This window comes from Conger conger, chromosome 2 (genome assembly GCF_963514075.1).
Source record: "Conger conger chromosome 2, fConCon1.1, whole genome shotgun sequence".
In the NCBI taxonomy this organism is placed as follows: domain Eukaryota; kingdom Metazoa; phylum Chordata; class Actinopteri; order Anguilliformes; family Congridae; genus Conger; species Conger conger.
Genome location: NC_083761.1, coordinates 85,361,505 through 85,433,593, shown reverse-complemented (window position 1 = coordinate 85,433,593; position 72,089 = coordinate 85,361,505). Strand labels below are relative to the sequence as shown.

General features: G+C 43.8%; 3 protein-coding genes across 3 annotated transcripts; all 3 read right to left on the bottom strand.

The window, feature by feature from the left end:
- Positions 1-23,775: 23,775 nt before the first annotated feature.
- On the bottom strand, positions 23,776-26,616 carry LOC133121426 (polymeric immunoglobulin receptor-like). The gene is made up of 3 exons (XM_061230589.1): positions 26,313-26,616; positions 25,589-25,903; positions 23,776-23,795 (listed from the first exon to the last, which is right to left on the bottom strand). The coding sequence occupies exons 1-3, from the start codon at positions 26,614-26,616 to the stop codon at positions 23,776-23,778; spliced, it is 639 nt and encodes a 212-aa protein (XP_061086573.1).
- Positions 26,617-27,312: 696 nt separating this feature from the next.
- On the bottom strand, positions 27,313-35,453 carry LOC133122431 (polymeric immunoglobulin receptor-like). The gene is made up of 8 exons (XM_061232395.1): positions 34,542-35,453; positions 32,901-33,224; positions 32,177-32,491; positions 31,375-31,534; positions 30,526-30,869; positions 29,480-29,539; positions 29,164-29,238; positions 27,313-28,895 (listed from the first exon to the last, which is right to left on the bottom strand). The coding sequence occupies exons 1-5, from the start codon at positions 34,594-34,596 to the stop codon at positions 30,749-30,751; spliced, it is 975 nt and encodes a 324-aa protein (XP_061088379.1). The 5' UTR covers positions 34,597-35,453; the 3' UTR covers positions 27,313-28,895; positions 29,164-29,238; positions 29,480-29,539; positions 30,526-30,748.
- Positions 35,454-36,651: 1,198 nt separating this feature from the next.
- On the bottom strand, positions 36,652-68,746 carry LOC133121425 (uncharacterized). The gene is made up of 11 exons (XM_061230588.1): positions 68,498-68,746; positions 68,267-68,404; positions 50,265-50,438; positions 50,150-50,177; positions 49,121-49,235; positions 48,793-48,902; positions 48,369-48,431; positions 42,841-43,164; positions 42,125-42,439; positions 41,312-41,408; positions 36,652-36,676 (listed from the first exon to the last, which is right to left on the bottom strand). Exons 1-11 carry the CDS (start codon positions 68,744-68,746, stop codon positions 36,652-36,654), a joined length of 1,638 nt encoding a protein of 545 aa, XP_061086572.1.
- Between the last annotated feature and the right edge of the window lie 3,343 nt (positions 68,747-72,089).

The following is a 72,089-nucleotide window of genomic DNA, read 5'->3' as shown; positions in this document are numbered from 1 at the left end:
TAATAATAATAATAGCAATATTATTTTTACTTCTGATGATTAATTGTATCATTTCATTTTTTTAATCTAAAGCAATACAATTGGCTATCACTGTTACATTACCACTGAAGGTCATAGTTACCTGTGTGTTGTTGTGATTCAGGTACAATTGGGGACTGGAAGAACAACCTTACGGTGGCTCAGAGTGAACGCTTCGACAAAGTCTTCCAGGAGAGGATGAAGGACTTCCCTCTGACCTTCGTCTGGGACATCAGTGAACTCCATGCCTGATGTTTCAGATGTCATCTATAAACTGGACAGAGTATACAGTGCAGTCCATAAGTATTTGGACAGTAACATACTTTTTGTTGTGCTCCCTGTACTCCAGCAAATGAACAGTTCAAATAAAACAACCACTATTAATGTGCAGGCTTTCAGCTTTAATTTGATGGCATCCATATTGGGTAAACCATGTAGGAATTACAGCCCCTTTCATCGATAGTCCCCCACTAGTTTTTATAATATAGGACATGAAGTTAGAAAGATAACTGTACAATATTACATGCACATACCAGGGGACAACGACAACAAGCGACAAGTTACATTCTCCGTTGTTACGGAAACAGTGAAGGGCACATGACATAAGGGCCTAGTCGTGTGCACATTCACAATGTAAAATCTTAATTCACAATTCATATAAAACATTGAAAAATACAGACTGAAAAACAGGCATCGCAGATAAAAACATACTTTTACATTTACATTTTAGTCATTTGGCAGACACATTTAATCCAAAGCGACTTACAAGTGCATAGGTTATCCAACAAGTTAAAGCATCACATCCATAACTAGTAAAATACACATGAAGTGCTGTTATAAACAAAAATACAGTACTATATAATACAATACTGAAGTCCAAAGATCAGCTTTAGCTGGCATGGACAATTGTTTAAAGGTACAATAGGTAAGATTTTTGTGTAGAAACATTGTAAATCCTTTCATATCGTTGAAAAATGCTCACTGACATGTTGACTCACCCTCTGTCCGTGTTTATAGTCTTTACATTTCTAAATATACAGTTGACGGGCTGTCGCTGTATCAAAACGCTGCACAGCTGGATAACAATACAAGCTAATTGGTGTAAATCTCGTTGTAAATTCGGCAATAGCGAACGAACTCGTGTCGTTTTATAACTAGATATGAATTCTCCGCTTGGATACTAACCAATAGTAGCCTATACAGAGTTTCAGCGATCGCTTGTCGGGAATTTGGGCAGCTACACGTTCTGTTTGTTTCTTTACGTGTTCAATCATGCGTGTTTAGCTAAACTTTAATTTGTCTCAAATATCTCAGTTATATAGCCAGCTAGTTACATAGCCAACTCCCTAGCTAAAGTGAAAACCTCAAAAATACAAAAGCATATAAATAGTGGTGTCGCACACAAAATACAATATTTAAGTCATCTGTTCGGGCACATTTTCTTAATAGAACACTACGAAAAGACGTGTGTAAGAAGAGAAAAAAAAATCTTGTTAGCAAAATAAATGTGAAACAAAGATCTGTTTCCACCATTCCCTACATTTATAACAAATTTGAGACATGTATAAAGTATTTTAAAAACAAAGTAAAGTGTTGTAAAAACAATGAAACAGTGAAGCTATAGGTATCCTGTGTGTGAGTGATCTGAAACAAATTTTCCTATAGTATTTCATGATAAATTAGGAATTTGAACCAAAGAGTTTGGAAGTGCAAGATTGCTTCAAAGATGTGGATGCACAATGAAAATTGCGACTGATATTAGCGCCAAAGTGATCGTAAAAAACTGTACCTGGGAGCAAAATCCCGGATGTATCGTTCCTGAAACATCCGCTTTACCTCCCTAAGGAACAGGCAGGTTAAGGCCATTCCCAAGAAAATTCAAATTGTTCTTTTTAAAACATGCTTTGATAAACTCATCCAACAGCCCTCTATAGGTGTTTCAGAAAGAGGAGACCGCACAGGGGAGCGCTGGAGGGCAGCTCAGAGCTAAAATACACATTTCAGAGATCACATAACATTACCCAATTGAATGAATGTAAAACCCTTGCTTTCATAGAAGATGCATGAGTTTCTGAATGAATGCTACAGTGCACTGGGCACCATATTCACTTGCTAGAAACCCCTCGCTCTTCCCACCTCTCCAGTTCATTCCATTTGAAATAACGGTCACTGGCTTGGTAAGGTAGCCATCGTTAGCCATCTAGCTAGCTCTAGCGAATAACAGCTGTAACTTAGCTGGCTAAATGCTGCTCTGGTTACTGGCCAACATATATTAGCTAGACAAATCATATAACAAAGAAAACTACTTCGATATAGGGTTAGATATACTTAGCTGTATACACTTGTTTGTGACTCAGCTAGCAGTATTCCTCTCATGTTTATGTTAACTAATGTTAGGCTACTAGTGTTCGCTAGCTTGCTAGCTTAGCAAAATGATTGAAGTGTTATTTATGTATGATGTACAGATATCATACCGTAAAGTATTATTTGGGGTTTCTAATGGCTTACCTGTTCTCAAGTCGAGCTAAAATTAAATGTTTCTTCCGGTCTCTCCTCAAGTGCATCGATGCATATAGGATACAGCTTGCGTGATGGCGCCCTCCAGAGTAACTGAAAACATCTATCTGAGCTGCGGTCAGTCAACGTGCATTCACATTTTTATTTTCCGATTCGTATTACATTTGATTAGAAAGTTGCTACTTCATCTAAAACATTGAAATAGGAGCAAACTAGCGAACGTGGCCTATTTTATCATAATAATAATAATAATAATAATAATAATAATAATAATAATAATAAACTGTCATACATGAAATGTACCTGACAGTGATTTACATTAAGCCAATGACAAAGAATGACAAAGACAACACATTGTAAAAATAACAAACACTGATTTTGGAAATATATCCACACAACAAACAAGACAAACACGTTGGGGCCTTTCCCCTGTACCTCCCTCAAGTGGGACGACACTGATTGTGAGAATATGACATCCCCAACAACCAACTAGCAAGTAACAGAACACTATACGTGCTGGACACAAGTTAAGAGCAAGAAATAAAAATGAAATATTTATACAAATAAAAAAACAAATATCCCAGTGCTACAATGAAGTTTGATTCAAGATGAAATTGATTTATGTCATTCATGTAAAAAAAATTCGCATTCTCTTTGGAGAATTAAAAAAAAGAATTATTCGTTATTGATACAACTTCATATATTAGGCCGATGTCCGGTAGGCTTCCACAGGGAGTTTTCTGTTAAAATGATCACGTCACTGTATTTTCAGTGAGTAGGACTACGTCACAGTAGTTTATTTTTTAAAATAAATAACGGTTATTAACGTCGGCCAGATCATAAACCTACCTACTTTACAGAGTTCAGTCGATTTTATAACCTTTTCACATCCGTATTCGCATTCTTGATAACAGCAAATTTGTTTCGGTCTCTTCTGAAATTGTAAGTCTTCAGAAATATATTTTCCATGTACAACGAATAAGCTATGCTAAAGTTTTATTTTCATGTAGCTAGAATGCCATAAGAAACCCCATTGCAAGAGCAGCAATGTGCGGTGTTTGATGAGTGTTTGGGGAAATGTGTGGGCGATAAGGGCCCCGGAAACGGCGTTTTTGACCATGTTTGTCTCATTTTTTCTCAGTTGAATTCAATAGTAGTGATCGCTGTTATCGTCATTGTGGCAAGTTGTTTTTTACTTAATATAATATATTGTTGAGCTAAGAATGTTATTTTCCGGAGCGATATTACCAACATAAATGTACGTTAAATGTTAATTTGCTCATGGAAATGTAGGGTAACTTAATCATACGAATTATTGTGTCAAATATTCGTTCATGGAATACATTTCATCTATGTACATGAAATGCAATTAGCTACTTAATTTTCTTTAGCGGCTTGTAGGCTACAACGCTGCCTTTTTGGGGGAAATTTGCTCTGTGTGCACTTAATTATCCTGTCTGTGATTGATTTTTCTTCCGTTCATTCATTTTTCTCCAGGTTAAAAACAGGAAGTCTTTTTATTTTAGACATGAACTACCACTTTACATGGCTTAGCTAGCCTACTGCCTTTTAGAATGAGATGATTAATGTTTAATTTTCATTTTAACATTGCATTTCGAAGTGAGCGAGACGAGGAAAAGTGAGAAGATTCGGAAACTTCAACAGGAACTGATTGCCTGCAAGGACTCTGCTTCCGAAGTTGAAGACCTTCGTGCGGAGCTGAAGGTAAGATCGGTAGTAATGGGCAGTTTGGCCAGCTGATTAACAATGATGTTCTAACACTGTGGCACGTGGCATCTCACAGCTACACACATAGTTGTGATTTATGTGGAATCGATTCTGACAAAGATCAGATCGATTGACAAATCGATTTTGGCAAAGTGATGAATGTCCTCTTTTGAACAGGAATTGTCCAGCTGTCTTGTAGAGGAGGCAACTCAAAGCGACAGTGCAACATCGTCCAGGCCTTGCAGAAGTTGCTTTCAGCCATGGGAAATACCTGCCAGAAAGAAGCAGCAAAGGCTGAGGAACATGGACTTCAGGAAGAAGAGCTGGCCTTAAGAAAACTGATGGGAAACATGTCTAAGAAGAGGAAGGAAAAAGTGCTGGCTGCTATAGCCGTGACGCTCAAGATGGGTGAGGAGAAGCTGACAGCCATGGAGCACATCTGTCAGGCTGAGGAGGATAAACTGGCAGCTGTAACCAAGCTGTATGAGGTCGCAACGGACAACCTGACAGCTGAGAAACAGCTTGGACAGGAGAGAGGAAAACACCTGCAGACCGTGACGCAGATATGCAGGAACAAGGAGGAGGAGCTTGCTGCCATGTCAGAGCTGTGTCAGACCAAGGAATACAAACTGACTGTCATGACCAAGCTGTACGAGGCTGCAAGGGACGACCTGACAGCTGAGAAACATCTTGGACAGGAGAGAGGAAAACACCTGGAGAACGTGACGCGGTTGTGCAGGAAGAAGGAGGAAGAACTGGCTGCCATGTCAGAGCTTTGTCAGATCAAGGAAGACAAACTGACTGTCATGACCAAGCTGTACGAGGCTGCAAGGGATAACCTGACAGCCGAGAAACATCTTGGACAGGAGAGAGGAAAACACCTGGAGAACGTGACGCGGTTGTGCAGGAAGAAGGAGGAAGAACTGGCTGCCATGACTTCAAAGAATAAGACAAGCAAAGAGACACTGGCAGCCATGTCAGACCTGTGGCAGCCCATGGCGAAAACACTGGCAGACATGACCTACTTGTACGAGGCTGCAAGGGATGACCTGGCAGCTGAGAAGCAGCTTGGACAGGAGAGAGGAGAAAGGCTGGAGACCATGACGCAGTTATGCAGAAACAGGGAGCAGGAGTTGGCTGCCATGACTGCAAAGCATGAGAAAAGCGAAGAGAAGCTGGCGGCCATGTCAGACCTGTGGCAGACCACGGAGAAGACACTGAAAGACGTTACCTACCTGTACGAAGCTACAACGGACAAGCTGGCTGCCGAGAAGCAGCTTGGACAGGACAGAGGAGAAAGTCTGGAGATGCAGTTATGCAGGAACAATGTGGAGGATCTGGGTTCTGTGACTTCAAAGCCTGACACAAATGAAGAGAAGCTAGCGGCCATGTCAGACCTGCTCGAGACCATGGAGAAGAAGCTGACAGACTTGACCTACTTTTACGACGCTACAAGGGACAAACTGGAGGACCCGGCATGGTTTGGTCAGCAGAGTATGATCAGCCTGAAGGCTGTGATGCAGCTCTTTCAGGACAAGGAGCAGGAGCTGGCCGCCATGACTTTGAAGTTTGAGACAGGCAAAGAGAAGCTGCTGGCCGTGTCAGACCTGTGGCAGACCACGGAGAAGAAACTGACAGTCTTGACCTCCCTGTACAAGGCAACAAGGGAGAAACTAGCAGCCGAGAAGCAAATTCGACAGGAGGGAGGACAAAGCCTGGAGATGCAGTTATGCAGGAACAATGTGGAGGATCTGGGTTCTGTGACTTCAAAGCCTGACACAAATGAAGAGAAGCTAGCGGCCATGTCAGACCTGCTCGAGACCATGGAGAAGAAGCTGACAGACTTGACCTACTTTTACGACGCTACAAGGGACAAACTGGAGGACCCGGCATGGTTTGGTCAGCAGAGTATGATCAGCCTGAAGGCTGTGATGCAGCTCTTTCAGGACAAGGAGCAGGAGCTGGCTGCCATGACTTTGAAGTTTGAGACAGGCAAAGAGAAGCTGCCGGCCGTGTCAGACCTGTGGCAGACCACGGAGAAGAAACTGACAGTCTTGACCTCCCTGTACAAGGCGACAAGGGAGAAACTGGCAGCCGAGAAGCAAATTCGACAGGAGGGAGAAAACCTGGAGACTGTGCATGAGACAAACGAAGAGGGAAAGTTCTTCAGCTAAGGTGGTGGCGAGGGGGTGGGGGGGGGGTGGAGGTAGACTGTCGAACGAGGGGAGGGGGGTGGGCTAGGGGAAGCTGGTCTGCTTATTCATTGCATTTACATACTCTAAATAGCCGCTCGTCCACTGATAGATGTGATTGAGGGAGCGTGGCAGTGGGGGATTTCCTTTAGGTGTGATTGAGAGCGTGGCAGTGGGGGATTTCCTTTAGGTGTGATTGAGAGCGTGGCAGTGGGGGATTTCCTTTAGGTGTGATTGAGAGCGTGGCAGTGGGGGATTTCCTTTAGGTGTGATTGAGAGCGTGGCAGTGGGGGATTTCCTTTAGGTGTGATTGAGAGCGTGGCAGTGGGGGATTTCCTTTAGGTGTGATTGAGAGCGTGGCAGTGAGGGATTTCCTTTAGGTGTGATTGAGAGCGTGGCAGTGGGGGATTTCCTTTAGGTGTGATTGAGAGCGTGGCAGTGGGGGATTTCCTTTAGGTGTGATTGAGAGCGTGGCAGTGGGGGATTTCCTTTAGGTGTGATTTAGAGCGTGGCAGTGGGGGACTTCCTTTAGGTGTGATTAATAGCGTGGCAGTGGGGGATTTCCTTTAGGTGTGATTGAGAGCGTGGCAGTGGGGGATTTCCTTTAGGTGTGATTGAGAGCGTGGCAGTGGGGGATTTCCTTTAGGTGTGATTGAGAGCGTGGCAGTGGGGGATTTCCTTTAGGTGTGATTGAGAGCGTGGCAGTGGGGGATTTCCTTTAGGTGTGATTGAGAGCGTGGCAGTGGGGGATTTCCTTCAGGTGTGATTGAGAGTGTGGCAGTGGGGGATTTCCTTTAGGTGTGATTGAGAGCGTGGCAGTGGGGGATTTCCTTTAGGTGTGATTGAGAGCGTGGCAGTGGGGGATTTCCTTTAGGTGTGATTGAGAGCGTGGCAGTGGGGGATTTCCTTTAGGTGTGATTGAGAGCGTGGCAGTGGGGGATTTCCTTTAGGTGTGATTCAGAGCGTGGCAGTGGGGGATTTCCTTTAGGTGTGATTGAGAGCGTGGCAGTGGGGGATCTCCTTTAGGTGTGATTGAGAGCGTGGCAGTGGGGGATTTCCTTTAGGTGTGATTGAGAGCGTGGCAGTGGGGGATTTCCTTTAGGTGTGATTCAGAGCGTGGCAGTGGGGGACTTCCTTTAGGTGTGATTGAGAGCGTGGCAGTGGGGGATCTCCTTTAGGTGTGATTGAGAGCGTGGCAGTGGGGGATTTCCTTTAGGTGTGATTGAGAGCGTGGCAGTGGGGGATTTCCTTTAGGTGTGATTGAGAGCGTGGCAGTGGGGGATTTCCTTTAGGTGTGATTGAGAGCGTGCCAGTTGGGGACTTCCTTTAGGTGTGATTGAGAGCGTGGCAGTGGGGGATCTCCTTTAGGTGTGATTGAGAGTGTGGCAGTGGGGGATTTCCTTTAGGTGTGATTGAGAGCGTGGCAGTGGGGCAGCAGACCTGGGACCGTGTCGGCCGCTCAGGGAAGAGGGGCTGTGGTGACGGCTGTGGAATGGCGAGAGGGAGGAGGAGGCAGCTGCCCATAGTGCAGCACAGAGTGTGGGGAGTGTGGAGCACAGGGGGAGGGGGACTTACCAGTGTGTGGTGTAGTGGGTCTTAGTGCAGTGAGGACACTTAAACCCACTACACCCCACACTGGTAAGTACTCTGGGGAGGGTGGGGGGGGTATTACCAGTGTGTGGTGTAGTGGGTCTTGGTGCAGTGCGGACACTTAAACCCAGTACACCCCACACTGGTAAGTACCCCCACCTTCTGTGCTCCACACTCACTCCACTCTGTGCTCACTCTCGGACCCTCTCCTGAGCCTGCCCACATGGCACAGACCAGCCCAGACTCAACCACCCCAGTGTGAGAGGGGGGTCCACACACACTCACACACACACACACGCACACTCACACACACACGCTCACACAGACACACACACACTCTCACACACACACACACACACACACACATACATACACACTCACATACACACACACTCACACACATACACACACATTCACACACACACACACACACACTCTCACAGACACACACACATACATACACACTCACACTCACATACACGCACACACTCACACATACATACACACTCACATACACACACACTCACACACACAAACATGCACACACACACTCACATACACACTCACACACACACATACACTCACACATCCACACACACATATGCACACACACATACACACACTCACTCACACACACACACTCACACATACATACACACTCACATACACACACACTCACACACACAAACATACACACACACACTCACATACACACTCACACACACACATACACACACACAAACATACACACACACACACACATATGCACACACACACACTGCGTGTGTGAGAGTGTGTGTGTGTGTGCGCGCGTGTATGTGAGTGTATGTATGTGTGAGTGTGTGTGTATGTGAGTGTGTGTGTGTGTGACAGTGTATGTGAGTGTGTATGTATGTGTGTGTGTGTGTGTGTGTGTGTGTGTGTGTGTGTGAATATGTATGCGTGTGTATATGTGTGAGAGTGTGTGTGGATGTGTGTGAGTGTGTTTATGTTTGTGTGTTCATGTGTGTGACAGTGTGTGTGTGTGTGTGTATGTGAGTTTGTGTGTGTGTGTGTGTGTGTGTGTGAGAGAGTGTGTGCTTGTGAGTGTGTTTGTGTGTGCATGTATGTGAGTGTGTGTGTGTATATTTGTGTGTGTGTGTGTGTGTGTGTGAGTGTGTATGTGTGTGTGTGACAGTGTATGTGAGTGTGTATGTATGTGTGAGTGTGTGTGTGTGTGTGAATATGTATGCGTGTGTATATGTGTGAGAGTGTGTGTGGATGTGTGTGTGTGTTTATGTTTGTGTGTTCATGTGTGTGAGTGTGTGTGTGTGTGTATGTGAGTTTGTGTGTGTGTGTGTGTGTGAGAGAGTGTGTGCTTGTGAGTGTGTTTGTGTGTGCATGTATGTGAGTGTGTGTGTGTATATTTGTGTGTGTGAGTGTGTATGTGTGTGTGTGTGTATGCATGTGTGTGACAGTGTGTGTGAGTGTGTGTATGTGTGTGTGTGTGTGCGCCTCGGTGTGTATGTGAGTGTATATGGTGTGTGCATGTGTGTGCGTGTGCCTCTGTGTGCATGTGAGTGTGTGTGTGCACCTCTGTGTGTATGTGTGTGCGTGTGCCTCTCTGTGCATATGAGCGTGTGTGTGCACCTCTGTGTGTATGTGTGTGTGCCTCTGTGAGCATGTGAGTGTGTGTGTGTGCGTGTGTGCCTCGGTGTGTATGTGTGTGTGTGTGTGTGCGTGTGTGTGTGTGCACCTCTGTGTGTATGTGTGTGTGTGTGTGTGCACCTCTGTGTGTATGTGTGTGTGCCTCTCTGTGCATATGAGCGTGTGTGTGCACCTCTGTGTGTATGTGTGTGTGCCTCTGTGTGTATGTGAGTGTGTGTGCACCTTTGTGTGTATGTGAGTGTGTGTGTGTGCGTGTGTGCCTCTGTGAGCATGTGAGTGTGTGTGTGTGCGTGTGTGCCTCGGTGTGTATGTGTGTGTGCCTCTGTGTGTATGTGTGTGTGCCTCTGTGTGTATGTGAGTGTGTGTGTGCCTCTGTGTGCATGTGTGTGCACCTCTGTGTGTATGTGTGTGTGCCTCTGTGTGTATGTGAGTGTGTGTGCACCTCTGTGTGTATGTGAGTGTGTGTACACCTCTGTGTGTATGTGAGTGTGTGTGCACCTCTGTGTGTATGTGAGTGTGTGTGTGTGCCTCTGTGTGTATGTGAGTGTGTGTACACCTCTGTGTGTATGTGAGTGTGTGTGCACCTCTGTGTGTATGTGAGTGTGTGTGCACCTCTGTGTGTATGTGAGTGTGTGTGCACCTCTGTGTGTATGTGAGTGTGTGTGCACCTCTGTGTGTATGTGAGTGTGTGTGTGTGCGTGTGTGCCTCTGTGAGCATGTGAGTGTGTGTGCATGTCGGAGCTGATTGAGAAGCTATTGGTATGATATACACCTACGTGTCTACGCACTTCCTGTTTGTGGTGTTGTGTGTTTGCAAAGGGACGAAGGAGATTAAGTGTTGTTTTTAAGTAGATTTGCTTTTAAGGTGAAAACCTTTGTTGCCGTTAGGGGACAGAGAGGGAATTTCCCCCTTTTTTTCCTTTGTTAGCACTTGGCTGTATGCCGGTTAGATAATCAGACCCTATCAAGCTAACAAGGTTTTTTTCTGGGGGTTTTCGCCCTCTTGGAAGCAAATCCTGTTGGTAGTTAGTTTGCCTCCATTGGAAGGGTTACCAGTAACTTAGTTGTAAGTATAAACGTAGTCTGGATAATATTTTGGGTGTATTGTTGTCCGGATAAAAATAAAGGACTAGCTACGTATTACATGTGTGTGAGTGTGTGCGCCTCTGTGTGTATGTGTGTGCGTGTGTGTATCTCTGTGTACGTGTGTATGAGTGCGTTGATCCCCATGTGGCCTGGGGTTATTCGGTGGGTGGGGCCACCACACGAGCAGGGGGGTGATGGAGACGGGAGGGGGGGTCAGAGCGGGGTGGCTGCCCTGTCATGAGCGGTTTCTATAATTAAAGACGCTGCTTACCTTATCCCTGTGTCCTGGCTGTTTGTGGTGGGTGGATTCCAGTACCTGTGGTGGGGGGGTAGCAGGGGAGGCTAGTGCCACTCCTGACCCTCCGACATATGCTCACTACAGACTGCTAGTCTAAGTCACGTATGCTCACTACAGACTGCTAGTCTAAGTCACGTATGCTCACTACAGACTGCTAGTCTAAACCTCCACTCCTGCTTCGCCCTCATGTTCATTACATTACATTACATTATGGGCATTTGGCAGACGCTCTTATCTTGATCAACGTACAGTTGATTCGACTAAGCAGGTGACAATCCTCCCCTGGAGCAATGCAGGGTTCAGGGCTTTGCTCAAGGGCCCACCGGCTGTGCAGATCTTATTGTGGCTACACCGGGATTAGAACCACCAACCATGCGTGTCCCAGTCATTTACCTTAACCACTACGCTACAGGCCGCCCCTCATTAGACTATCGTATATCGGCAGCATGGTGGACCAGTGGATAGCACTATCAGCTCACAAGAACGTCCCGGGTTAGAATCTGAACGGAGCCTTTCTGTATGGAGTTTGCAGGTTCTTCCCATGTCTGCGTGGGTTTCTTCCGGTTTCCTTCCAAATCCAAAGATATGCTGTCAACCGATCCCATACAAATAACTGTGTCCTGTGCTGCCGGATCTGTTCTGGGTGTACCCCTCTGGGGGTGTCTGCTTCCTCCTCCTGGTCTTCTCCGTCCATGCCAGGAGGTCTTCCAGAACAGAGCCATACTGCCGAACATGACTGTGTTGCCTTCTAAGATTGTTATGAAGATTCTTACTTTGACTACAATGGTCCTGACTGAAGCGAGGTTGAAAAAGGAAGTCTTTATGATGAAGTGGAGGATATTAACAGCTAGTTAGAGAGACTGGTCTGTGATTTTACTGCAGAAACAAAGGTCTGGTCTGGCAAAAATTAAAAAGAGTTTTTCATCCACCAGACAGTCGCTGGTTAAACAAAAACAAAAAGTGAAATAATTAACACATTTCCAGAATGGAGAGCTTGTGATTAATGGGATCTGTGACTTTGCACAACACCAAAGACACACCACTGAGGGGTCACTAGTACCAACACTAGATTCTGCACTGCTGTATGCAGATTGGCTTTTTGTTCGCTTATTCTGCCACTAATTAAACAACGGTGAGCCAGCCTTATTCAGCGCTTCCTCATAACTTCTCCATCCAATGTTGAAATGTTCAGGTGATTTTCGTCCAGAAAAGGGAGCAAAAAAGCGGTAGAATCTGTCGTAGCCAACCCATCCAATTCACCACTCCACCAGGAAAAGAGGTCCGTCATTTTCATGTTTTCTTTTCATTTTAATGCCTTGACCTATGATGTTATCGAGTTTAAATGAAGTATAAAAGTATATAATAATAATAATAATAATACATGTCCTCCTTCTCAATCTTTTGGCCACATGCTTTTCAGACAGGCCTACAGTAAACAAGCAAGTGAACACAGACACAGGTTGGCAGTGTGTAAAGGCTTGAAATCCACTCTAAAATTAAGCACCCCCTATATTTAGCATTGTACTGAATCGAAATAACCTTTTATTCTTTGGAAATTGTCTTCCAGACCGCTAGGGAGAGCTTCTTGCTCGCGAACAATATATTATGCGTTTACTTCGTGGATTTTCAAATAAATCTACCGTTGAAACGCTAAACAACTTCATCACGTGTCGTGTCCCTTATTATACACTACAGGTTGATTAGATTTCGAAAGGATAACAATATCTAGCATCTAATTATTTTCGTGTACTGTGTTAAGAAATGTGTTTTAACAAGCGCTGTCCAGTCTTCTTCGACAGAGCTAGCCACTATCTAACCACATAGCTAACGTAGTATGTGCTAATACTAATGTTCCGTTAACGTTGGTCACATGTTGGGATATATAGTGAATTATCGCGAACGTTATTCTAAATTGAGTGATGTATTTTCAGTTTGAATCCTTTGAGGTTTACGTTTGGAATAACGTTATTGGTGCAATGATTCGGTGTAAGATTTCTGTTAAGTAAATGGGAAGACTAATAGTCTGACGTGACGTAGCAGATACATTGAAGAGTTGATAAAATGGCGGTCGCTGTGAGTTGGTTAATCGTAAAGAGTGATTGTTGCACAATGAGTTCATATACAAATTATACGGAGTTCATGAATGTGTGTTATTAAAAACATTCTATGGGTTGTGTGTTGAAATGAGATCTCAACAACTAAAATAAGAGTGTTGATAATCAGTATGTAGCAATATGCAGCAATCTCAAGGGTCCAAACTAGTGCATTAATCACACTGAAGAGTAATTCATTTAAATGCTCTATTGTTGCCCTGTGTGTGTATAATTTATGGTTATTGTTACGCGATACTTAATTAACCTAAAAGGAGGGAGTTCAGCACATTATTATACATTATATTATACTGGACTGTGTCATTACATGAAATGGGAAAATAAAAGGTTATTCATTTTCTTACTGTAACTACTGATTAAACCACATAGCTAACAGAAGGATGTTGTAGGTGGCTTAATTTGGCCCGCTTCCATCGCCCACTAGTCATGCCAGCTCATATTCCCTCTTTCCATATTCTCCCAGCTCCATCCACATATTACTGCCTTCCTCCTCTCTGACACTATAGCTTTTTGTTTGAGCAAAATCAACTCAGGTTCTTCCCAGACTGGGGTATGCTCCAGGGCCTCCTTCCTCCTTCCCTCTTGGGCCTCGTCAGGGCTGGGGGGAAGCACAAAGGGATAGGGTAAGTTGACGGAGCTTTATTAGGCTCACGTGTCCGTCGGTAAAGGTGGGGTCTCCTGTACGGTCAATCCTCCGGGTCAGTACGGCAGGGCGCAGACGGTCCTTCCTCTCTCTGCCTCTTACTTTCTCAGAATAGGCACCGACTGACTCCGTTTGCACCCTCGACCGCGCCTTAAATATCCTCCCCTGCTCGTTATGGGAAAAGGGCTGCAGCTGAGTTAGTACTTTTCCATAGTGTTCACTCACGTGTGCTGTCCAGGGTCCTGGACCGCAGGTAGAGGTGTCTCTCTCCATGGTGCTGATCTCCCCATCACCTCCCTAGGGAAATACACTCCTTCACATACCTCTCCCAATCTGTAACGGTTGTGTGGTTGCGTGGTGCGGGTCCTTCGGGGGTTTTCCCACATGCAGGAGCAGGGGCGCCACATATCCCCCCCCCCCCCTCAGCTCCAAGCCATGGGCGGGAGCGTCTGCCCCTAGACCATCCTCTCTCCTGGACAGCGCATCAGCATTCTGGTGCAGCTTCCCAGCGCGATGCTCCACCTTGAACCAGTAGGGTTGCAACTCTAAAAACCAGCGGGTCACTCGGGCGTTGCTATCCCGGTTAAGGTACATCCACTTTAGGGGGGCATGATCGGTCACCAACAAGAACTCACGTTTGAGTAGGTAATAGCATAATTTACAAACCGCCCTTTTGATGGCGAGGCATTCCTTCTTGACCGTGGCGTAATTCCTTTTGTGGCTGAGGAGTTTCCGGCTGATGTACGTCACGGGATGCTCCACTCTGTCCTGGATCTGCCCACTTCCGACACGTCTGTCTGCAGGACAAAGGGTTTCTGAAAGTTGGGAGTGATTAGTACGGGTTCCTCCCCCAGGGCGGCCCGTAAGTCCTGGAAGGCTGCGGTGGCGAGGGGGTTCCACTGGACCCGGTTGGGCTGCTCCTTTTTGGTGAGGTTGTGTAGCGGGGCTGCTCGTGCTGCAATCTCGGGAATAAACTGTCGGTAGTACCCCACCAGACCCAGGAACATTCTCACCTGCTTCTTGGTGGCCGGTTGGGGCCAGGTGACAGTGCTATCGACCTTGTTCTCCTGGGGCTTCACCCATCCCCTCCCGACAGTGTGGCCGAGATAGGCCGCTTCCTCCAACTCGAGCCGGCACTTTGCAGGGTTAGCTGTCAGCCCGGCCTCCCTCAGGGACATCAGCACAGCTTCGACCCTGCTGATATGACTGTCCCAGTCGGTGCTGTGGATGATGATGTCATCCAGGTAGGCTGCCGCATACATCTGGTGGGGCCGCAATACCTGGTCTATCAATCTCTGGAACGTGGCCGGGGCTCCATGCACGCCAAAGGGCAGTACTGTGTCCTGGTAGAGGCCCGTCGGGGTCGCAAAGGCCCCGAGGGGTTAGGGGAACTTGCCAATATCCCCGCGTCTGGTCCAGGGTGCTGATGAATCATGCGGGTCCCAGCCGCTCAATGAGTTTATCCACTCTCGGAATGGGGTACGCGTCACATAGGGAGATATCGTTCAGCCGGCGGAAGTCATTACAGAACCGCTAGCTCCCATCTGGCTTGGGGACCAGCACCACGGGACTGGACCAGGCACTGCGGCTTTCCTCAATGACCCTGAGGTCGAGCATTTTCCTCACCTCCTCCTGTATGGTGTGTCTGCGAGCTTCTGGGATACGGTAGGGTCGTAACTTTACCGTCTTCCTGGGTTCAGTGCAGTGAAAAGAGGAGATAGGGTAAGAGCTGGTCCCAGTCTTTACCGTCAGTCTCGATCATCTTCCTCAGCATGGATTTAGGGGTTTGTTGAACCTCTCCACTAGCCCGTCGGTTTGGGGGTGGTAGACAGAGGTCCGCAGTTGGGTCACGTGTAGCAGCCAGCACATCTCTTTTAGGACCCCTGACATGAAGCACGTTCCTTGGTCTCTCAGGAGTTCCTCCGCTATCCCGACCCTGCTAAAGAGCAGGAACAACTTCTTGGCGACCGCCTTTCCTGTCGCGGTCCTCCTGAAGGGTACATCAATGACCGGCAGGGGGATTAGTGGGTTTCGAAGCTTTTTTCCCCCCGGGCCAATAGAACCTCGCCAGGATCCTCTCGTAGGTCTTTTCCATTCCTAGATGGGCTCCCAGCAGGTGAGTACGCCCCAAGTAAAGGACTCGGGACACAAACGGTTGTGGAACGAGCAGCTGCTCGACCTCCTCCCCCTGTGGGTTACAGACTCGATAGAGCAGGTCATGTTTTACCCTGAAGAAGGGATAAGCTGGTGTACTCACCGCCCCTTGTGGTACCCCGTTAATGTCTCGTGCGTCTCTCCAGGCTTGAGCGAACTTTGGGACCAGGGCCCCTCCTCCCAATAGGTCCGGAACAACAGGCAGTCTCTTCCCATTAACACAGGGATGGGTAGATTTGGTACTACTCCCGCTCTTACCGAGTGCGTCCCCCGTGGGGTGATTAGGTCCACCCACACCGTGGGGTATTTCCGGGTTTCTCCATGGATGCAAGCCACAGCCACCTCTTCACCCCTCTCTTTTCCCGCAAAGTCTGGTCGCAGCAGGGTGATGGCGCTGCCCGAGTCGAGCACTGCTTCAGTGTCCCGGCCCCCCACTCGTATCGGGAATCTGGGGGCCTCCGTACTCTGGAGCGCCCAGCAGGTGGTCAGGTACAGGCAGGGGTGTGCTGGGCCGCTTGAACCACTGGCGGTGGGCATGGACACCTCCTTCCCGGGGCAGTTCCTGGCTAGATGCCCCTCCTCTCCGCAGTTGTTGCATCTCCACTCAGGCCGTGGTCTCCCCGCGTCGGGTCTGCCCCGGCGATTCGGGTCAGGGCGTTTTCAGTTTTCTCTTTTTTTTGTCTCTCTCCAGGGTATTGCTGATAGCGCCCCCCCTCAGGGCAAGGGTAGGGGAAAACGGGAGAAAATAAACTAAGGTTCTTCCCAGACCGGGGTATGCTTCAGGTATGCTCCTACCGAGTTAGTACTTTTCCATAGTGTTCACTCACGTGTGCTGTCCGGGGTCACACATGCCGGATCTTTTACATGTTTTGATTCTCAGACAACTGATGATTAAAATGAAGGAAAACTCCTGTGTTGCTAAGATAACCATTAGGATCACTCATTTACCCACAGTGCAGCAGTCTGCAGTAGAACGTTCTGTGCAGCGTATGATTGGATAACACTGGAATAGTGAAGATGACGTTATTAAGAGGAAGCAGGTCTCACAGAGCACAGTGTGGTGCAGTCTGTAGGGCAGCTGTGAACCGTCCTGTGTGTTTGGGGGTTCAATCTTCTGCACCCAACCATCTCGATCTGTTCCCCTTTTCTCTCTCCTGTTTGAACAGAGTACACAGGGGAACATCACTAATACTATAACTCATTCTAATTCGAGGGTGGCCTGTAGCCTAGTGGTTAATGATAGGATTCGTTCACCTGTTGGGCCCTTGAGCAAGGCCCTTAACCCCACATTGCTCCAGGGGGGATTGTCCCCTGCTTAGGCTAATCAACTAAGTGTCAGCTCAATAACATGTAATGTAATGCACCATAACAAACCACTAACACACCAATCCATTAAAATGAATGCATCATTGGACAGGTTGTTATGATGTCCTTGTGTGAAAATAAAATGGTTGATTGTTAGCACCAAGTGAAGACAATATCATATAATTGTTTTTATGTTTTTTGTTACTTAAGAGCAACGGAAATTTCTTGGATATTTCATGAGATCATTGACTTTCAAAAATGATACTATGGCATCATAAAACACAGATGTGCTTTCAGTTCTCTTTATTTTAGCAAAGCTACAAACAGCATTTTTTCCTGTCCTTAATACCCTCTGCTCAACACAGTCGACACCCATTTTAGCTGCTCTGAAGCCAATTCAGACACTTACAGAACAAGATCATCTCAACTTCCTTTTTTGGTTAAACAAAAATAATCACAAAAATTATCAGCTAATCCTCATGAAATAAAGAAAAAAGCAGAATGCAGTGCAAGGGCTAATTAAAACCTCTCTGAATAAACAAAAAATAGAAACTGCCATTAATGCCACACATGCATACAGTTTAAAATGCATTTCTAAAGTTAGATTTGTATTAATTATACATTATTGGTTAAAATACAGTAAACTACCCAAGAGCCAAAACAAAAAGGTGCGCATGAATTCCAAGTCTGTAGCAATGGCCTTCTTATATTTATGATTCGCAAAAATATATTTTACCCACATCATAGCAGTTTGATGTACCGTTAACAACAATCTTCAGTTTAACTCATTGATTCAAGTTTCAGGTACAGACAGTCTCTCTGCTACAATGCTCCAGAGTTCAGTATACAGTGTGAGAAACAAGTCCTACCTGGCAGCACAGGGAGGAAGAGGAAGGAGAGGAAGAGTATCAGAGTAAGAGCCATATGTGCCTGACGGGTGTGTGTGTCTGTTAGAGACTCCAGCTCCCTTTAGCGTGAGTCTCACTTCCTGTTCCTCTCAGTGCCCACCTCTTTGGTCCCTCGTACTCTGTAGTCTGTGCTCTCTCAGTGGCCAGAGCAGGGTAACTATCATTATCATTTCATATTTATGTATTCCAGAGGTGGGCAAATAGCGCCATATCCATTTCTGGATTTCATACCAACTTCTGGCCTTAATTACATAATTAGCCTTTTATGACATCTGACATTTTAGCTGCATTTTTTGATGACTGGTCTTGTGTCCCCTGTTTTACTGTGATCTAATCTTTGAGAAAACCAGCGTTGGTGCATTCAGCCAATTAGTTAATTTAGCCAGGGTAATTGGTGGAAACAAAAACCTGCATACACCCCGGCCCACCAGGACCAGAATTGCCCACCCCTCTATTATACTGTAAACTGAAATGATTAATAGAGTTACATCATTAAATTGTTATTCAGTGGCAATATTATTGTTATTTTTAATGATATATATTTGAAAGTCTATAGGTAATTTGTCATTTGTTAGCGCTCCTGGGAGATTGTGTTGGGAATGCTCTGGGGTCTTTTAAATAAAAATGTGATCGTTGTAATCTGTCCAGCAGAGGGCAATGGTTTTTTTTCAAGATAGGAAAATGATGGTGTCTTTTTTGTCCAGTAAGAAAAAGCAAAGTCAAATATTTGTAATGCGGTCAATGGATGTATTTGATACTCTCAAATAGGAATCCTCAGGTTCCACTTGTTGCTGAACATCCAGGCCATCTTCCTTTGGGCTTATGGACAAAATTCCTGTTGGTATGTAACTCTTTCGTCACGTTGCTGCCCCCTACTGAACAGACAGGGAACATTCACACAAAGGTATCAAGATAATTGGGGTTCCAATACGAGCACGCTTGAGCACAACTAGAAAAGGTTAAACGAAAAAGAGGAATAGGAATGTTTGTCAATGTGAAAGGGACAAAAAATAAATGCAAGTTCCACAGGTCACAGCACATGGCTTTAATATGTATCCCATGACATTTTGGTGCTGATATTTCATGATCAGTGAAACATATTTCTAAAATAAATCAACTGTAAATCCAAAAAAAGGTACCTGTGTGTTCTGCCCGGCAACTGAGCAGTAAATGACATCACCGGCTCTATCAGCTGCAGAACGGTGAGATGAGTGTGTGGTCTGCACAGAACAGGACATGCACAGATTTGGGTAGCAGTTCCTGAGTTCTGTGAAAGTTTAGACTGCAGCTACACACTGCAATTGACCCTGTGTACTGTGTGTCTAAAGTAAATCGAGGTTAAACAACTCCTGATCAGACATATACAGTATGTTCACCATTATCAGTGTGGAACTCTAAATTCTGATATTTACTGGCTGTGTAGCTGACTCTGAGATATGATGAACAATCTCACCTGTAGATTTTTCCGGACGACTGAGCTGTACAGGACCTCATCTGCAGGGTTTTCAGACGGCTGGGGCAGTAAAGGGGAACATGTTTCTGTTACTGAGCACGGTTAGGGGGTCGGCTCAATTTCATTCAGTCAATTCAGTCAATTCAAGTACATTATGTGAAAACTTCCCCATTGAGGATGATCCCATTAATCAATACATAAATCGATTGCCAAATATTGAATTAAATAGATATATTTTCATTTCATTGCCTGACTGAACAGACAGTGGAATCGACCCCAACCCTGTCCGTGTTTCCCACTGCTACCAGAGCAGAGGAGAACAACATTAACTCACTAGTGAACATTCTGGAACATTTTCCCTCAACAAGCAGGCACAGAGGCCCATTTGTAATCTCTTATGATCAAGTGTAATATTTGCCAAGCTATCCGTATTGTAATAAAATTAAAGTGATTGCTAAGGAATACAGGATCTCTAAAGACATGTAGGAAGGAAGAGATGAGACTGAATATTAACAGTACGATTCTCTGCAAAGGCACTTTATAAATGTGTGAGAAATCCAGCCGCTACCCAACCTGTGACTGATGTGGACTTATTCTGTGTGGTGATGACTGTGTGTTGGTGAACACTGTGCTGTAGGTCACTTCATCTTCAGGGTCTGCAGTCTGCCAGGGGAGAGACACAACGTTGAACTCATAACAGCTGGTCTATCCGTACAGACCTCTACCTTTCATATTGTACACAAGGGCCGTTCAACTGGTGGACCAGAGACAAGCAAGTCAGCCCATTAACAAGTAACAGTGAAACAACATCAATCTACAGAGAGATAAAAGAAACAAATGCACACATTTTGCTATGAACAGGGATAAAAGCTCGTCCTATAGAAAACACAATCTTGTCCAGACGAAGCTTAGTCTGTGTCAGTTAAACCGTTACTTAGTGTCTATAGACTTGCAGGTGCTGCTACTGGACATCTCCAACCAGAAACTGAAAGTGTGGCTGAAAGTATTCAACTTGAGATTTTTCTGAACGTAGTTTAGTTTGATAAGTGCAGCGTTTCTGTATATATGAATAAAGAACTATCACACTGTACTCTAGCAGTCATTTCTTCTACATGCCCACACCCCCACAATCACTGTATGTCCTTCTCCATTCTGCAGTTCTGTGTTTTGCGGATCAGGGGCCTCATTTATAAACGTTGTGTAGGCACAAAAGAATGCGTACTCCACTTTCTAAGCAAACTTTGGCATTTATAAAAAACGAACTTGACGGGAAAATGTGCGGTCCTCCACGGAAACTCTGACCCATGCGTACGCACATTAACTAGAGAAATGATAAACTGTGCCTTTAATGCTCGTGACGTAAGACCAGGTAAACGGGAAGTGAAACAGGATGTAAAAAGGTATAAAGATTTGCCGGGAGTTGTGGCTGGGTATGGCTGCTTTAAGGACGTGCGTCGTCCCTGTTATACTTATTAAAGTGTTGTATTGTTGAATCTCGCTATACGGGTTCTCTCCCTTCCTAAGTGCCAACATTTGGCGACGAGAGAAGTCGAAAATGATACACAACAGATACCACTGTGTAAAATAAATCGAGATTGATTGTTGTTGATTGTACTCTTAAAGGGTTCTGATTTTCTGCATGTTTACACTAGGACTCGGAACTATACTGTCCTCTTTGCACTTGTTCTTGTGTTTAATTTGTACGTCGCTCTGGATAAGAGCGTCTGCTAAATGCCATGCAATGTAATGTAATGTAATGTAATCACGTATCATATATGAAGAGTTAATTTGCAAAAACGGACAAAAGCCTCTCTTACAACGAATAAACAAACAGCTGTTAAATGATAGATGATAAATATAAACGGAGATGTTGTTGTACAATAATCCCTCAAATATGTAGACGAATTGTTAAACAATACTTCATGTTATTAAATGTATTCTCATAAATAATACGGTGAACAGTCGGACAAATTGCGCTGCACTGATGCCGTTTACAATGCGTCAGTCGGGCAGATACGAGCATAGTTTCATATATTGTTATATTCATATATTATGTTTCATAATGTGTTTATTGTTATAAATTTTTGTTCGTTTTATCTCTTAATTTTGTAACAGTGTTTTCAATGGTGCTAGACAAATAACGTGTATTATTATTATTATTATCATCGTCATCATCACATTCGTTGTGCAGAACTGTTCGTCATTTACAATCAATCAGGATAATTCGCACACTTGTAGCTTTTCAGAGGCAATCAAATGGCTGAAATCCCTTTTCTTGGCCTTCTTTTCAGCGTTTGCCATTGTTGTCTTTGTGAAATGCATATTCATTAGGGGTGTTTCACTGCCTATTTATAGGCAACTGTGGGCGGGACATGAAGCTGGCAAAGTTGCGCCACATTTAGAGTTGATTGTGATTTATAAAGGAAAACTGGCGTGGGACGTGCGTATGCACTGTTTTATAAATCAGAATATTGTTTTGCATACGCAGGTCCTAGGTTTCATGCTTACGCAACCTTTCGACGTGAATCCTAAGCACAGTTTTATAAATGAGGCCCCAGGTCAAATTTTGATTGAAGTTTGATTGACATTCACTGACACTAACTGACATTGACCGACACTGACTGACACTGACTGACACTGGCTGACATTGACTGACACTGACTGACACTCACTGACATTGACTGACATTGACCGACACTGACTGACACTGACTGACATTGACCACACTCACTAACACTGACTGACACTGACATTGACCGACACTGACTGACACTAACTGACACTGACTGACATTGACCGACACTCACTGACACTCACTGACATTGACCACACTCACTGACACTGACTGACATTGACCACACTCACTGCCACTGACTGACATTGACCACACTTACTGACATTGACCGACACTGACTGACACTGACCACACTCACTGACACTGACTGACATTGACCACACTCACTGACACTGACTGACATTGACTACACTCACTGACACTGACTGACATTGACTGATACTGACTGACACTAACTGACACTCAGAGTGCAGAGTGTAAAACAGCCGTACCGTCAGCTCGTTGCTCCGGTCCTCTCTTGCTCCTGTGTGAGGCTGGACTCCCTCTGTAAGGAGACACAGGATGAGCTGTGATAAGAGAGTGTGATCATGACAGAGCTGAGAGGGCCCCTGTGAGACCCCTACTGCCTGTGAAACTCCTGTGCTCAGTGTACTGCACTTCACTAATGCTGTGCTGACTGCTCCTACATACAGCACCCACACTATTCTTTCACACTCAGCGTACTTCATGTGGATACTCACTGTGTCTCTTACACAACTTCCAGGTAACCGTGGCAACAGCTGTCACCAGCAACAGCATCCCTAGTGCCATCAGGATGATTGTGAGATCTGAAGGACTGAACAGCAGCAACAGGGTGTGTGAAATTTTCTGCCCATTTGAAATGCCCAAATGACACAGGAGTCTCTCTGAGTACTGCAGCCTTCTCCATCAGTTCAGAAGAGCACAGACAAGCACAAACATGCACAGAGAAAACTGTTGGACTCCATAAACAGGTAGTGAAAAAGGAAATGGAAGCACTAGGGGTCATGTGGGACACCAAGTACATGCAGCGTGTACCAGAGAGATGTGTGTCACCACTAACTACAAGGGATCAAAAGAGCAATTTTTGGCCAAAAGGAAATCTGTCTGGAGCCGCAAACCATATTTGAGCCTTATAATGAAGGTAACACAGCCTATCAAGCCTAAATTAGCCTATCAACATTACTAATAGGTGTCAATGAGCATTCATTCAAATGTTTTACCACACGTGACTACTACATGTGACTGCAGTGGAGTATTTCTGATTATTTGGCTCTTTAACTTTGCGTTTCCATCACAATAATACCATGTTTTGTTTCGCCTTTCAGCAGTATTAACTGAATTTCTTCCTGCGGCCCATCACAGTTCACATACCCGCATAGCAGCGCTGTCTGCTCAATATAGTTCACCGCGCTTGGCTCATCGCAGGCAATTGAGTATGCTGGAGCTGAAATGATGTCCTTAATTTTCTGATTGACAATGTTTGTTGAAAATGTGATGGCATATCGAGAGGTATGTCTTTAATTTTCGAGCTATCTTTCGTTTTTGAAGTCTGAGAAAAGACGCGAAGCGGGGTGCCTTTACACCACCTAGCTGTGCCAATATCCATGATTGGTATATTGATATCGATATTGGTTCCACAGGTTCAATTTCCATAACGCTTTTATACAACGGTAACCACATTTATCTTTCAAAATTTCACTAAAGAAAGACAAGACAAACTTTAATGTATTTTTAATGGAACTATGTTTTATGGTAAAAATGTATTATTCCGCTCAACAGTAATTAATTAGTTGCTAAGCAACGGTATTGTGAACTGGCTAGCAATAACGTATCCCCACTCCACTATCGAGGCAACGGTACTTACGTTAGTTGGAATAATATATCCCCACTGCACTAACCTTAGCTAAGCAACGCTATTGCAATAAGGTATCCCCACTGCATTAACGTTAGCTGGCTAGCTAGTTTACGTTACACCAGACGACACTGACACACAATTGATGAGTTTTTGTTGTGGACGTTCATCGGGACACTGCCGGATAACGTGCAGGAATTGAAATAACTCTGTGTTTCAATTCCTGTTTCATCGTCATCATCGGCATTCGGCAGACGCTCTTATCCGGAGCGAAGTACAGTTCATTAGACTAAGCAGGAGACAATCCTCCCCTGGAGCAATGCAGGGTTAAGGGCCTTGCTCAAGGGCCCAACGGCTGTGCGCATCTTATTGTGGCTACACCGGGATTAGAACCAGCGATCTTGCGTGTCCCAATCATTTACCTTAACCACTACGCTTAAAACTACCTTAACCCTAGTTTCACCGGGGTTTGGTGCTATTCTTGGTATTTCGATCCGAGAATGTTGCCTAACAGTTTTATTTTTTCGTTCCTGCTCTTTTCGAAATCATAGGACACTTTAAACTGACTAATTTTTACTTTACTTTGGTAGGGTACTAGAGGCGTGATGATGATAATGTTCACAAAGTAGATAACCGTAATGTACAAACACTGAGTCATTTTAAACATTCCATTTAGCAGTGCGTAGGCTATATCGTGGATATTGGCACGGCTGGAACGCAAACTGACCAATAGAGACGATGGACCGATCCGTGGTATATCTCCTGAGCTGCCACAGAACTAGCAGCAGCAGTGGAGTTCGGAGGAAAAGGCCTCACTGACTTTGAGACAGGGGGGATTTTGAGACACATTTGTCAGGAAAAGTACCAACTTAAATAAAAAACTAGACTTTACTTTGTTACTAATGTTAATGCTTTTGTTTTTGTACTGAACTTCTTGATTTAAAAAGAAACAGATTTGAATATTTTACTGGCTCTTCCATCATGGATACCACACCTTTTATTGTAATTGGGTGTTTCTGGAACAGGTGAGAGAGGTGTTGAGACTGTTGAATGATTTGAGGTTGAAGGCTTGGAGGATGTTGCTGCTGTGGTTGCTGTGGAAACCAGAAGAGATGTGCTTAGTGCTGCAGATGCTGAAGAATGGGGTATGGTGTTATGTATAGTGTTATTGTATCTATGTGTGTGTGTGTGTGTGTGTGTGTATGTGCCTATGTGAATGCGAATGTTTGTGCTAGTGTGTGTGTGTGTGTGTGTATGTATGTGCCTGTGTGAATGCGAATGTTTGCGCTTGTGCGTGCTTGTGTGTGTGTGTATGTGTGTGTGTGTGTGTGTGTGTGAATGTGTGCATGAGTGTTGTGACACTGTGGTAAGAACAGAACTCAGCACTGGTGTGGTTCCCTCAACCCTCACTGCCAGAAAGTGAAAGAAAAGATCATTGAAAATTTGAGGATAGAATGCATTCTTATACAGGCTCGTTTGGAGTTCCTTACATGTGGTGACTGTGGCCGTTGTAGTTTTCTGAGTGACAGTGAGGTGAACAGGGATCTGTAGTTTTCCAGCAGCACACCAATACCAGCCTGTGTCCTCCGTGTTCAGCTCCCTCACCGTCACAGTGAAGACCTTTTTAGAGCGGTCATCTTTCATCTCTGATCTTCCAGATTTACCAGAATTCACTTCCACACAGGAGCCCTCTATCCTGCACCACTTCTTCATGCTTCTCGGTTCATTATAGTGACACGGCACACTGACATGGCCCCCTTCCACACCGGCCACCTCCTGCTGCTCAACCCAGAGTCCAGGAGTGCCTGAACACCACAGAATAAACACAAAAATATACAACATTCATTGATACACAAACTCTATAAGTCACTTGTAGACCAAAGTAAATGACTGTAGTATTGATACTGTCTTGGATACAGACTGGGAATGGTGGAGCAAAATAATGCAATTAAAGCACCGTCCTGCTGGAGGTGCAGAGTCCAAATACTCCAATAGTTCTGCAGTGAAGCAATGACTTGCCTGGACTTTTACATGTTCTGGAAGAATTTAATACTGCTAGCATAAGAGGTAAGATCACTCATTTACCCACAGTGCAGCAGTCTGCAGTAGAAAGTTCTGTGCAGCGTATGATTGGGTAACACAGGAATAGTGAAGATGCCGTTATTAAGAGGAAGCAGGTCTCACTGAGTGCAGTGTGTGCTGCAGCCATCTTACCTGCAGTGACTGACAGGTACAGATATGCTCCCTTATCTTGAGCGCCCTGGATCTCTACAGCACACCAGTAATACCCAGAATCCTTCAACTGAAGCTTTCTCATGGTAACAGTGAACACATGATGGGTGGGGTCATCAGTGATTGATGTTTCACCTTTAACTGTTGGAGAGTCAGTGCGTACTACAGTTTCACAACTATTCCAGAATGAACCATGACACCAGTATTTCACATGACTTTCATATTCTCTATCATAGAGACATGGGATGGTGACAGATCTTCCTCTCTGTTCAACTACTTTCCTCATTCTGTACACAACGTCAGCATCTGCAGAGAGAAACACACACATCATCAGTGTGGGTGTATTCTACAGAGCACAGTGTGGTGCAGTCTGTAGGGCAGCTGACTCTCGAGCTAAGTGTGAACCGTCCTGTGTGTTTTGGGTTTCAATCCTCCACCCAACCATCTCGATCTGTTCCCCTTTTCTCTCTCCTGTTTGAATAAAGTACACAGGGGAACACCACTAATACTATAACTCATTCTTATTCAAGGGTGGCCTGTAGCCTAGTGGTTAAGGTACGTTTAAGTCCCCAGGGTAGCAACAAAAGATTCGCTCAGCTGTTGGGCCCTTGAGCAAGGCCCTTAACCCCACATTACTTAAGGGGGGACTGTCCCCTGCTTAGGCTTATCAACTAAGTGCCTTGGATAAAAGTGTCAGCTAAATAACATGTAATGTAATCCACCATAATAAACCACTAACACACCAATGTATTAGAATGAATGCATCATTGGACAGGTTGTTATGATGTCCTTGTGTGAAAATAAAATGGTTGATTGTCAACACCAAGTGAAGACAATACCATATAATTGTTTTTGTTTTTTGTTACTGACGAGCAACGGAAATATTTCACTGGAGTTGATTTTGACTTTCAAAAATGATACTATGGCATCACAACATGAAAACAATCATATTTGAGAAGAACATAGTACATGCCATCACAGGTTTTAAATGCAACACTTTCAGAGGGAGCGCACACACAGATGTGCTTTCCTTCCACTCTTTCAGTTGTCTTTATTTTAGCAGAGCTACAAACAGCATTATTTCCTGTGCTTAATACCCTCTACTCACCACAGTAGCCACCCAACCCATTTTAGCTGGTCTGAAGCCAATTCAGACACTTACAGAACAAGATCACCTCAACTTCCTTTTTTGGTGAAACAAAAATAATCACAAAAATGAAATTGTTATCAGCTAATCCTCATGAAATAAAGAAAAAAGCAGAATGCAGTGCAAGGGCTAATTAAAACCTCTCTGAAAAAACAAAAAAATAGAATACTGCCATTAATGCCACACAAGCATAGTTTCTTTGGGCGTTTTAAAATGCATTTCTAAAGTTAGATTTGTATTAATTATACATTATTGGTTAAAATACAGTAAACTGCCCGAGAGCCAAAACAAAAAGGTGCGCATGAATTCCAAGTCTGTAGCAATGGCCTTCCTATATTTATGATTCGCAAAAAGATACTTAACCCATATCATAGCAGTTTGATGTACCGTTAACAACAATCTTCAGTTTAACTCATTGATTCAAGTTTCAGGCACAGATAGTCTCTCTGCTACAATGCTCCAGAGTTCAGTATACAGTATGAAAAACAAGTCCTACCTGGCAGCACAGGGAGGAAGAGGAAGGAGAGGAAGAGTATCAGAGTGAGAGCCATATGTGCCTGACGGGTGTGTGTGTCTGTTAGAGACTCCAGCTCCCTTTAGCGTGAGTCTCACTTCCTGTTCCTCTCAGTGCCCACCTCTTTGGTCCCTCGTACTCTGTAGTCTGTGCTCTCTCAGTGGCCAGAGCAGGGTAACTATCAATATCATTTCATATTTATGTATTCCAGAGGTGGGCAAAGAGCGCCATATCCATTTCTGGATTTCATACCAACTTCTGGCCTTAATTACATAATTAGCCTTTGATGACATCTGACATTTTAGTAGCATTTTTTGATGACTGGTTTTGTGTCCCCTGTTTTACTTTGAGAAAACCAGCGTTGGTGCATTCAGCCAATTAGTTAATTTAGCCAGGGTAATTGGTGGAAACAAAAACCTGCATACACCCCGGCCCACCAGGACCAGAATTGCCCACCCCTCTATTATACTGTAAACTGAAATGATTAATACAGTTACATCATTAAATTGTTATTCAGTGGCAATATCATTGTTATTTTTAATGATATATATTTGAAAGTCTATAGGTAATTTGTCATTGTAATTGTCATTTGTTAGCGCTCCTGGGAGATTGTGTTGGGAATGATCTGGGGTTTTTTAAATCGCCAAGGAAAAATGTGATCGTTGTAATCAGTCCAGCAGAGGGCGATGGTTCCTTTTCAAGATAGGAAAATGATGGTGACTTTTTTTGTCCAGTAAGAAAAAGCAGAGTCAAATATTTGTAATGCGGTCAATGGATGTATTTGATGCTCTGAAATAGGAATCCTCAGGTTCCACACGTTGCTGAACATCCAGGCCTCTTCCTTTGGGCTTATGGACAAAATTCCTGTTGGTCTGTAACTCTTTCGTCACGTTGCTGCCCCCTACTGAACAGACAGGGAACATGAATGCAAAGGTATCAAGATAATTGGGGTTCCAATATGAGCACGCTTGAGCACAAGTAGAAAAGGTTAAAGGAAAAAGAGGAATAGGAATGTTTGTCAATGTAAAAGGGACTAAAAATACACACAAGTAAGTTCCACAAGTCACAGCACATGGCTTTAATATGTATCCCACAACATTTTGGTGCTGATATTTCATGATCAGTGAAACATATTTATAAAATAAATCAACTGTAAATCCAGCAAAACGTACCTGTGTGTTCTGCCCGGCAACTGAGCAGTAAATCACTTCACTATCAGCTGCAGAACGGTGAGACGTGTGTGTGGTCTGCACAGAACAGGACATGCACAGATTTGGATAGCAGTTACTGAGTTCTGTGAAAGTTTAGACTGCAGCTACACACTGCAATTGACCCTGTGTACTGTGTGTCTAAAGTAAAGAAGCAAATCGAGGTTAAACAACTCCTGATCAGACATATACAGTATGTTCACCTTTATCAGTGTGCAACTCTAAATTCTGATATTTACTGGCTGTCTAGCTGACTCTGAGATATGATGAACAATCTCACCTGTAGATTTTTCAGGACGACTGAGCTGTACAGAACCTCATCTGCAGGGTTTTCAGGTGGCTGGGACAGTAAAGGGGAACATGTTTCTTTTACTGGGCACGGTTAGGGGGTCGGCTCAATTTCATTCAGTCAATTCAGTCAATTCAAGTACATTATTTGAAAACTTCCCCATTGAGGATGATCCCATTAATCAATACATAAATCGATTGTCAAATATTTAATTAAATATATATATTTTTTACATTGCCTGACTGAACAGACAGTGGAATCGACCCCAACCCTGTCCATGTTTCCCACTGCTACCAGAGCAGAGGAGAACAACATTAACTCACTAGTGAACATTCTGGAACATTTTCCCTCAACAAGCAGGCACAGAGGCCCATTTATAATCTCTTATGATCAAGTGTAATATTTGCCAAACTATCCGTATTGTAATAAAATTAAAGTGATTTCTAGCACTTATCCCTGGTTATGGGTATGCACTTTGCACTTTGTTGGACATCGCTCTGGATAAGAGCGTCTGCCAAATTCCATTCATGTAATGCAATGTAATGTAATATCAAGCTACAGAGAGATAAAAAAGAAATGCACACATTTTGCTATGAACAAAGATTAAGGCTTGTCCTCTAGAAAACACAATCTTGTCACTCACTGACACTGACTGACATTGACCGACACTGACTGACACTGACTGACATTGACCACACTCACTAACACTGACTGACACTGACATTGACCGACACTGACTGACACTAACTGACACTGACTGACATTGACCGACACTCACTGACACTCACTGACATTGACCACACTCACTGACACTGACTGACATTGACCACACTCACTGCCACTGACTGACATTGACCACACTTACTGACATTGACCGACACTGACTGACACTGACCACACTCACTGACACTGACTGACATTGACCACACTCACTGACACTGACTGACATTGACTACACTCACTGACACTGACTGACATTGACTGATACTGACTGACACTAACTGACACTCAGAGTGCAGAGTGTAAAACAGCCGTACCGTCAGCTCGTTGCTCCGGTCCTCTCTTGCTCCTGTGTGAGGCTGGACTCCCTCTGTAAGGAGACACAGGATGAGCTGTGATAAGAGAGTGTGATCATGACAGAGCTGAGAGGGCCCCTGTGAGACCCCTACTGCCTGTGAAACTCCTGTGCTCAGTGTACTGCACTTCACTAATGCTGTGCTGACTGCTCCTACATACAGCACCCACACTATTCTTTCACACTCAGCGTACTTCATGTGGATACTCACTGTGTCTCTTACACAACTTCCAGGTAACCGTGGCAACAGCTGTCACCAGCAACAGCATCCCTAGTGCCATCAGGATGATTGTGAGATCTGAAGGACTGAACAGCAGCAACAGGGTGTGTGAAATGTTCTGCCCATTTGAAATGCCAAAATGACACAGGAGTCTCTCTCAGTACTGCAGCCTTCTCCGTCAGTTCAGAAGAGCACAGACAAGCCCAAACATGCACAGAGAAAACTGTTGGACTCCATAAACAGGGAGTGGAGAAAAAGGAAATGGAAGCACTAGGGGTCATGTGGGACACCAAGTACATGCAGCGTGTACCATATCCCAGCATGCACTGGGCCATGTGCTGCTGATAAGTGCTGGAGAGGCCTGGTTATCTGGACTTTAGTGAGCACGTCTGCAGGAGGAGGCCTCACTGACTTTGAGACAGGGGGGATTTTAGAGACACATTTGTCAGGAAAAGTACCAACTTAAATAAAAAAATAGACAGACTTTACTAGTTTACTAATGTTAATGCTTTTGTTTTTACACTGACCTTCTTGATTTAAAAAGAAACTGACTTGAAGATTTTACTGGCTCTTCCGTCCTGAATACCACACCTTATATTGTAAGTAAATGTAGTTGTTGCTGGAACAGGTGAGAGAGGTGTTGAGACTGTTGAATGCTTTGAGGTTGAAGGCTTGGAGGATGTTGCTGCTGTGGTTGCTGTGGTCACCAGAAGAGACGTGCTTAGTGCTGCAGATGCTGAAGAATGGGGTGCTATGAAGAGACAGTGGAGGTAAATGGTCAATGGCAGGCATTTATATAGTGCCTTTATCCAAAGCGCTGTACAATTGATGCTTCTCCATTCATCCAGTCATACACACACTCACACACCGACGGCGATTGGCTGCCATGCAAGGCCCCGACCAGCTCGTCAGGAGCATTTTGGGTGTTAGGTGTCTTGCTCAGGGACAGCTCGACACAGCCCGGGCGGGGGATCGAACCGGCAACCCTCCGACTGCCAGACGACTGCTCTTAAGTTAAGAATTTTTATGAATATTTTATGGTGTTATTTATAGTGTCATTGCATTTATTTGTGTGTGCATGTGTGTGCCTGTTTCAATGCGAATGTGTGTGCTTCTGTGTTTGTGTGTATGTGTGTGTGTGTGTGTGTGTGTGTGTGTGTGTGTGTGTGAATGGGTGCATGAGTGTTGTGACACTGTGGTAAGAACAGAACTCAGCACTGGTGTGCACCCTACAGTCTGTGAGAGAGCACTAGCTAGCACCAAAGGGTTTCACAACATGACATTTAGAACATTCTGTTTCTCTCAACCCTCACTGACAGAAAGTGAAAGAAAAGATCATTGGAAAATTGAGGATAGAATGCATTCTTATACAGGCTGGTTTTGAGTTCCTTACATGTGGTGACTGTGGCCATTGTAGTTTTCTGAGTGACAGTGAGGTGAACATGGATCTGTAGTTTTCCAGCAGCACACCAATACCAGCCTGTGTCCTCCATGTTCAGCTCCCTCACCGTCACAGGGAAGACCTTTTCAGAGCGGTCATCTGTCATCTCTGATCTTCCAGATTCACCAGGATTCACTTCCACACAGGTGCTCTCTATCCTGCACCACTTCTTCATGCTGCTCGGTTCATTATAGTGACACAGCACACTGACATGGCCCCCTTCCACACCGGCCACCTCCTGCTGCTCAACCCAGAGTCCAGGAGTGTCTGAACACCACAGAATAAACACAAAAATATACAACATTCATTGACACACAAACTCTACAAGTCACTTGTAGACCAAAGTAAATAACTGTCGTATTGATACTGTCTTGGATACAGACTGGGAATGGTGTAGCAAAATAATGCAATTAAGGCACCACTCTGCTGGAGGTGCAGAGTCCAAATACTCCAATAGTTCTGCAGTGAAGCAAGGACTTGCCTGGACTTTTACATGTTCTGGAAGAATTTAATACTGCTAGCATAAGAGGTAAGATCACTCATTTACCCACAGTGCAGCAATCTGCAGTAGAAAGTTCTGCGCAGCGTATGGTTGGGTAACACTGGAATAGTGAAGATGCCGTTATTAAGAGGAAGCAGGTCTCACTGAGTGCAGTGTGTGCTGCAGCCATCTTACCTGCAGTGACTGACAGGTACAGATATGCTTTCTTATCTCGAGCGCCCTGGATCTCTACAGCACACCAGTAATATCCAGAATCCTTCACCTCAAGCTTTCTCATGGTAACAGTGAACACATGATGGGTGGGGTCATCAGTGATTGATGTTTCACCTTTAACTGTTGGAGAGTCAGTGCGTACTACAGTTTCACAAACATTCCAGACTGAACCATGACACCAGTATTTCACATGACTTTCATATTCTCTATCATAGAGACATGGGATGGTGACAGATCTTCCTCTCTGTACAACTACTTCACTCATTGTGAACACACCGTCAGCATCTGCAGAGAGAAACACACATCATTAGTGTGGGTGTATTCTACAGAGCACAGTGTGGTGCAGTCTGTAGGGCAGCTGACTCTCAGGCTAAGTGTGAACCGTCCTGTGTGTTTTGGGTTTCAATCCTCCACCCAACCATCTCCATCTGTTCCCCTTTTCTCTCTCCTGTTTGAATAAAGTACACAGGGGAACACCACTAATAATCTAATTCATTCTAATTCAAGGGTGGCCTGTAGCCTAGTGATTAAGGTACGTGTAAGTCCCCAGGGTAGCAACAAAAGATTCACTCAGCTGTTGGGCCCTTGAGCAAGGCCCTTAACCCCACATTGCTTCAGGGGGGATTGTCTCCTGCTTAGTCTAATCAACTAAGTGCCTTGGATAAAAGTGTCAGCTAAATAACATGTAATGTAATCCACCATAACAAACCACTAACACACCAATGTATTATAATGAATGCATCATTGGACAGGTTGTTATGATGTCCTTGTGTGAAAATAAAATGGTTGATTGTCAACACCAAGTGAAGACAATACCATATAATTGTTTTTATGTTTTTTGTTACTGAAGAGCAAGGGAAATATTTCACTGGAGTTGATTTTGAAGCGTTTCTTGGATATTTCATGAGATCATTGACTTTCAAAAATGATTCTATGGCATCATTAAATTAAAATATTTGAGAAGGACATAGTACACGTCATCACAGGTGGTTTTAAATGCAACACTTTCAGAGGGAGCGCACACACAGATGTGCCTTCCTTCCACTCTTTCAGTTCTCTTTATTTTAGCAGAGCTACAAACAGCATTATTTCCTGTCCTTAATACCCTCTGCTCAACACAGTAGGATCACAACCCATTTTAGCTGCTCTGAAGCCAATTCAGACACTTACAGAACAAGATCATCTCAACTTGAAACAAAAATAATCACAAAAATGAAATTGTTATCAGCTAATCCTCATGAAATAAAGAAAAAAGGAGAATGCAGTGCAAGGGTTAATTAAAACCTCTCTGAATAAACAAAAAATATAAACTGCCATTAATGCCACACATGTATACAGTTTAAAATGCATTTCTAAAGTTAGATTTGTATTAATTATACATTATTGGTTAAAATACAGTAAACTGCCCAAGAGCCAAAACAAAAAGGTGCGCATGAATTCCAAGTCTGTAGCAATGGCAAAAATATATTTTACCCACATCATAGCAGTTTGATGTACCGTTAACAACAATCTTCAGTTTAACTCATTGATTCAAGTTTCAGGCACAGACTCTCTGCTACAATGCTCCAGAGTTCAGTATACAGTGTGAGAAACAAGTCCTACCTGGCAGCACAGGGAGGAAGAGGAAGGAGAGGAAGAGTATCAGAGTGAGAGCCATATGTGCCTGACGGGTGTGTGTGTCTGTTAGAGACTCCAGCTCCCTTTAGCGTGAGTCTCACTTCCTGTTCCTCTCAGTGCCCACCTCTTTGGTCCCTCGTACTCTGTAGTCTGTGCTCTCTCAGTGGCCAGAGCAGGGTAACTATCATTATCATTTCGTATTTATGTATTCCCGAGGTGGGCAAATAGCGCCATATCCATTTCTGGATTTCACACCAACTTCTGGCCTTAATTACATAATTAGCCTTTTATGACATCTGACATTTTAGCTGCATTTTTTGATGACTGGTCTTGTGTCCCCTGTTTTACTGTGATCTAATCTTTGAGAAAACCAGCATTGGTGCATTCAGCCAATTAGTTCATTTAGCCAGGGTAATTGGTGGAAACAAAAACCTGCATACACCCCGGCCCACCAGGACCAGAATTGCCCACCCCTCTATTATACTGTAAACTGAAATGATTAATACAGTTACATCATTAAATTGTTATTCAGTGGCAATATTATTGTTATTTTTAATGATATATATTTGAAAGTCTATAGGTAATTTGTCATTTGTTAGCGCTCCTGGGAGATTGTGTTGGGAATGCTCTGGGGTCTTTTAAATAAAAATGTGATCGTTGTAATCTGTCCAGCAGAGGGCAATGGTTTTTTTTCAAGATAGGAAAATGATGGTGTCTTTTTTTGTCCAGTAAGAAAAAGCAAAGTCAAATATTTGTAATGCGGTCAATGGATGTATTTGATGCTCTCAAATAGGAATCCTCAGGTTCCACTTGTTGCTGAACATCCAGGCCATCTTCCTTTGGGCTTATGGACAAAATTCCTGTTGGTATGTAACTCTTTCGTCACGTTGCTGCCCCCTACTGAACAGACAGGGAACATTCACACAAAGGTATCAAGATAATTGGGGTTCCAATACGAGCACGCTTGAGCACAACTAGAAAAGGTTAAACGAAAAAGAGGAATAGGAATGTTTGTCAATGTGAAAGGGACAAAAAATAAATGCAAGTTCCACAGGTCACAGCACATGGCTTTAATATGTATCCCATGACATTTTGGTGCTGATATTTCATGATCAGTGAAACATATTTATAAAATAAATCAACTGTAAATCCAAAAAAAGGTACCTGTGTGTTCTGCCCGGCAACTGAGCAGTAAATGACATCACCGGCTCTATCAGCTGCAGAACGGTGAGATGAGTGTGTGGTCTGCACAGAACAGGACATGCACAGATTTGGGTAGCAGTTCCTGAGTTCTGTGAAAGTTTAGACTGCAGCTACACACTGCAATTGACCCTGTGTACTGTGTGTCTAAAGTAAATCGAGGTTAAACAACTCCTGATCAGTGTGGAACTCTAAATTCTGATATTTACTGGCTGTGTAGCTGACTCTGAGATATGATGAACAATCTCACCTGTAGATTTTTCCGGACGACTGAGCTGTACAGGACCTCATCTGCAGGGTTTTCAGACGGCTGGGGCAGTAAAGGGGAACATGTTTCTGTTACTGAGCACGGTTAGGGGGTCGGCTCAATTTCATTCAGTCAATTCAGTCAATTCAAGTACATTATGTGAAAACTTCCCCATTGAGGATGATCCCATTAATCAATACATAAATCGATTGCCAAATATTGAATTAAATAGATATATTTTTTAATGTCATTTCATTGCCTGACTGAACAGACAGTGGAATCGACCCCAACCCTGTCCGTGTTTCCCACTGCTACCAGAGCAGAGGAGAACAACATTAACTCACTAGTGAACATTCTGGAACATTTTCCCTCAACAAGCAGGCACAGAGGCCCATTTGTAATCTCTTATGATCAAGTGTAATATTTGCCAAGCTATCCGTATTGTAATAAAATTAAAGTGATTGCTAAGGAATACAGGATCTCTAAAGACATGTAGGAAGGAAGAGATGAGACTGAATATTAACAGTACGATTCTCTGCAAAGGCACTTTATAAATGTGTGAGAAATCCAGCCGCTACCCAACCTGTGACTGATGTGGACTTATTCTGTGTGGTGATGACTGTGTGTTGGTGAACACTGTGCTGTAGGTCACTTCATCTTCAGGGTCTGCAGTCTGCCAGGGGAGAGACACAACGTTGAACTCATAACAGCTGGTCTATCCGTACAGACCTCTACCTTTCATATTGTACAGAAGGGCCGTTCAACTGGTGGACCAGAGACAAGCAAGTCAGCCCATTAACAAGTAACAGTGAAACAACATCAATCTACAGAGAGATAAAAGAAACAAATGCACACATTTTGCTATGAACAGGGATAAAAGCTCGTCCTATAGAAAACACAATCTTGTCCAGACGAAGCTTAGTCTGTGTCAGTTAAACCGTTACTTAGTGTCTATAGACTTGCAGGTGCTGCTACTGGACATCTCCAACCAGAAACTGAAAGTGTGGCTGAAAGTATTCAACTTGAGATTTTTCTGAACGTAGTTTAGTTTGATAAGTGCAGCGTTTCTGTATATATGAATAAAGAACTATCACACTGTACTCTAGCAGTCATTTCTTCTACATGCCCACACCCCCACAATCACTGTATGTCCTTCTCCATTCTGCAGTTCTGTGTTTTGCGGATCAGGGGCCTCATTTATAAACGTTGTGTAGGCACAAAAGAATGCGTACTCCACTTTCTAAGCAAACTTTGGCATTTATAAAAAACGAACTTGACGGGAAAATGTGCGGTCCTCCACGGAAACTCTGACCCATGCGTACGCACATTAACTAGAGAAATGATAAACTGTGCCTTTAATGCTCGTGACGTAAGACCAGGTAAACGGGAAGTGAAACAGGATGTAAAAAGGTATAAAGATTTGCCGGGAGTTGTGGCTGGGTATGGCTGCTTTCAGGACGTGCGTCGTCCCTGTTATACTTATTAAAGTGTTGTATTGTTGAATCTCGCTATACGGGTTCTCTCCCTTCATTTGCCAACATTTGGCGACGAGAGAAGTCGAAAATGATACACAACAGATACCACTGTGTAAAATAAATCGAGATTGATTGTTGTTGATTGTACTCTTAAAGGGTTCTGATTTTCTGCATGTTTACACTAGGACTCGGAACTATACTGTCCTCTCAGGTCCTCTTTGCACTTGTTCTTGTGTTTAATTTGTACGTCGCTCTGGATAAGAGCGTCTGCTAAATGCCATGCAATGTAATGTAATGTAATGTAATCACGTATCATATACGAAGAGTTAATTTGCAAAAACGGACAAAAGCCTCTCTTACAACGAATAAACAAACAGCTGTTTCAGCTGGAGTGCCCAAAAAATATGATTTAGGATGATAAATATAAACGGAGATGTTGTTGTACAATAATCCCTCAAATATGTAGACGAATTGTTAAATAATACTTCATGTTATTAAATGTATTCTCATAAATAATACGGTGAACAGTCGGACAAATTGCGCTGCACTGATGCCGTTTACAATGCGTCAGTCGGGCAGATACGAGCATAGTTTCATATATTGTTATATTCATATATTATGTTTCATAATGTGTTTATTGTTATAAATTTTTGTTCGTTTTATCTCTTAATTTTGTAACAGTGTTTTCAATGGTGCTAGACAAATAACGTGTATTATTATTATTATTATCATCGTCATCATCACATTCGTTGTGCAGAACTGTTCGTCATTTACAATCAATCAGGATAATTCGCACACTTGTAGCTTTTCAGAGGCAATCAAATGGCTGAAATCCCTTTTCTTGGCCTTCTTTTCAGCGTTTGCCATTGTTGTCTTTGTGAAATGCATATTCATTAGGGGTGTTTCACTGCCTATTTATAGGCAACTGTGGGCGGGACATGAAGCTGGCAAAGTTGCGCCACATTTAGAGTTGATTGTGATTTATAAAGGAAAACTGGCGTGGGACGTGCATACGCACGTCCTAGGTTTCATGCTTACGCAACCTTTTGACGTGAATCCTAAGCACAGTTTTATAAATGAGGCCCCAGGTCAAATTTTGATTGAAGTTTGATTGACATTCACTGACACTAACTGACATTGACCGACACTGACTGACACTCACTGACACTGGCTGACATTGACTGACACTGACTGACACTCACTGACATTGACTGACATTGACCGACACTGACTGACACTGACTGACATTGACCACACTCACTAACACTGACTGACACTGACATTGACCGACACTGACTGACACTAACTGACACTGACTGACATTGACCGACACTCACTGACACTGACTGACATTGACCACACTCACTGACACTGACTGACATTGACCACACTGACTGACACTGACCACACTCACTGACACTGACTGACATTGACCACACTCACTGACACTGACTGACATTGACTACACTCACTGACACTGACTGACATTGACTGATACTGACTGACACTAACTGACACTCAGAGTGCAGAGTGTAAAACAGCCGTACCGTCAGCTCGTTGCTCCGGTCCTCTCTTGCTCCTGTGTGAGGCTGGACTCCCTCTGTAAGGAGACACAGGATGAGCTGTGATAAGAGAGTGTGATCATGACAGAGCTGAGAGGGCCCCTGTGAGACCCCTACTGCCTGTGAAACTCCTGTGCTCAGTGTACTGCACTTCACTAATGCTGTGCTGACTGCTCCTACATACAGCACCCACACTATTCTTTCACACTCAGCGTACTTCATGTGGATACTCACTGTGTCTCTTACACAACTTCCAGGTAACCGTGGCAACAGCTGTCACCAGCAACAGCATCCCTAGTGCCATCAGGATGATTGTGAGATCTGAAGGACTGAACAGCAGCAACAGGGTGTGTGAAATTTTCTGCCCATTTGAAATGCCCAAATGACACAGGAGTCTCAGTACTGCAGCCTTCTCCATCAGTTCAGAAGAGCACAGACAAACACAAACATGCACAGAGAAAACTGTTGGACTCCATAAACAGGTAGTGAAAAAGGAAATGGAAGCACTAGGGGTCATGTGGGACACCAAGTACATGCAGCGTGTACCAGAGAGACGTGTGTCACCACTAACTACAAGGGATCAAAAGAGCAATTTTTGGCCAAAAGGAAATCTGTCTGGAGCCGCAAACCATATTTGAGCCTTATAATGAAGGTAACACAGCCTATCAAGCCTAAATTAGCCTATCAACATTACTAATAGGTGTCAATGAGCATTCATTCAAATGTTTTACCACACGTGACTACTACATGTGACTGCAGTGGAGTATTTCTGATTATTTGGCTCTTTAACTTTGCGTTTCCATCACAATAATACCATGTTTTGTTTCGCCTTTGCGCTTGGCTCATCGCAGGCAATTGAGTATGCTGGAGCTGAAATGATGTCCTAAATTTTCTGATTGACAATGTTTGTTGAAAATGTGATGGCATATCGAGAGGTATGTCTTTAATTTTCGAGCTATCTTTCGTTTTTGAAGTCTGAGAAAAGACGCGAAGCGGAGTGCCTTTACACCACCTAGCTGTGCCAATATCCACGATTGGTATATTGATATCGATATTGGTTCCACAGGTTCAATTTCCATAACGCTTTTATACAACGGTTACCACATTTATCTTTCAAAATTTCACTAAAGAAACACAAGACAAACTTTAATGTATTTTTAATGGAACTATGTTTTATGGTAAAAATGTATTATTCCGCTCAACAGTAATTAATTAGTTGCTAAGCAACGGTATTGCGAACTGGCTAGCAATAACGTATCCCCACTCCACTATCGAGGCAACGGTACTTACGTTAGTAGGAATAATATATCCCCACTGCACTAACCTTAGCTAAGCAACGCTATTGCAATAAGGTATCCCCACTGCATTAACGTTAGCTGGCTAGCTAGTTTACGTTGCACCAGACGACACTGACACACAATTGATGAGTTTTTGTTGTGGACGTTCATCGGGACACTGCCGGATAACGTGCAGGAATTGAAATAACTGTGTTTCAATTCCTGTTTCATCGTCATCATCGGCATCGGCATTCGGCAGACGCTCTTATCCGGAGCGAAGTACAGTTCATTAGACTAAGCAGGAGACAATCCTCCCCTGGAGCAATGCAGGGTTAAGGGCCTTGCTCAAGGGCCCAACGGCTGTGCGGATCTTATTGTGGCTACACCGGGAATCAAACCACCGACCTTGGGGGTCCCAATCATTTACCTTAACCACTACGCTTAAAACTACCTTAACCCTAGTTTCACCGGGGTTTGGTGCTATTCTTGGTATTTCGATCCGAGGATGTTGCCTAACTGTTTTATTTTTTCGTTCCTGCTCTTTTCGAAATCATAGGACAATTTAAACTCAAATTTTTACTTTACTTTGGGAGGGTACTAGAGGCGTGATGATGATAATGTTCACAAAGTAGATAACCGTAATGTACAAACACTGAGTGATTTTAAACATTCCATTTAGCAGTGCGTAGGCTATATCGTGGATATTGGCACGGCTGGAACACAAACTGACCAATAGAGACAATGGACCGATCCGTTGTATATCTCCTGAGCTGCCACAGAACTAGCAGCAGCAGTGGAGTTCGGAGGAAAAGGCCTCACTGACTTCGAGACAGTGAGGCACATTTGTCAGGAAAAGTACCAACTTAAATAAAAAAATAGACAGACTTTACTAGGTTACTAATGTTAATGCTTTTGTTTTTACACTGAACTTCTTGATTTAAAAAGAAACTGACTTTTGAAGATTTTACTAGCTCTTCCATCATGAATACCACACCTTATATTGTAAGTAAATGTAGTTGTTGCTGGAACAGGTGAGAGAGGTGTTGAGACTGTTGAATGATTTGAGGTTGAAGGCTTGGAGGATGTTGCTGCTGTGGAAACCAGAAGAGACGTGCTTAGTGCTGCAGATGCTGAAGAATGGGGTGCTATGAAGAGACAGTGGAGGTAAATGGTCAATGGCAGGCATTTGTATAGTGCCTTTATCCAAAGCGCTGTACAATTGATGCTTCTCCATTCACCCATTCATACACACACTCACACACCGACAGCGATTGGCTGCCATGCAAGGCCCCGACCAGCTCGTCAGGAGCATTTTGGGGGTTAGGTATCTTGCTCAGGGACACCTTGACACAGCCCGGGCGGGGGATCGAACCGGCAACCAGACGACTGCTCTTACTGCCTGAGCCATGTCGCCCCCATGGAGGAAAACATGATGTTAATAAATAAAGTTAAGAATTTTAATGAATATTTTATGGTGTTATTTATAGTGTCATTGCATTTATTTGTGTGTGCATGTGTGTGCCTGTGTGAATGCGAATGTGTGTGCTTCTGTGTGTGTGTGTGTGTGTGTGTGTGTGTGTGCGAATGTGTGCATGAGTGTTGTGACACTGTGGTAAGAACAGAACTCAGCACTGGTGTGCACCCTACAGTCTGTGAGAGAGCACTAGCTAGCACCAAAGGGTTTCACAACGTGACATTTAGAACATTCTGTTTCCCTCAACCCTCACTAACAGAAAGTGACAGAAAAGATCATTGAAAATTTGAGGATAGAATGCATTCTTATACAGGCTCGTTTGGAGTTCCTTACATGTGGTGACTGTGGCCGTTGTAGTTTTCTGAGTGACAGTGAGGTGAACAGGGATCTGTAGTTCTCCAGCAATACACCAATACCAGCCTGTGTCCTCCATGTTCAGCTCCCTCACCGTCACAGTGAAGACCTTTTTAGAGCGGTCATCTTTGATCTCTGATCTTCCAGATTTACCAGGATTCACTTCCACACAGGAGCCCCCTATCCTGCACCACATCTTCATGCTTCTCGGTTCATTATAGTGACACGGCACACTGACATGGCCCCCTTCCACACCGGCCACCTCCTGCTGCTCAACCCAGAGTCCAGGAGGCCCTGAAAACCACAGAATAAACACAAAAATATACAACATTCATTGATACACAAACTGTACAAGTCACTTGTAGACCAAAGCAAATAAATGTCGTATTGATACCGTTTTGGATACAGAGTGGGAATGGTGTAGCAAAATAATGCAATTACAGCACCATCCTGCTGGAGTCCAAATACTCCAATAGTTCTGCAGTGAAGCAAGAACTTGCCTGGACTTTTACATGTTCTGGAAGAATTTAATACTGCTAGCATAAGAGGTAAGATCACTCATTTACCCACAGTGCAGCAATCTGCAGTAGAAGGTTCTGCACAGCGTATGAATGGGTAACACTGGAATAGTGAAGATGCCGTTATTAAGAGGAAGCAGGTCTCACTGAGTGCAGTGTGTGCTGCAGCCATCTTACCTGCAGTGACTGACAGGTACAGATATGCTTTCTTATCTCGAGCGCCCTGGATCTCTACAGCACACCAGTAATGTCCAGAATCCTTCATCTGAAGCTTTCTCATGGTAACAGTGAACACATGATGGGTGGGGTCATCAGTGATTGATGTTTCACCTGTAACTTTTGGAGAGTCAGTGCGTACTACAGTTTCACAAACATACCAGTCTGCACCATGACACCAGTATTTCACATGACTTTCATATTCTCTATCATAGAGACATGGGATGGTGACAGATCTTCCTCTCTGTACAACTACTTCACTCACTGTGTACACACCGTCAGCATCTGCAGAGAGAAACACAAACATCATCAGTGTGGGTGTATTTTACAGAGCACAGTGTGGTGCAGTCTGCAGGGCAGCTGACTCTCAGGCTAAGTGTGAACCGTCCTGTGTGTTTGGGGGTTCAATCTTCTGCACCCAACCATCTCGATCTGTTCCCCTTTTCTCTCTCATGTTTGAATAAAGTACACAGGGGAACGCCACTAATACTCTAATTCATTCTAATTCAAGGGTGGCCTGTAGCCTAGTGGTTAAGGTACGTGTAAGTCCCCAGGGTAGCAACAAAAGATTCACTCAGCTGTTGGGCCCTTGAGCAAGGCCCTTAACCACACATTGCTTCAGGGGGGACTGTCCCCTGCTTAGGCTTATCAACTAAGTGCCTTGGATAAAAGTGTCAGCTAAATAACATGTAATGTAATCCACCATAACAAACCACTAACACACCAATGTATTATAATGAATGCATCATTGGACAGGTTGTTATGATGTCCTTGTGTGAAAATAAAATGGTTGATTGTCAACACCAGGTGAAGACAATACCATATAATTGTTTTTATGTTTTTTGTTACTGAAGAGCAACGGAAATATTTCACTGGAGTTGATTTTGAAGCGTTTCTTGGATATTTCATGAGATCATTGACTTTCAAAAATTATACTATGGCATCACAAAAACGAAAACAATGATATTTGAGAAGAACATAGAACATACCATCACAAGTGGTTTTGAAATGCAACACTTTCAGAGGGAACGCACACAGATGTGCCTTCCTTCCACTCTTTCAGTTTTCTTTATTTTAGCAGAGCTAGAAACAGCATTATTTCCTGTGGTTAATACCCTCCGCTCACCACAGTAGGCACCCAACCCATTTTAGCTGGTCTGAAGCTAGTTCAGACACTGAGAGAACAAGATCAACTCAACTTCCCTTTTTGGTGAAACTAAAATTATCACAAACATGAAATTGTTATCAGCTAATCCTCATGAAATGTACTTTTTTTAATGAAGTGGTTTTAATGGCTTCGATGTTAAGAAAATTGGAAAATGCAGTGTAAGGGTTAATTAAAATCTCTCAGAATAAACAAAAAATATAAACTGCCATTAATGCCTACAGTTTAAAATGCATTTCTAAAGTTAGATTTGTTTTAATTATAAATTATTGGTTAAAATAAACTACCCAAGACAGAGAAAAAAAAGTTGCGCATGAATTCCAAGTCTGTAGCAATGGTCTGCTTATATTTATGATTCGCAAAAAGATACTTAACCCACATCATAGCAGTTTGATGTACCGTTAACAACAATCTTCAGTTTAACTCATTGATTCAAGTTTCAGGCACAGACAGTCTCTCTGCTACAATGCTCCAGAGTTCAGTATACAGTGTGAGAAACAAGTCCTACCTGGCAGCACAGGGAGGAAGAGGAAGGAGAGGAAGAGTATCAGAGTGAGAGCCATATGTGCCTGACGGGTGTGTGTGTCTGTTAGTGACTCCAGCTCCCTTTAGCGTGAGTCTCACTTCCTGTTCCTCTCAGTGCCCACCTCTTTGGTCCCTCGTACTCTGTAGTCTGTGCTCTCTCAGTGGCCAGTGCAGGATAACTATCATTACCATTTACTAAATATTTATGCATTATATTTTTCACATTGTGTAGCACTTTATAATACATATAAAACAGGGATAATCAAATGAGTTATAATCAAACAGTGACCCCTCCCAGTCAGGGAGTTTGTTACTAAAAACTAATTGAACAACGCAGAAGCTGATTGGCGGAGGCTACGTCCTGTTTATATCCGCATCCAAATCCAGAGGGAGAAGCAGGATTCAGGAGCTACAACATTTCACTTGGTTCATCTTTAACTTCAGCACCTTGGTGGCTCCCCTTATTTCCTTGGCTTCTTCTAAGCTGAGGTTTTCCTGGTCTCCGGAGGCAAAGTTAGAGTTGAAGAGATGATTCACCACTGCTCCCAGACAACAACAGTGAGGATAGCAGTGTGACCATCAGACAAAGGCAAACCGGTCACAAATTCCAACGATATGTAGGACCAGGGACTCTAGGGAACAGGCAAGGGACGGGATGGCCTGTAGTGTCGTGGTTAAGGTAAATGACTGGGACACGCAAGGTCGGTGGTTCTAATCCTGGTGTAGCCACAATAAGATCCACACAGCCGTTGGGTCCTTGAGCAAGGCCCTTAACCCTCCATTGCTCCAGGGGAGGATTGTCTCCTGCTTAGTGTAACCAACTGTACGTCACTCCGGATAAGAGCGTCTGCCAAATGCCATTAATGTAATGTAACGTTGATGTGGACGTAGTGACCCAGAGGGGGCTGATTAGAGGTCTTGTTCTGTGCACAAAGTGAGCAGGCCGAGACGAAACTCCCCAGCCACCAAAACCACAGACTGATGTCGTGTGTCTGAGGCCCGGGAGACATGACAGTTTGGACGAGTGCCCCGACTGGACAACCTGGGAGCAAGCAGACTGAGGCACATAGACAGAGCCAATAGGACAGGTACTGGGGTCCCACTCACACCGCTAGGCTGAACGGAGTAGGGATCCAACGTCCCACCGAGCCCCCGCAACCAGGCACTAATTGGGGAGGATGGAGGTGGACTCTGGAGGCTCTTCTGAGGATAGGAACCTTCGGGAGAGGCTGTCTGGCTGCTCTCAGAGCCAGGGCGATAGGAATGGGTGAAGTTGAATCGGGCAAAAAAACAGGGCTTGACGAGAGTTGATGTGTTTGGCAGAACGGATATACTCAAAGTTTTTGTGATCAGTCCATACCAGAAAGGGGGTGCTGGAGCCTTTGAGCCAGTGACCCCATTCCTCCGGAGCAAGCTTCACAGCCAGTAACTCCAAACTGGCAGTTAATATTGTTTCCGTTGAGTTCAACATGGGGAATTTGTCAGGAGAAACATTTATTTACAGCATATGTGCCAGCGGTAGGGTGGCTTGAGGCTCATTTGATAATACCTTGGACCCTTTTACATTCACATTTAGTCATTTGGCAGACGCTTTTTTACATTACATTACATTATTGGCATTTGGCAGACGCTCTTATCCAGAGCGACGTACAACAAAGTGCATACCCATAACCAGGGATAAGTTCGCTGAAAGACCCTAGAGGTAAGTACAATTTCAACTGCTACCTGTACAACAAAGATAAGGACAAGGGCCATTTTTTATTTTTTTATTTTTTTTGAACAAACAAACAAACAGAGCAAAAGTCACCAAAGTTAACTATCCAAACACTGCTTACCTAGCCAACTAAAATACTGATACACAAGTCACAGAGACAACAATTAAGGTTCACAGGGAGGTAGGGAGGGATGGGGAGAGGTGCTGTTTGAAGAGGTGTGTCTTCAGCTTGCGCTTGAAGGTGGGGAGGGATTCTATAGTTCTGACCTCAACGGGGAGTTCGTTCCACCACCGTGGAGCCAGAACAGACAGTAGTCGTGAGCGTGAGGTGGAGGTTCTGAGAGGGGGAGGTGCCAAGCGGCCTGTGGAGGCTGAGCGAAGAGGTCTGGCAGGGGTGTAGGGTCTGAAGATTTTTTGCAGATAAGCTGGGGAAGACCCTTTAACTGCTTGGAAGGCTAGCACCAATGTTTTGAATTTGATGCGAGCCATGACAGGCAGCCAGTGGAGGGAAGTAAGCAGGGGGGTGACGTGTGAGTATTTGGGAAGGTTGAAGACCAGACGAGCTGCTGCATTCTGGATGAGTTGGAGGGGTCTGATGGCAGACGCTGGGAGGCCAGCCAAGAGGGAATTGCAGTAGTCCAGGCGGGACAGAACCATCGCTTGGACCAGGAGCTGGGTCGAGTAGGGGGTGAGAAAGGGGCGGATTCTCCGTATGTTGTATAGGAAGAACCTGCAAGACCGGGTCACCGCCGCAATGTTCTCGGAAAGGGACAGTCTGCTGTCCATCACCACGCCGAGGTTCCTTGCACTGGGTGACGGCGTGAGTGTGGTATCCCCGAGGGAAATGGAGAGATCCAGATGGGGAGAGGTATTAGCAGGGATGAATATCATTTCAGTTTTACCTGGGTTGAGCTTTAGATGGTGGTTGTCCATCCAGCTCTGGATGTCCCTCAGGCAAGCAGAGATACGGGCTGAAACCTGCATATCAGCGACTTACAAGTGCATAGGTTCTACCATAAGTCAGAGCATGACATCCAGAAACTAGCAAAATACACAGGAAATGCTGTTCTGAACATAGTTGTCATCAGAAGTGCATTTTTCTTTTCTTTTTTTTCTTTTTTTCTTTTTTTTTGGGGGGGGGGGGGGGTTAGACAAGGATAGGGATATCAGAAAGGAGGGGCAGGGGAAATCAGGAGGGAGGACTAAGGTAGAGTTTGAAAAGGTGGATTTTGAGTCTGCGTCGAAATAGGGGGAGGGATTCTGCTGTTCTGACAGTGGTAGGCAAGTCATTCCACCACTGAGGAACCAGAACGGAAAACAGGCGTGAACGTGCACCTTGAAACGGATGACTTAAACCCCTTTAGCCAACAAATGTGTTCCCTCTATGTTATCAGCATTATTTACAACTGAATCTAGTCCCACCCCCCAATTCCCATAGAGTATTAGTATTAGTATCGCCTGCAGGACAACCTGAAAATAAGATATCCAGACTCTGATGATGTTGATAGGTCCCAGACAACAGGAAGTCATGGCATGTAAAGGATATGCAACAAAATACTAAACATTAAAGTATGACTACTTTCATTTACATAACACTGCTGTTCTCAAATATTATGGTACCCTGAAATTGGGGGACTGCTGTACACTGCTGTAATTTCAACATGGTGAAACCAAAATGTATTAAAAAAAAATGTTTTATTGCAAATGTCAAACAGTTGAGTGCAGAGGCAAACACAATGGAGGGCACTGTATGTAATAATCTTCTATATAACATACTATTATAGCATCCTGGGGGCACAGTTGATGAGCATGCTGTTAAAGCCTGTTAGTTTGAAATCATATGCATATCATTATCCGTATTAATCATCATCAATAGCATAAACACTGTGGCGATGTGGCGATTTCAAAATACTGAGACGTTAAAGCTGAGACTGGAACGATTCTGGCGGTTGAGACCGGTGCGATGACATCAGAGACAATCTAAGAGCAATAAAAAGGGGAAAACGTCATAAAATGTTGACAGACCTAGTGCTTTGGTTCAAGAAAACCTGGACCAATGGTGACACAGTCGATTGCAGGGCTCACCGGTGTTATTTTGGCAGCGTAACTTTGTCCCACATCGTCTATTCTCTCTTGATTGCAGCACTCCTGTCCCAACAAACACGAGTCAGAAAAGAGCAGATGACACTCTCTCTCTGGGCTCTAGGATATTTCATCATGCAGTTGTAAGTCTAAAAGCATGCGCTAGGTGATTACTGTTAAGTAGGCAATAGTCTACACCTAACTGATGTTTCACAGAAGATGAAGGGAAGATCTGAAATGGAAACTGTGGACCACATTTCTGTTTGAAGGGCTTCTGCAGAAGTGTGAAATTTGTGGTGAAAGCATTGGCCTTGCCCTCTGATACAGTTCCGAGAAGCTGTGCTGCCAGAAGCTCATGGAGTTATTTACTCTTATACTCTTGCCTGATGATAACACTGATGAATAATAGAACGATCACATGACTCACTGCGGTTTCGCCAGATCTTCCAAAAGGCGACGGCGGTGCATATTAGGAACACCAAAACAAGCCCGGCGTGACGTAGCACCCACAGAGTCCTTTCCAGGCACGTCTGTCCACTACACAGAGAAGACTGCTTTGAGTGTCATTCAATGAGTGCACCACAAATAACGTTTTTGCACAGTAGTGTCCAACTTTGGAACTTATTTCCAAATATGCAGCCAGCAAAAGCCCTGAATGAAGAGGGAAAGATGCTCTGAGATGCATCGCGGGCATGGACATAGACTGGCCTCACTCACTGAAAGGGGAAAAGCTCAGGGGAGAACACAAAACTCACCCAGAACACAGCTGGCTTCCTTGTTCCGGGGGACTGGTCTTTCCATCATTAAAGGCCCCTTCTGTTGTGGTGATCAGTGTTTTGTTATGGGATTGAGTGGGAGACTTGATGGTATCTGTCAGCAAATGCAAAGTCCAGACTGAAATTGTATACGCAACCTTTTGCCAAAGTCATACTTCTAATGTTTAAATCAAAACATTTGATTTCACCATGTTTCACACCTCAGTCTTAAAGACCTTAGAAAAGTGAGACTAGGCCAAGAGTGGCAGGGGAAACTCCCTAGGGTCACAGAGAAAGAACCTTTAGAAGGGACCAGGCTCAAGAGAGGGAGCCCAGCTTCCTGTGGCTGCTCAGGGTAGGGATGCAGACCAGCTGACATGAATGTGAGAGATATTCACCATCCTATTGATGAGGAAATGTTTCACAAATTCATCAGCCGCTAAACCCTTACATTTTATCATTTAAATCATCCGCTTGGTGTTATTGTGTTTGTATATTGTGTTTTCATTAAGATTACAGGACTCTTTATGTACATTACATTACATTACATTATTGGCATTTGGCAGACGCTCTTATCCAGAGCGACGTGCAGTTGATTAGATTAAGAAGGAGACAATCCTCCCCTGGAGCAATGCAGGGTTAAGGGCCTTGCTCAAGGGCCCAACGGCTGTGCAGATCTTATTGTGGCTACACCGGGGATTGAACCACCAACCTTGTGTGTCCCAGTCATTTACCTTAACCACTACGCGACAGGCCGCCCTATGTCTTTTATGATGTGCATGTGCTGTAACACTGTGGTAATTTACTGTAAAACTCCCAACTTCAGTTCTACAAGGCAGTGGCACCCTCCAGTCAGCACAGTACTACATCAGATCACTACCAGCCGTGGGTGAAAAAAATCCACATGAAATTCACACTCCTCTCTCACTGAGAGAGCGCCAGAAAAGACAGGTTAAAATTCTATAGTTTAGGGTTTTCCCCTACATTGATGGGATGCATTCCAATACAGGCTCGTTTTGAGTTCCTTACATGTGGTGACTGTGGCCGTTGTAGTTTTCTGAGTGACAGTGAGGTGAACAGGGATCTGTAGTTTTCCAGCAGCACACCAATACCAGCCTGTGTCCTCCATGTTCAGCTCCCTCACCGTCACAGTGAAGACCTTTTTAGAGCGGTCATCTGTCATCTCTGATCTTCCAGATTTACCAGGATTCACTTCCACACAGGAGCCCTCTATCCTGCACCACTTCTTCATGCTGCTCGGTTCATTATAGTGACACGGCACACTGACATGGCCCCCTTCCACACCGGCCACCTCCTGCTGCTCAACCCAGAGTCCAGGAGTGTCTGAACACCACAGAATAAACACAAAAATATACAACATTCATTGACACACAAACTCTACAAGTCACTTGTAGACCAAAGTAAATAACTGTCGTATTGATACTGTCTTGGATACAGACTGGGAATGGTGTAGCAAAATAATGCAATTAAGGCACCACTCTGCTGGAGGTGCAGAGTCCAAATACTCCAATAGTTCTGCAGTGAAGCAATGACTTGCCTGGACTTTTACATGTTCTGGAAGAATTTAATACTGCTAGCATAAGAGGTAAGATCACTCATTTACCCACAGTGCAGCAGTCTGCAGTAGAAAGTTCTGCGCAGCGTATGATTGGGTAACACAGGAATAGTGAAGATGCCGTTATTAAGAGGAAGCAGGTCTCACTGAGTGCAGTGTGTGCTGCAGCCATCTTACCTGCAGTGACTGACAGGTACAGATATGCTTTCTTATCTCCAGCGCCCTGGATCTCTACAGCACACCAGTAATGTCCAGAATCCTTCATCTGAAGCTTTCTCATGGTAACAGTGAACACATGATGGATGGGGTCATCAGTGATTGATTTTTCACCTTTATCTGTTGGAGAGTTAGTGCGTACTACAGTTTCACAAACATACCAGTCTGCACCATGACACCAGTATTTCACATGACTTTCATATTCTCTATCATAGAGACATGGGATGGTGACAGATCTTCCTCTCTGTACAACTACTTCACTCACTGTGTACACACTGTCAGCATCTGCAGAGAGAAACACACACATCATCAGTGTGGGTGTATTTTACAGAGCACAGTGTGGTGCAGTCTGTAGGGCAGCTGACTCTCAGGCTAAGTGTGAACCGTCCTGTGTGTTTGGGGGTTCAATCCTCCACCCAACCATCTCGATCTGTTCCCCTTTTCTCTCTCCTGTTTGAATAAAGTACACAGGGGAACGCCACTAATACTCTAATTCATTCTAATTCAAGGGTGGCCTGTAGCCTAGTGGTTAAGGTACGTGTAAGTCCCCAGGGTAGCAACAAAAGATTCACTCAGCTGTTGGGCCCTTGAGCAAGGCCCTTAACCCCACATTGCTTCAGGGGGGACTGTCCCCTGCTTAGGCTTATCAACTAAGTGCCTTGGATAAAAGTGTCAGCTAAATAACATGTAATGTAATCCACCATAACAAACCACTAACACACCAATGTATTATAATGAATGCATCATTGGACAGGTTGTTATGATGTCCTTGTGTGAAAATAAAATGGTTGATTGTCAACACCAAGTGAAGACAATACCATATAATTGTTTTTATGTTTTTTGTTACTGAAGAGCAACGGAAATATTTCACTGGAGTTGATTTTGAAGCGTTTCTTGGATATTTCATGAGATCATTGACTTTCAAAAATTATACTATGGCATCACAAAACGAAAACAATCACATTTGAGAAGAACATAGAACATACCATCACAGGTGGTTTTAAATGCAACACTTTCAGAGGGAGCGCACACACAGATGTGCCTTCCATCCACTCTTTCAGTTTTCTTTATTTTAGCAGAGCTACAAACAGCATTATTTCCTTTGGTTAATAACCTCTACTCACCACAGTAGGCACCCAACCCATTTTAGCTGCTCTGAAGCTAATTCAGACACTGAGAGAACAAGATCACCTCAACTTCCCTTTTTTGGTGAAACTAAAATTCTCACAAACATGAAATTGTTATCAGCTAATCCTCATGAAATGTACTTAATGAAGTGGTTTTAATGGCCTCGATGTTAAGAAAATTGGAAAATGCAGTGTAAGGGTTAATTAAAATCTCTCAGAATAAACAAAAAATATAAACTGCCATTAATGCCTACAGTTTAAAATGCATTTCTAAAGTTAGATTTGTATTAATTATAAATTATTGGTTAAAATAAACTACCCAAGAGAGAAAAAAAAAAGTTCCGCATGAATTCCAAGTCTGTAGCAATGGTCTGCTTATATTTGTGATTCGCAAAAAGACAATTAACCCACATCATAGCAGTTTGATGTACCGTTAACAACAATCTTCAGTTTAACTCATTGATTCAAGTTTCAGGCACAGACAGTCTCTCTGCTACAATGCTCCAGAGTTCAGTATACAGTATGAAAAACAAGTCCTACCTGGCAGCACAGTGAGGAAGAGGAAGGAGAGGAAGAGTATCAGAGTGAGAGCCATATGTGCCTGACGGGTGTGTGTGTCTGTTAGAGACTCCAGCTCCCTTTAGCGTGAGTCTCACTTCCTGTTCCTCTCAGTGCCCACATCTTTGGTCCCTCGTACTCTGTAGTCTGTGCTCTCTCAGTGGCCAGTGCAGGATAACTATCATTACCATTTACTAAATATTTATGCATTATATTTTTCACATTGTGTAGCACTTTATAATACATATAAAACAGGGATAATCAAATGAGTTATAATCAAACAGTGACCCCTCCCAGTCAGGGAGTTGCTCCCAGACAACAACAGTGAGAATAGCAGTGTGACCATCAGACAAAGGCAAACCGGTCACAAATTCCAACGATATGTAGGAACAGGGACTCTAGGGAACAGGCAAGGGACGGGATGGCCTGTGGTGTCGTGGTTAAGGTAAATGACTGGGACACGCAAGGTCGGTGGTTCTAATCTCGGTGTCGCCACAATAAGATCCACACAGCCGTTGGGTCCTTGAGCAAGGCCCTTAACCCTCCATTGCTCCAGGGGAGGATTGTCTCCTGCTTAGTGTAACCAACTGTACGTCGCTCCGGATAAGAGCGTCTGCCAAATGCCATTAATGTAATGTAACGTTGATGTGGACGTAGTGACCCAGAGGGGGCTGAGTAGAGGTCTTGTTCTGTGCACAAAGTGAGCAGGCCGAGACGAAACGCCCCAGCCACCAAAACCGCAGACTGATGTCGTGTGTCTGAGGCCCGGGAGACATGACAGTTTGGACGAGTGCCCCGACTGGACAACCTGGGAGCGAACAGACTGAGGCACATAGACAGAGCCAATAGGACAGGTACTGGGGTCCCACTCACACCGCTAGGCTGAACGGAGTAGGGATCCAACGTCCCACAGAGCCCCCGCAACCAGGCACTAATTGGGGAGGATGGAGGTGGACTCTGGAGGCTCTTCTGAGGATAGGAACCTTCGGGAGAGGATGTCTGGCTGCTCTCAGAGCCAGGGCGATAGGAATGGGTGAAGTTGAATCGGGGAAAAAAAAACAGGGCTTGACGAGAGTTGATGTGTTTGGCAGAACGGATATACTCAAAGTTTTTGTGATCAGTCCATACCAGAAAGGGGGTGCTGGAGCCTTTGAGCCAGTGACCCCATTCCTCCGGAGCAAGCTTCACAGCCAGTAACTCCAAACTGGCAGTTAATATTGTTTCCGTTGAGTTCAACATGGGGAATTTGTCAGGAGAAACATTTATTTACAGCATATGTGCCAGCGGTAGGGTGGCTTGAGGCTCATTTGATAATACCTTGGACCCTTGATGACTTAAACCCCTTTAGCCAACAAATGTGTTCCCTCTATGTTATCAGCATAATTTACAACTGAATCTAGTCCCAGCCCGCAATTCCCATAGAGATCCATCCATTCAAATGCAAAGAGTATTAGTATCGCCTGCAGGACAACCTGAAAATAAGATCCAGACTCTGATGATGTTGATAGGTCACAGACAACAGGAAGTCATGGCATGTAAAGGATATGCAACAAAATACTAAACATTAAAGTATGACTACTTTCATTTACATAACACTGCTGTGCTCAAATATTATGGTACCCTGAAATTGGGGGACTGCTGTACACTGCTGTAATTTCTACATGGTGAAACCAAAATGTATTTAAAAAAATGTTTTATTGCAAATGTCAAACAGTTGAGTGCAGAGGCAAACACAATGGAGGGCACTGTATGTAATAATCTTCTATATAACATACTATTATAGCATCCTGGGGGCACAGATGATGAGCATGTTGTTAAAGCCTGTTAGTTTGAAATCATATGCATATCATTATCCGTATTAATCATCATCAATAGCATAAACACTGTGGCGATGTGGCGATTTCAAAATACTGAGACGTTAAAGCTGAGACTGGAACGATTCTGGCGGTTGAGACCGGTGCGATGACATCAGAGACAATCTAAGAGCAATAAAAAGGGAAAAACGTCATAAAATGTTGACAGACCGAGTGCTTTGGTTCAAGAAAACCTCGACCAATGGAGACACAGTCGATTGCAGGGCTCACCGGTGTTATTTTGGCAGCGTAACTTTGTCCCACATCGTCTATTCTCTCTTGATTGCAGCACTCCTGTCCCAACAAACACGAGTCAGAAAAGAGCAGATCACACATTCTCTCTGGGCTCTAGGATATTTCATCATGCAGTTGTAAGTCTAAAAGCATGCGCTATGTGATTACTGTTATGTAGGCAATAGTCTACACCTAACTGATGTTTCCCAGAAGATTAAGGGAAGATCTGAAATGGAAACTGTGGACCACATTTCTGTTTGAAGGGCTTCTGCAGAAGTGTGAAATTTGTGGTGAAAGCATTGGCCTTGCCGTCTGATACAGTTCCGAGAAGCTGTGCTGCAATACCATGTCCACTTTTTCAAAACTCTTCACACAGTGTGCTTTTGAAACACGCACTTGAGCACATCAGTTAACCTTTGGTGCAAAATGCACTTCATATTTCACCCAAAAGTGACTCATGCTGCCATAACTATAGGATATGCTTTCTCCCATAAGACTACTTTGTCACTCAATGTTCAATGAACTGCAAAACCCAAACAACTTGGACCATTGCTAAATACATATATTATGTGTTTCCCTTTACTGTGTAATGTAAAACAATATGATAAAGAAACAAATCACAAAAGCAACAGTATTCTTCAGAGGGTTTTCAGTATTTTGACGTTTGTTCTCACAGTGCAATATACTGTAATTCAGAAAAGAAAAACACATCACAATCAATAACAAATACATACCAAATAGCAATATTTCCACTATATACAGCAATTCGCACATATATTGTCTGCCTATCAGTATCAGAAGTCTACTGTTGGCCTGGCCTATCCATCCTGTCCTCTGCATTTGGCTATAGATTTTATAGATTTTCACTCCCAATGTTATCTCTTGCTATACACCGAGGAAAACATCTTTTTGCGTGCCTTATCCAGCCCTGGATGTGTTCCACTGTTATGTCCATACACCCAGCAGCCATTGCATCTAGAAGTGACATCTGTTCATGTGGGTGGTGGTCCTAAACCTTCACATATACCTTCATAAACTTCTTACTGGTACCTGAGTTCCTAGACACCCTCAGAGTTCCTGTCAAGGGGGACAGTGTACAACTGTTTCATCCTGATCTGATGTTTCTGTAGCACTCTTGAAATGGTTGTAGTGCTTACAATGTCAATGTTTGGAAATATGTTCTTGTCTGCAATTATGTTGTTGCGTATTTCTCTTAGCCTGATGCTGCTGTTGACAATGACCATCCCAACTATTGTATCCTCCTGTTGACGTGTAAACATTATTCCCCTTCCCCCTGTATGACTGTGTGAGGTAACCGCTGGGTCCTGTAGTGAGTCAAAGACAAATGTGCACTGATACATCTGGAGACTTCTCAAATCACAGTACTGCTGTAATATACACATCAATTGAACTCCTTCAGTCAGAATGCTGTAAATACTGTACAGTACCAGTTGGTTTGCCTGAAAATCCTCACTATTGAAGCCACTGTGGATCTAGGCAAGTTTGGTTGAACCCTCAACCTGATTCCCTCAGGGACAGACCATGATTTACCACATGATCAATGACTGTGGCTCTGATTTCATCAGACACAACTGTTCTTGCTCTTCCACGATGTCTTCTTCCTCTACCTCTGGCTGCATCCATTTTCCCCACCAAGGCTAAAGAATGCAAATGCCAATCCAAAGGTGGCCCCTTTTGTATATGTGGTAACGGGGCACAAACAACAAACACCTGGGTAGGTTGTTCACTGAAATGACAGCCAGGGGTTTCAACAGTACATATACAGCAGTAATAGAGGAAAAATCTCTTCAGTGACAACTACATCTATATTTACCCTTTTTACATGCACATTTCAATGCAAGTATGATCACTTTTGTATAGATTGTAACAAGGCTGCAAACAAAAAAAATGAATAAACTGAATAAACTTTCTGCTCAAATCAGAATGATCTGTCTTACGTATTTCAAGCATATAGTTTCATTTTTCTGCCAAAATGCAGCATATTTCCTTCCACAATGATCAGAATTTTATTGGGTTTTGAACTGAAAGTTAACTGTTTTGAACAGAGTATCTAAATGTCTGCAAAATTTGCTGTATTTGTACAAACATTTGCTGGTAGTGAACACTGACTGAGAGAGGTATTCATGAATTTTGGAAGAAGTGGTAATTGAATGCCTTTAGTATGAAAGCAATGCAAACATATCCACAGTTTGGTTCACATAGTCTAATGATATGGTGAATGTGTTAGGTGTTTTGAAAAAGTGGACACGATATTGAGACAAGTGTGAAAACGATTGCAAAAAACTGTAATAGAACGGTCACATGACATACTGCGGTTTCGACAGATCTTCCAAAAGGCGACACCGGTGCATATTAGGAACACCAAAACAAGCCCGGCGTGACGTAGCACCCACAGAGTCCTTTCCAGGCATGTCTGTCCACTACACAGAGAAGACTGCTTTGAGTGTCATTCAATGAGTGCACCACAAATAACGTTTTTGCACAGTAGTGTCCAACTTTGGAACTTATTTCCAAATATGCAGCCAGCAAAAGCCCTGAATGAAGTGGGAAAGATGCTCTGAGATGCATTGCGGGCATGGACATAGACTGGCCTCACTCACTGAAAGGGGAAAAGCTCAGGGGAGAACACAAATTTACTGTAAAACTCCCAACTTCAGTTCTACAAGGCAGTGGCACCCTCCAGTCAGCACAGTACTACATCAGATCACTACCAGCCGTGGGTGAAAAAAATCCACATAAAATTCACACTCCTCTCTCACTGAGAGAGCGCCAGAAAAGACAGGTTAAAATTCTATAGTTTAGGGTTTTCCCCTACATTGATGGAATGCATTCCAATACAGGCTCGTTTTGAGTTCCTGACGTGTGGTGACTGTGGTCATTGTAGTTTTCTGAGTGACAGTGAGGTAAACAGGGATCTGTAGTTCTCCAGCAGCACACCAATACCAGCCTGTGTCCTCCATGTTCAGCTCCCTCACCGTCACAGTGAAGAACTTTTTAGAGCGGTCATCTGTCGTATTGAGACAAGTGTGAAAACGATTGTAAAAAACTGTAAGAGGAAGCAGGTCTCACTGAGTGCAGTGTGTGCTGCAGCCATCTTACCTGCAGTGACTGACAGGTGCAGATATGTGCTTTCATCTATATCTTTCTCAATCTCTACAGCACACCAGTAAGATCCAGAGTCCATCATCTTAAGCTTTCTCATGGTAACAGTGAACACATGATGGGTGGGGTCATCAGTGATTGATGTTTCACCTTTAACTGTTGGAGAGTCAGTGCGTACTACAGTTTCACAAACATTCCAGACTGAACCATGACACCAGTATTTCACATGACTTTCATATTCTCGATCATAGAGACATGGGATGGTGACAGATCTTGTGTTTGGGGGTTCAATCTTCTGCACCCAACCATCTCGATCTGTTCCCCTCTTCTCTCTCCTGTTTGAATAAATGCTAAATGTCTGCATTTATATAGCACCTTTATCCAAAGCGCTGTAACATTGATGCTTCTCATTCACCCATTCATACACACATTCACACACACACCAATGGCGATTGGCTGCCACGCAGGGCACAAAAAAGCTGGTGGAATCGGAACGGCAACCCTCCGCCTGCCAGACGACTGCTCTTACCACCTGAGCCAATGTCACCACAATAAAGTACACAGGGGAACATCACTAATACTCTTGATTCATTCTAATGCACCATAACAAAAGGTGTAACCAACACACAGCATCTAGGTAAAATATGGTCTACCGCACCATTAGATTATAATAAAGGAGTTGCCATGTGACAGCCTCGGAACCTTAAGGATTTGGAGAGGATCTGCAAAGAGGAATGGACCAAAATCCCTCCCAAGATCTGTGCAAACCTGGTGAAAAACTACAACAAATGTCTGACCTCTGTGCTTGCCAACAAAGGTTTCTCCACCAAGTATTAAGTCTTATTGTTCTATGGATCAAATACTTATTTCATGTGAAAATATGATATTAAATTTATAAAAATTGATATGTTGTTATTGTGGATTATTTTGTGATATTCTCTCAACGTTAAAATGTACCTATGATTAAAATTATACACAGTTCCATTCTTTGTAAGTGGGCAAACCCACAAAATCAGCAAGGGATCAAATAATTATTGCTCCCACTGTATATGTATTTAGCAATGCTCCAAGTTGTTTGTGTTTTGTAGTTCATTGTACATTGAGTGACAAAGTAGTCTCATGATTGAAAGCATATGCTATAGTTATGGCAGCATGAGTCACTTTTGGGTGAAATATGAAGTGTTTTGATGGTTGAAGTGCATTTTGCACCAAAGGTTAACTGACGTGCTCAGGTGCCTGTTTCAAAAGCACACTGAGTGAAGAGTTTTGAAAAAGTGAACAAGGTACTGAGACAAGTGTGAAAACGATTGTAAAAAAAAACTGTAAGTCTAAATTAGCCTGTCAACATTACTAATAGGAGTAAATGAGCATTCATTAAAATGTTTTACCACATGTGACTCCTACATGTGACCAAGGTTATTATCGTTAACGAAAACGAACGAAATAACGAAAACTAAAATTGAAAAAACAATGTCGTTAACTGAAATAAATAAAAACGAAAATTAAAAGAAAAAAACGATAACTAACTGAAACTATATTGCGTGTTTAGAAAACTAACTAAAACGAACTGAAATTATAGATATTATTTCGTCGTTTTCGTCTATGTCAATTAAATATAAACCTCTTGGTATGATCAATTTATTCCGCTCTGGCTGTTTATCTCCAGCTGGCAGCCGCAGCACCTGAATGCGCCCTACTGTCCGTGACGTCACTGCATTTACACAGCAGCAACTCATGGCTGCAGCAAAAGTTGGGAGAAAGCGGCAAAGTCCCATATGGGACTTTTTCGAATATGACGAGGAGAGAGATAAAAGCAAGTGTCTTGTAGTGGAAACAGACGAAATATGCGGCTTGCTGCTCAAGGGGAAAAACCCCACGAATCTAAAAGTCCATTTAAGAAGCGCGCACAAAGCGGCTAATCTCGAGTACCTCAACAAGCTAGCACCTGTGAGTAGCCCGCCGCCCCCCGAAAGAGAAGCAACATCCCGGCCAGGTGGCACGGGGACGGAGACAACTATAATGGACTACTTTCACCGACGACCAAACAGCTGCTGGTTAGTAAATACACAGCAGTGACACACACAATGTCCATCTGTAATGCACTTTATATGTACTGTATTCATTAAGGGAGTAGTTCACCCTAAAATAAAAAGGCAGTCATGTTAACTCACCCTCATTTTGTATCTTTTTTTGAATTTTATTATACATTACTCACTCTGACCTTTTTAACTCCTGAACCTGACAAATAACCCAAAGTATGAAAAAACTAAAACTAAAACTAATAAAAACTAAACTAAAACTATGCATTTTTGAAAATATAAAAACTAATAAAAACTAGCAAACCCACACTAAAAACTAATTAAAACTAACTGAATTGGAGGGGGAAAAGTAAAAACGAAATAAAACTAAACAAAAATGAAAAATTTAAAACTATTATAACCCTGCATGTGACTGCAGTGGGGTATTTATGACCATTTGGTTCTTTAAGTTTGCGTTTCCATGACAATAATAATTTTGTTTTGCATTTCAAAACACAAAAAAAAGGGTTTTAGCGCCCTCTGGGGGCTGAATGTAGCAGATCCAGAGGTCCCTCAGAAAAAGATATGAATTAATTTCCCTTTTAATATTTTGGGAAATGTTCCTTCATAAACGACAAATTAGATATATTATTTTTTTCCCAATTACTGTAAGTACAGCTGGTGAGGAATGTCGCTTGCTGCAACAAAGTAGTGCGGTCTGTAGCGTAGCATAGAGGAGGACTGTCTCCTGCTTAGTCTAATCAACTGTATGTCACTTTGGATAAGAGCGTCAGCCAAATGCCATTAATGTAATGTAATGTAAAAAGATTGCAGAATCAGTGAGAGAACAATGAAGAACGCTATTAAGCAAGTGGGCTCTGACTACCAATCTCTAATTCAACTGCACATACATTAATTAACTGCATCAATGTGAACTAGTGATTTCAAAATTGTGAAGGATGGAGCCAAATCAAGAAAGAATTCCGAAGCTCTCTGCACAGCTGTGAAAATCTGCTGCCATATCTCGTTCTTGTAGCCAGATATTCATAATCAAACACTTCAGGTGTGGTAAAAGTGCAGAGGCTAATTTCATCCTGAATGATCAATTCTTGTGAATTCATCACAAGCTACATCATCAATAGAGATTAGTGAGCCCACTCCAGAAGCAGCCATGCAAACCCAAGCCATGACTGTGCTCCACAGATGAGCTTGTATGTTTTGGATCATGAGCAGATCCCTTCTTTCTCCACACTTTGGCTTTTCCTTCACTTTGGTAGAGGTTCATCTTCGTCTCTTCAGTCCATAAAACTTATCTGGCTCATCTCTGTACTTCTTTGCAAATTGTAATCTCGCTTTCTGATTCTTACTGCTGATGAGTGGTTTGCATCTTGTGGTATAGCCTCTATATTGCTGCTCTCTAAGTCTTGTTTGAACGGTTGATTGAGATACCTTCACCCCTGCCCTGTGGAGATTGTCACTGACTGATGTTTTGGGGTTTTCCTTTATAGCTCTCACAATGTTTCTGTCATCAACTGCTGTTGTTGTCCTTAGTCGACCTATTTGATGTCTGATGGCTCAGTACGCCAGCAGTTTCTTTCTTTTTTAGGACATTCCAAGTTGTTGTACAAGCTATTTCCCCTCTTTTCGATTTCCCCGCTTCAAAATGGCCTAATTTTCCCTCTTCATGTTGGTTTATATTTTCTAACACAAATGCAGTCTTCACAGGCAAAACCCAAGGCGAGTAGACCTATCCATCTGTATATCCACACTCACTGTTTGTTGAGTATTTATCTGTATAGAAGGTGGAAGAGGCTGTCCTAAATGCATCAAAGGTTAACACAAACGAATGAAGTTCAGAAGTTTCTAAATTGTATCGCTGCAATAAGGTGTTTAGATAAATCAGCACCATTGTCTGCACTGTCAAGTAATTCAGTAAAATGGTGCTAAAATTACTACCTTTTTTCCCCATTCACAAAATTCATTTTAGTTCATTTCCTGAACTCAGCAAACTGAAATGGAATCAACTCCAACCCTCCAATCCTCCAATCCTCTGCCCCCGGACTCAGTCTGTCAGTTCCCTGAAGGAGGATGTGTACTACACTCAGCCCACTTTACCTGCTGTTACATTTATAGTCTCAATAGCTCAAATGCTTTCTCTTATAGGTTCCCCATGGAACACTCTGCAATAAGATTGGGAGCGGTTTTCTATATGATCATTTTCAGCACTTGATACTCTTCTGTCAGATGTTATCTTACCAAATAAATCCCTAATAACAATAATAATAGCAATATTATTTTTACTTCTGATGATTAATTGTACCATTTCATTTTTTTAATCTAAAGAAATACAATTGGCTATCACTGTTATATTACCACTGAAGGTAATAATTACCTGTGTGTTGCTGTGATTCAGGTACAATTGGGGACTGGAAGAACAACCTTACGGTGGCTCAGAGTGAACGCTTCGACAAAGTCTTCCAGGAGAGGATGAAGGACTTCCCTCTGACCTTCGTCTGGGACATCAGTGAACTCCATGCCTGATGTTTCAGATGTCATCTATAAACTGGACAGAGTATACAGTGCAGTCCATAAGTATTTGGACAGTAACATACTTTTTGTTGTGCTCCCTGTACTCCAGCAAATTAACAGTTCAAATAAAACAACCACTATTAATGTGCAGGCTTTCAGCTTTAATTTGATGGCATCCATATTGGGTAAACCATGTAGGAATTACAGCCCCTTTCATCGATAGTCCCCCACTAGTTTTTATAAAATAGGACATGAAGTTAGAAAGATAACTGCACAATATTACATGCACATACCAGGGGACAACGACAACAAGCGACAAGTTACATTCTCCGTTGTTACGGAAACAGTGAAGGACACATGACATAAGGGCCTAGTCGTGTGCACATTCACAATGTAAAATCTTAATTCACAATTCATATAAAACATTGAAAAATACATACTGAAAAACAGGCATCGCAGATAAAAACATACTTTTACATTTACATTTTAGTCATTTGGCAGACACATTTAATCCAAAGCGACTTACAAGTGCATAGGTTCTTCCACAAGTTAAAGCATCACATCCATAACAAGTAAAATACACATGAAGTGCTGTTATAAACAAAAATACAGTACTACATAATACAATACTGAAGTCCAAATATCAGCTTTAGCTGGCATGGACAATTGTTTAAAGGTACAATAGGTAAGATTTTTGTGTAAAAACATTGTAAATCCTTTCATATCGTTGAAAAAGGCTCACTGACATGTTGACTCACCCTCAGTCCGTGTTTATAGTCTTTACATTTCTAAATATACAGTTGACGGGCTGTCACTCTGTATCAAAACGCTGCACAGCTGGATAAAAATACATTGGGTGAAAATTTGTTCTAATTGCCGCTGGCCAAATTGCACTCCAGACATTCGATCACTGAAAACCTGTACACTATTGCTTATTATCCAAGCGAAGACTACATACCTAGTTATAAAACAATACCAGTTCGCTACCGGTAGCAACAAACAAATTAGCGATATTGAGCTCCACGAATTTTTCTCGGTGTAAATTCGGCAATAGCGATTGCTACCGATAGAACCCGTGTCGTTTTATAACTAGATATGAATTCTCCGCTTGGATACGAACCAATAGTAGCCTATACAGAGTTTCAGCGATCGCTTGTCGGGAATTTGGGCAGCTACACGTTCTGTTTGTTTCTTTACGTGTTCAATCATGCGTGTTTAGCTAAACTTTAATTTGTCTCAAATATCTCAGTTATATAGCCAGCTAGTTACATAGCCAAGTACGTTGCTTGCTCGTAATATTTCCTAGTTGACTAGCTAAAGTGAAAACCTCAAAAATACAAAAACATATAAATAGTGTTGTGTCGCACACAAAAGACAATATTTCATAAAGTCATCTGTTCGGCGCACATTTTCTTAATAGAACACTACGAAAAGACGTGTGTAAGAAGAGGGAAAAAAATCTTGTTAGCAAAATAAATGTGAAACAAAGATCTTTCCACCATTCCCTACATTTATAACAAATTTGAGACCTGTATAAAGTATTTTAAAAACTAAGTAAAGTGTTGTAAAAACAACGAAACAGTGAAGCTATAGGTATCCTGTGTGTGAGTGATCTGAAACAAATTTTCCTATAGTATTTCATGATAAATTAGGAATTTGAACCAAAGAGTTTGGAAGTGCAAGATTGCTTCAAAGATGTGGACGCACAATGCACAATGAAAATTACGACTGATATTAGCGCCAAAGTGATCGTAAAAAACTGTACCAGGGAGCAAAATCCCGGATGTATCGTTCCTGAAACATCCGCTTTACCTCCCTATGGAACAGGCAGGTTAAGGCCATTCACAAGAAAATTCTAATTTTCCTTTTTAAAACATGCTTTGATAAACTCATCCAACAGCCCTCTATAAGTGTTTCAGAAAAAGGAGACCGCACAGGGGAGCGCTGTAGGGCAGCTCAGAGCTAAAATACACATTTCAGAGATCACATAACATTACCCAATTGAATGAATGTAAAACCCTTCCTTTCATAGAAGATGCATGAGTTTTGAATGAATGCTACAGTGCACTGGGCACCATATTCACTAGCTAGAAACCCCTCGCTCTCCCCACCTCTCCAGTTCATTCCATTTGAAATAACGGTCACTAGCTTGGTAAGGTAGCCATCGTTAGCCATCTAGCTGTTATTACTAGCGAATAACAGCTGTAACTTAGCTGGCTAAATGCTGCTCTGGTTACTGGCCAACATATATTAGCTAGACAAATCATACAACAAAGCAAACTACTTCGATATAGGGTTAGATATACTTAGCTGTATACACTTGTTTGTGACTCAGCGAGCAGTATTCCTCTCATGTTTATGTGAACTAATGTTAGGCTACTAGTGTTCGCTAGCTTGCTAGCTTAGCAAAATGATTGAAGTGTTATTTATGTATGATGTACAGATATCATACCGTAAAGTATTATTTGGGTTTTCTAATGGCTTACTTGTTCTCAAGTCGAGCTAAAATTAAATGTTTCTTCCGGTCTCCCCTCAAGTGCATCGATGCATATAGGATATAGCTTGCGTGATGGCGCCCTCCAGAGTAACTGAAAACATCTATCTGAGCTACTATCCATACTATCCAACTATCCATACATACACACTCACACTCACATACACGCACACACTCACACATACATACACACTCACATACACACACACTCACACACACAAACATGCACACACACACTCACATACACACTCACACACACACATACACTCACACATCCACACACACATATGCACACACACATACACACACTCACTCACACACACACACTCACACATACATACACACTCACATACACACACACTCACACACACAAACATGCACACACACACTCACATACACACTCACACACACACATACACACACTCACACATCCACACACACTCACACACTCACACATACATACACACTCACATACACGCACACACACTCACACATACATACACACTCACATACACACACTCACACATACATACACACTCACATACACGCGCACACACACACACACTCTCACACACATTGCGTGTGTGAGAGTGTGTGTGTGTGTGTGCGCGCGTGTATGTGTGTGTATGTATGTGTGAGTGTGTGTGTGTATGTGAGTGTGTGTTTGTGTGTGTGTGTGACAGTGTATGTGAGTGTGTATGTATGTGTGAGTGTGTGTGTGTGTGTGTGTGTGTGAATATGTATGCGTGTGTATATGTGTGAGAGTGTGTGTGGATGTGTGTGAGTGTGTTTATGTTTGTGTGTTCATGTGTGTGACAGTGTGTGTGTGTGTGTATGTGAGTTTGTGTGTGTGTGTGTGTGTGTGTGTGTGTGAGAGAGTGTGTGCTTGTGAGTGTGTTTGTGTGTGCATGTATGTGAGTGTGTGTGTATATTTGTGTGTGTGTGTGTGTGTGTGAGTGTGTATGTGTGTGTGTGTGTGTGTGTCAGCGCTTCCTCATAACTTCTCCATCCAATGTTGAAATGTTCAGGTGATTTTCGTCCAGAAAAGGGAGCAAAAAAGCGGTAGAATCTGTAGTAGCCAACCCATCCAATTCACCACTCCACCATCAGGAAAAGAGGTCCGTCATTTTAATGTTTTCTTTTCATTTTAATGCCTTGACCTATGATGTTATCGAGTTTAAATGAAGTATAAAAGTATATAATAATAATAATAATACATGTCCTCCTTCTCCATCTTTTGGCCACATGCTTTTCAGACAGGCCTACAGTAAACAAGCAAGTGAACACAGACACAGGTTGGCAGTGTGTAAAGGCTTGAAATCCACTCTAAAATTAAGCACCCCCTATATTTAGCATTGTACTGAATCGAAATAACCTTTTATTCTTTGGAAATTGTCTTCCAGACCGCTAGGGAGAGCTTCTTGCTCGCGAACAATATATTATGCGTTTACTTCGTGGATTTTCAAATAAATCTACCGTTGTAACGCTAAACAACTTCATCACGTGTCGTGTCCCTTTTTATACACTACAGGTTGATTAGATTTCGAAAGGATAACAATATCTAGCATCTAATTATTATAAAGGTTTTGATTAAGTTCGTGTACTGTGTTAAGAAATGTGTTTTAACAAGCGCTGTCCAGTCTTCTTCGACAGAGCTAGCCACTATCTAACCACATAGCTAACGTAACGTTAACGTCTGTGCTAATACTAATGTTCCGTTAACGTTGGTCACATGTTGGGATATATTGTGAATTATCGCGAACTTTATTCTAAATTGAGTGATGTATTTTCAGTTTGAATCCTTTGAGGTTTACGTTTGGAATAACGTTATTGGTGCAATGATTCGGTGTAAGATTTCTGTTAAGTAAATGGGAAGACTAATAGTCTGACGTGACGTAGCAGATACATTGAAGAGTTGATAAAATGGCGGTCGCTGTGAGTTGGTTAATCGTAAAGAGTGATTGTTGCACAATGAGTTCATATACAAATTATACGGAGTTCATGAATGTGTGTTATTAAAAAAATTCTATGGGTTGTGTGTTGAAATGAGATCTCAACAACTAAAATAAGAGTGTTGATAATCAGTAGGATCAGTAATTAAGTTATTAAGAGTATGTAGCAATATGCAGCAATCTCAAGGGTCCAAACTAGTGCATTAATCACACTGAAGAGTAATTCATTTAAATGCTCTATTGTTGCCCTGTGTGTGTATAATTTATGGTTATTGTTACGCGATACTTAATTAACCTAAAAGGAGGGAGTTCAGCACATTATTATACATTATATTATACTGGACTGTGTCATTACATGAAATGGGAAAATAAAAGGTGATTCATTTTCTTACTGTAACTACTGATTAAACCACATAGCTAACAGAAGGATGTTGTAGGTGGCTTAATTTGGCCCGCTTCCATCGCCCACTAGTCACGCCAGCTCATATTCCCTCTTTCCATATTCTCCCAGCTCCATCCACATATTACTGCCTTCTTCCTCTCTGACACTATAGCTTTTTGTTTTAGCAAAATCAACTCAGGTTCTTCCCAGACTGGGGTATGGGCCAGGGCCTCCTTCCTCCTTCCCTCTTGGGTCTTGTCAGGGCTGGGGGGAAGCACAAAGGGATAGGGTAAGTTGACGGCGCTTTATTAGGCTCACGTGTCCGTCGGTAAAGGTGGGGTCTCCTGTAAGGTCAATCCTCCGGGTACGGCAGGGCGCAGACGGTCCTTCCTCTCTCTGCCTCTTACTTTCTCAGAATAGGCACCGACTGACTCCGTTTGCAGCCTCGACCGCGCCTTAAATATCCTCCCCTGCTCGTTATGGGAAAAGGGCTGCAGCTGCGTTAGTACTTTTCCATAGTGTTCACTCACGTGTGCTGTCCAGGGTCCTGGACTGCAGGTAGAGGTGTCTCTCTCCATGGTGCTGATCTCCCCATCACCTCCCTAGGGAAATACACTCCTTCACATACCTCTCCCAATGTGTAATGGTTGTGTGGTTGCGTGGTGCGGGTCCTTCGGGGGTTTTCCCACATGCAGGAGCAGGGGCGCCACATATCCCCCCCCCCTCAGCTCCAAGCCATGGGCGGGAGCGTCTGCCCCTAGACCATCCTCTCTCCTGGACAGCGCATCAGCATTCTGGTGCAGCTTCTCAGCGCGATGCTCCACCTTGAACCAGTAGGGTTGCAACTCTAAAAACCAGCGGGTCACTCGGGCGTTGCTGTCCCGGTTAAGGTACATCCACTTTAGGGGGGCATGATCGGTCACCAACAAGAACTCACGGTTGAGTAGGTAATAGCATAATTTACAAACCGCCCTTTTGATGGCGAGGCATTCCTTCTTGACCGTGGCGTAATTCCTTTTGTGGCTGAGGAGTTTCCGGCTGATGTACGTCACGGGATGCTCCACTCTGTCCTGGATCTGCCCACTTCCGACACGTCTGTCTGCAGGACAAAGGGTTTCTGAAAGTTGGGAGTGATTAGTACGGGTTCCTCCCCCAGGGCGGCCCGTAAGTCCTGGAAGGCTGCGGTGGCGAGGCGGTTCCACTGGACCCGGTTGGGCTGCTCCTTTTTGGTGAGGTTGTGTAGCGGGGCTGCTCATGCTGCAATCTCGGAAATAAACTGTCGGTAGTACCCCACCAGACCCTGGAACATTCTCACCTGCTTCTTGGTGGCCGGTTGGGGCCAGGTGACAGTGCTATCGACCTTGTTCTCCTGGGGCTTCACCCATCCCCTCCCAACAGTGTGGCCGAGATAGGCCGCTTCCTCCAACTCGAGCCGGCACTTTGCAGGGTTAGCTGTCAGCCCGGCCTCCCTCAGGGACATCAGCACAGCTTCGACCCTGCTGATATGACTGTCCCAGTCGGTGCTGTGGATGATGATGTCATCCAGGTAGGCTGCCGCATACATCTGGTGGGGCCGCAATACCTGGTCTATCAATCTCTGGAACGTGGCCGGGGCTCCATGCACGCCAAAGGGCAGTACTGTGTCCTGGTAGAGGCCCGTGGGGGTCGCAAAGGCCCCGAGGGGTTAGGGGAACTTGCCAATATCCCCGCGTCTGGTCCAGGGTGCTGATGAATCATGCGGGTCCCAGCCGCTCAATGAGTTTATCCACTCTCGGCATGGGGTACGCGTCACATAGGGAGACATCGTTCAGCCGGCGGAAGTCATTACAGAACCGCCAGCTCCCATCCGGCTTGGGGACCAGCACCACGGGGCTGGACCAGGCTTTCCTCAATGACCCTGAGGTCGAGCACACTGGGCGGGGAGGGCTGGGGTTGGAGCTGGGGGTGGCTCATGCCACCTCTTCATCAGGTTAACATGGTATATCTGGAGGCAGTGTCGTCATCCCGGCTGTCTCACCTGATAGTTCACGGGTCCCGTGCGCTCCACAACCTCATACGGCCCAGGTCATCGGGCCAGAAATGTACATTCGCTGGTGGGGAATAGGATCATCACCTTGTCTCCTGGGACAAATTCTCTCACCTGTGCTCCCCGGTTATACAGCCTGGCTTGCTCCTGTTGTACCCGTTCCATGTGGGCCCTCATCATGGGCCAGATCTGGGCCATCCGCCGGTCCATTTGCTCCACGTGCTCGATCAGGCTGCGGGTTCGGGATGGTTGCTGTTCCCAGGCCTCCTTCGCCAGGTCTAGTAATCCCCTGGGTCGTCTGTCATATAACAGTTCAAACAGGGCGAAGCTGGTCGTGCTCTGGGGCACCTCTCGGACCGAAAAGAGGAGATATGGTAAGAGCTGGTCCCAGTCTTTACAGTCAGTCTCGATCATCTTCCTCAGCATGAATTTGAGGGTTTTGTTGAACCTCTCCACTAGCCCGTCGGTTTGGGGGTGGTAGACGGAGGTCCACAGTTGGGTCACGTGTAGCAGCCAGCACATCTCTTTTAGGACCCCTGACATGAAGCACGTTCCTTGGTCTGTCAGGAGTTCCTCCGCTATCCCGACCCTGCTAAAGAGCAGGAACAACTTCTTGGCGACCACCTTTCCTGTCGCAGTCCTCCTGAAGGGTACATCAATGACCGGCAGGGGGATTAGTGGGTTTCGAAGGGTTACCTTAGGGCTGTGGAGTTGGCACACGGCGCAGTGTTGACAGTAGTCCTCCACAGCCTTTTTCCCCCTGGTCCAATAGAACCTCCCCAGGATCCTCTCGTAGGTCTTTTCCATTCCTAGATGGGCTCCCAGCAGGTGAGTACGCCCCAAGTAAAGGACTCGGGACACAAAAGGTTGTGGAACGAGCAGCTGCTCGACCTCCTCCCCCTGTGGGTTACAGACTCGATAGAGCAGGTCATGTTTTACCCTGAAGAAGGGATAAGCTGGTGTACTCCCCGCCCCTTGTGGTACCCCGTTTATATCTCGGGCATCTCTCCAGGCTTGAGTGAACTTTGGCTCATTTAGTTGGGCGGTGCCAAAGCGGGTGAGTGCTTCGCTCTCCCCGGTCATCTCTCGGGGGCCATCCGAGAAGGCCAGACGGACTTCTCTCTCTGGAGGCGGGGCCTCCCCGAGCTCTCTCTCGGATGCGGTGACGGTTCCACTGGTGGCCGGGGTGCTTGGTCGGCATTCCCTCTCTGGTGGTGGGGCCTCTACTTCACTGTCCCCGGACGTCGCGGCCACAGCCACCTCTTCACCCCTCTCTTCTCCCGCAAAGTCTGGCCGCAGCAGGGTATTGGCGCTGCCCGAGTCGAGCACTGCTTCAGTGTCCCGGCCCCCCACTCGTATCGGGAATCTGGGGGCCTCCGTACTCTGGTGCGCCCAGCAGGTGGTCAGGTACAGGCAGGGGTGCGCTGGGCCGCTTGAACCACTGGCGGTGGGCATGGACACCTCCTTCCCGGGGCAGTTCCTGGCTAGATGCCCCTCCTCTCCGCAGTTGTAGCATCTCCACTCAGGCCGTGGTCTCCCCGCGTCGGGTCTGCCCCGGCAATTCGGGTCAGGGCGTTTTCTGTTTTCTCTTTTTTTTTTCTCTCTCCAGGGTATTGCTGATAGCGCCCCCCCTCAGGGCAAGGGTAGGGGAAAACGGGAGAAATAAAAGGGCCGTTCTGGCAAAGGCAAGGTTCTTCCCAGACCGGGGTATGCTTCAGGTATGCTCCTACCGAGTTAGTACTTTTCCATAGTGTTCCCTCACGTGTGTTGTCCGGGGTCACACATGCCGGATCTTTTACATGTTTTGATTCTCAGACAACTGATGATTAAAATGAAGGAAAACTTCAGGTTCAGACGTGCTCCCTTTTCTAGAGTCAAATGATGCCCCATATAGGGCAGCTGACTCTCAGGCTAAGTGTGAACCGTCCTGTGTGTTTGGGGGTTCAATCTTCTGCACCCAACCATCTCGATCTGTTCCCCTTTTCTCTCTCCTGTTTGAATAAAGTACACAGGGGAACATCACTAATACTATAACTCATTCTAATTCAAGGGTGGCCTGTGGCCTAGTGGTTAAGTCCACGGGGTAGCAATGATAGGATTCGTTCACCTCTTGGGCCCTTGAGCAAGGCCCTTAACCCCACATTGCTCCAGGGGGGATTGTCCCCTGCTTAGGCTAATCAACTAAGTGTCAGCTCAATAACATGTAATGTAATGCACCATAACAAACCACTAACACACCAATGCATTTTAATGAATGCATCACTGGACAGGTTGTTATGATGTCCTTGTGTGAAAATAAAATGGTTGATTGTTCACACCAAGTGAATACAATATCATATAATTGTTTTTATGTTTTTTGTTACTTAAGAGCAACGGAAATTTCTTGGATATTTCATGAGATCACTGACTTTCAAAAATGATACTATGGCATCATAAAATGAAAACAATCATATTTGAGAAGAACATAGTACATGCCATCACAGGTGGTTTTAAATGCAACACTTTCAGAGGGAGCGCACACACAGATGTGCTTTCCTTCCACTCTTTCAGTTCTCTTTATTTTAGCAAAGCTACAAACAGCATTATTTCCTGTCCTTAATACCCTCTGCTCAACACAGTAGGCACACAACCCATTTTAGCTGCTCTGAAGCCAATTCAGACACTTACAGAACAAGATCACCTCAACTTCCTTTTTTGGTTAAACAAAAATAATCACAAAAATGAAATTGTTATCAGCTGATCCTCATGAAATAAAGAAAAAAGCAGAATGCAGTGTAAGGGCTAATTAAAACCTCTCTGAATAAACAAAAAATAGAAACTGCCATTAATGCCACACATGCATACAGTTGAAAATGCATTTCTAAAGTTAGATTTGTATTAA

Excerpts from the sequence above, each read along its gene's own strand:
- LOC133121426 (XM_061230589.1), bottom strand. The coding sequence starts at position 26,616 with ATGAGGAAAGTAGTTGAACAGAGAGGAAGATCTGTCACCATCCCATGT. Across the intron at positions 25,904-26,312 it reads GTACCTGTCAGTCACTGCAG|GCACTCCTGGACTCTGGGTT; the intron begins GTAAGATGGCTG and ends TGTGGTGTTCAG. Across the intron at positions 23,796-25,588 it reads AACGGCCACAGTCACCACAT|ACTTCAAAAACGAAAGATAG; the intron begins GTAAGGAACTCC and ends GTCTTTTCTCAG.
- LOC133122431 (XM_061232395.1), bottom strand. The coding sequence starts at position 34,596 with ATGGCTCTCACTCTGATACTCTTCCTCTCCTTCCTCTTCCTCCCTGTG. Across the intron at positions 32,492-32,900 it reads GTACCTGTCAGTCACTGCAG|ACACTCCTGGACTCTGGGTT; the intron begins GTAAGATGGCTG and ends TGTGGTGTTCAG. Across the intron at positions 30,870-31,374 it reads ACATTTACTTACAATATAAG|TCCTTCAGATCTCACAATCA; the intron begins GTGTGGTATTCA and ends GCTGCTGTTCAG.
- LOC133121425 (XM_061230588.1), bottom strand. The coding sequence starts at position 68,746 with ATGTATGCGGCAGCCTACCTGGATGACATCATCATCCACAGCACCGAC. Across the intron at positions 68,405-68,497 it reads AACCGGCCACCAAGAAGCAG|GAGCAGCCCAACCGGGTCCA; the intron begins GTGAGAATGTTC and ends CTCACCAAAAAG. Across the intron at positions 43,165-48,368 it reads ACGCTGCCAAAATAACACCG|ATGCTGACGGTGTGTACACA; the intron begins GTGAGCCCTGCA and ends TTCTCTCTGCAG.